General features: G+C 40.6%; 2 protein-coding genes across 3 annotated transcripts; both read right to left on the bottom strand.

Annotated features, from left to right (window-relative positions):
- Positions 1-2,315: 2,315 nt before the first annotated feature.
- Positions 2,316-14,259, bottom strand: vgll2a (vestigial-like family member 2a). Of its 2 annotated transcripts, none has more exons than XM_063001482.1 (4): positions 13,364-14,259; positions 7,836-8,121; positions 5,471-5,944; positions 2,316-3,345 (listed from the first exon to the last, which is right to left on the bottom strand). In XM_063001482.1, the coding sequence occupies exons 1-4, from the start codon at positions 13,463-13,465 to the stop codon at positions 3,302-3,304; spliced, it is 906 nt and encodes a 301-aa protein (XP_062857552.1). In that variant the 5' UTR covers positions 13,466-14,259; the 3' UTR covers positions 2,316-3,301. The 2 variants fall into 2 exon arrangements, with proteins under 2 accessions (XP_062857552.1, XP_062857553.1); XM_063001483.1 differs by having other exon boundaries at positions 2,316-3,161.
- A 41,502-nt stretch (positions 14,260-55,761) lies between these two features.
- Positions 55,762-71,869, bottom strand: rfx6 (regulatory factor X, 6). Its single transcript, XM_063001481.1, has 19 exons — positions 71,677-71,869; positions 69,897-70,050; positions 69,556-69,679; positions 69,415-69,476; positions 69,235-69,312; positions 69,028-69,055; positions 67,672-67,779; positions 67,204-67,281; positions 67,005-67,118; positions 65,941-65,990; positions 64,324-64,483; positions 64,094-64,232; positions 63,903-64,012; positions 63,710-63,827; positions 62,191-62,313; positions 59,947-60,153; positions 58,584-59,087; positions 57,531-57,743; positions 55,762-56,169 (listed from the first exon to the last, which is right to left on the bottom strand). Exons 1-19 carry the CDS (start codon positions 71,867-71,869, stop codon positions 55,985-55,987), a joined length of 2,748 nt encoding a protein of 915 aa, XP_062857551.1. The 3' UTR covers positions 55,762-55,984.
- Positions 71,870-72,089: the final 220 nt, after the last annotated feature.

Genomic DNA, 72,089 nt, shown 5'->3' with positions numbered 1-72,089 from the left:
CTTTTCATGGGACAACACTGACAAAATGACACTTTGACACAATGAAAGGTAGTCTGTGTGCAGCTTATATAAAAGTGTAAATTTATTCTTCCCTCAAAATAACTCGATATACAGCCATTAATGTCTAAACCACCGGCAACAAAAGTGAGTACACCCCTTAGTGAAAGTTCCTGAAGTGTCAATATTTTGTGTGGCCACCATTATTTCCCAGAACTGCCTTAACTCTCCTGGGCATGGAGTTTACCAGAGCTTCACTGGTTGCCACTGGAATGCTTTTCCACTCCTCCATGACGACATCACGGAGCTGGCGGATATTCGAGACTTTGCGCTCCTCCACCTTCCGCTTGAGGATGCACCAAAGATGTTCTATTGGGTTTAGGTCTGGAGACATGCTTGGCCAGTCCATCACCTTTACCCTCAGCCTCTTCAATAAAGCAGTGGTCGTCTAAGAGGTGTGTTTGGGGTCATTATCATGCTGGAACACTGCCCTGCGACCCAGTTTCCGGAGGGAGGGGATCATGCTCTGCTTCAGTATTTCACAGTACATATTGGAGTTCATGTGTCCCTCAATGAAATGTAACTCCCCAACACCTGCTGCACTCATGCAGCCCCAGACCATGGCATTCCCACCACCATGCTTGATTGTAGGCATGACACACTTATCTTTGTACTCCTCACCTGATTGCCGCCACACATGCTTGAGACCATCTGAACCAAACAAATTAATCTTGGTCTCATCAGACCATAGGACATGGTTCCAGTAATCCATGTCCTTAGTTGACATGTCTTCAGCAAACTGTTTGCGGGCTTTCTTGTGTAGAGACTTCAGAAGAGGCTTCCTTCTGGGGTGACAGCCATGCAGACCAATTTGATGTAGTGTGCGGCGTATGGTCTGAGCACTGACAGGCTGACCCCCCACCTTTTCAATCACTGCAGCAATGCTGACAGCACTCCTGCGCCTATCTTTCAAAGACAGCAGTTGGATGTGACGCTGAGCACGTGCACTCAGCTTCTTTGGACGACCAACGCGAGGTGTGTTCTGAGTGGACCCTGCTCTTTTAAAACGCTGGATGATCTTGGCCACTGTGCTGCAGCTCAGTTTCAGGGTGTTGGCAATCTTCTTGTAGCCTTGGCCATCTTCATGTAGCGCAACAATTCGTCTTTTAAGATCCTCAGAGAGTTCTTTGCCATGAGGTGCCATGTTGGAACTTTCAGTGACCAGTATGAGAGAGTGTGAGAGCTGTACTACTAAATTGAACACACCTGCTCCCTATGCACACCTGAGACCTAGTAACACTAACGAGTCACATGACTTTTTGGAGGGAAAATGACAAGCAGTGCTCAATTTGGACATTTAGGGGTGTAGTCTCTTAGGGGTGTACTCACTTTTGTTGCCGGTGGTTTAGACATTAATGGCTGTATATTGAGTTATTTTGAGGGAAGAATAAATTTACACTGTTATATAAGCTGCACACAGACTACTTTTCATTGTGTCAAAGTGTCATTTTGTCAGTGTTGTCCCATGAAAAGATATACTTAAATATCTGCAGAAATGTGAGGGGTGTACTCACTTTTGTGATACACTGTATATATGACAAATAAAGGTATTCTACCTTCTTGTTTGGTCTGGACCAAGGGAACCGACAGATATAAACACGACCTGATCAGTGGCGATTTCTGTAAGACTGCAAGGGAAGCTCAGCTTCCCCTAAAATGTCAAAAATTAAATGGTCAAATATGTACAGTTGTGTTAACATTTCATTGACTACAAATGCGTTAGAACACGTTCATCTCGAAGACGAGTTCGTTCAGAATCAGCTACTTATCACAAATCGACTCGATTTTGTTAACTTAACTCATACGTTCCCAGAGCGTCAATGCATTTACCCGCAGAAGCTGAGCATCTCTTCACTTCTATGGGGCTGCATGGGCGGACGCTGAGCGTCTCTGGGGGTGAATGGGGCTGTGGGCGGGTCTGGACGCTAAGCTTCTGCAAGATGATTGGAGGATCAGTCGAAAGGCTGAATCCCGTTTTGATTGACAGCTGTCGCTGGGAGCTTCAGTACCATCGCGGATTTTGCGAGTGAAGTCGGAAGACAAACTACAACCCATTTCATGCCATTTTCTTGAAAACTAACAAAGGGGAGAATTTATACATTTATATATAAATAAATTGACAAATTTTATGATGTGTGTATCATATAGTGTGTGTATGCAACCTGTGATGGACTGGCGACCCGTCCGGGGTGTTTCCCATTATTATTTTAGAATAATAATGTATAACAAGCTACATTAACAAGACCGAAAAGCAGGAACATGTGGCACGTAATCACAGTTTATTTACACGCTTCCACTCGTAGGATGAAGAGAGACAAGCACAGATAAACAGGATGAAGAAAAATACCTCACAAATAAGCAATATATTAATTTCATGAATACACCACCGGGAGCGGAGCACGCTGAACCAAACGCCAAACAGAATAAACATCGTGACCTTTATGGCAGTGCGTTTACGTCCATAACAACCAGTCACATTCAGACATGTCCATGTCATATATACACAAACGTACTTCTGTCTGCTGGCACGTCCTCACTCCGTCCCCCCGTAAATCTAAATCTAGGAAACAGTTGTTTCCGTACAAGTACTTTTTATTTTTAAAAAGCTCTGTTTATAAAATCCAGAGCCCTTGATTTGCGAATCCGGTACGACAAGTGTGCAATTGTGCGTGTGAGCTGTATTCCAAACAGTTGTCAATGTCAGCTGTCGAGAGCAATACAGATCGAGTCGAGTGGCTTCAAATAGCCTCCGGTCTCCTCTGTCACGATAGGGAATGCTCCGCTCTCGCCCGCTCGTCCCAGTCTCTCGTTTCTGATAAAAAGAGCGGCCTTAAGACCCCGTCCTTCGCCGTCGCACGTGGTCCCCACGTGAAGGTCGACGTCCGTTTATTTTCTCCATTCCAGAATGAATTTCTCGTCCCTTTTTATATTTGTATTCTTTATATTCGGGCGCGTGAGGAGGCCGAGAGCCGGAACAGCTGCGGGTCACGGCGTATTTCTGGAAAGCTGTTCCTCCGGTCGCCGGCCTGTCCTCTCAGTTAGCGTCCCGGCCTGGCCTGGCGAGGCGCGGCGGTTTTAACTCAGGATGCTCCAAGTGCGCCGAGCTGCAAGTGAAATCAGAATCTGTTACAGGAAAAAAAAGATCGCCCGTGCTCGCTCGCCTATAAGGCACAGAGTTACAAAAAAACTGAAGTGAAGGGACAGGCAGGCGGGCGGGTAGGTAGGTAGGCAGGTAAGCGGGCCATTAAAACCAGTATAAGTCCTTGCTTTTATCCTGGTTCTGCAGACCTGAGAGAAAGATAGAGAGGGAAGAACGGAGGGAAATAGGAGGTAAGGACGCGGAAAAATAAACAGCAAGAGAAGCCCAGACGCAGGAAAGTGTCAAAGCACGAAGAAACAAATAGCTGCAATCTGCTTAATCAATATTTACATTTAATAATCATCATCTTTGCACTGGAGTATACAGTGTATCACAAAAGTGAGTACACCCCTCACATTTCTGCAAATATTTTATTATATCTTTTCATGGGACAACACTATAGACATGAAACTTGGATATAACTTAGAGTAGTCAGTGTACAGCTTGTATAGCAGTGTAGATTTACTGTCTTCTGAAAATAACTCAACACACAGCCATTAATGTCTAAATAGCTGCAACATAAGTGAGTACACCCCACAGTGAACATGTCCAAATTGTGCCCAAAGTGTCAATATTTTGTGTGACCACCATTATTATCCAGCACTGCCTTAACCCTCCTGGGCATGGAATTCACCAGAGCTGCACAGGTTGCTACTGGAATCCTCTTCCACTCCTCCATGATGACATCACGGAGCTGGTGGATGTTAGACACCTTGAACTCCTCCACCTTCCACTTGAGGATGCGCCACAGGTGCTCAATTGGGTTTAGTCCATCACCTTTACCTTCAGCTTCCTCAGCAAGGCAGTTGTCATCTTGGAGGTTGTGTTTGGGGTCGTTATCCTGTTGGAAAACTGCCATGAGGCCCAGTTTTCGAAGGGAGGGGATCATGCTCTGTTTCAGAATGTCACAGTACATGTTGGAATTCATGTTTCCCTCAATGAACTGCAGCTCCCCAGTGCCAGCAACACTCATGCAGCCCAAGACCATGATGCTACCACCACCATGCTTGACTGTAGGCAAGATACAGTTGTCTTGGTACTTCTCACCAGGGCGCCGCCACACATGCTGGACACCATCTGAGCCAAACAAGTTTTTCTTGGTCTCGTCAGACCACAGGGCGTTCCAGTAATCCATGTTCTTGGACTGCTTGTCTTCAGCAAACTGTTTGCGGGCTTTCTTGTGCGTCAGCTTCCTTCTGGGATGACGACCATGCAGACCGAGTCGATGCAGTGAGCGGCGTATGGTCTGAGCACTGACAGGCTGACCTCCCACGTCTTCAACCTCTGCAGCAATGCTGGCAGCACTCATGTGTCTATTTTTTAAAGCCATCCTCTGGATATGACGCCGAACACGTGGACTCGACTTCTTTGGTCGACCCTGGTGAAGCCTGTTCCGAGTGGAACCTGTCCTGGAAAACCGCTGTATGACCTTGGCCACCATGCTGTAGCTCAGTTTCAGGGTGTTAGCAATCTTCTTATAGCCCAGGCCATCTTTGTGGAGAGCAACAATTCTATTTCTCACATCCTCAGAGAGTTCTTTGCCATGAGGTGCCATGTTGAATATCCAGTGGCCAGTATGAGAGAATTGTACCCAAAACACCAAATTTAACAGCCCTGCTCCCCATTTACACCTGGGACCTTGACACATGACACCAGGGAGGGACAACGACACATTTGGGCACAATTTGGACATGTTCACTGTGGGGTGTACTCACTTATGTTGCAGCTATTTAGACATTAATGGCTGTGTGTTGAGTTATTTTCAGAAGACAGTAAATCTACACTGCTATACAAGCTGTACACTGACTACTCTAAGTTATATCCAAGTTTCATGTCTATAGTGTTGTCCCATGAAAAGATATAATGAAATATTTGCAGAAATGTGAGGGGTGTACTTACTTTTGTGATACACTGTACATACACCTATCCGCCATGACATTAAAACCACCTCCTTGTTTCTACACTCACTGTCCATTTCATCAGCTTTATTTACCATATAGAAGCACTTTGTAGTTCTACAATTACTGACTGTAGTCCATCTGTTTCTCTACATGCTTTGTTAGCTCCTTTCATGCTGTTCTTCAGTGGTCAGGACCCCCACAGGACCACCACAGAGCAGGTATTATTTAGGTGGTGGATGATTCTCAGCACTGCAGTGACACTGACATGGTGGTGGTGTGTTAGTGTGTGTTGTGCTGGTATGAGTGGATCAGATACAGCAGTGCTGCCAAAAAAATTTGCAAACCTAAAGGTGAAACGTGTCTCGTTTCTCACCTGCGTCCACGTTCAGCGCCATATCGGACCCCGTCCCGCTGAACGTCCCGGTCCACGCCGAGCTGGCCGGCTCGCTCTTGCCGATATCGCAGGGCGAGGGTCCCGGAGCGGGCACCGTGGCGGGCGCCAGTCTGTGTGGTCGTACCGAGGGCACCAGGAGAGAACCGTAGCGCGGATCGAAGTGCGTCCCGTACACGTCGTGCATGGAGGCGCGGGAATACGCCGAGCCCTGGGCGCCGATGGCCCCTCCGAGCGGGTACGCGTGATGGTGGTGGTGCGTGGCGTGCCAGGACTCCGGCGCGGCCTGGTGGAGGTGGCCGTGTAACGAGGCGCTGGAGTACGGGTCGGCGGGGAAGGGCAGGTCGGTGTGGGACGCGCCCAGAGCGCCGCTCAGGGACACCGCGACCGACGACTGGTACGCGCTGTTCCAGAACGAGGGAGGGAAGCTGCGCTGGCTCATGGGGAATGATCCATCTAAAACATAAACACACACAGAGGGAAGTTCAGACTCACAGGATGTAAACACATCAGCTCTAAATTTAGTCATGTCCAATCACCTATCAATCGCATAACGCTTCCTTTTACTGCTGCAGACCTCCACACCTGTCCGAGGAGGGCCATGACTAACACACGCCCCCCTTTTTATCATATAGGGTCCATATGTAGATCCGTATCGCGCACAGAGAGTCACGCACCGATCTCCGTTATCCCCGTCTCTGTGTAGTGCAGCGACATCGATCAGCCAGCAGAGGTCAGAATCACAGCAGTTATGAGGAATCCCCTCCGACCTTCCCTGCCACCCTCGGACGAGCCGTTTGCCTGTGGCCCCTGTGGAACTTCCCTCCCACCCTTGGATGAGCCGGTCGTGGTCCGTATAGGCGCCCAAGATTTTAGATAAACTTGCGAGTATGAGAAGTTGGCACTGGTGGGCTATGGGCGTGTTTTATAGCCAGGGATGTATTAAAAAAATGAACAAAAACAGTCTGGTGTGCAATGCCAGCGTTCTTTAGCTTACTGAGACCTCTCCGTGTGTGGCAGCGTTTTGGGCCTCACGATGGAACCGCCCTGGTGGCGTGACGTCCCTTTTCCAGAATGGACCCAGCCCCCAAATCATAGCTTCAGAGAAAAGCATGCTGTAGGGGTGCTGCTCGTGCCATGAAGCTTCCCTGTTTTTCCTTTTTTCCGAGACCGAGAACCAGTTCTTAATTCTGCGCTGTCCCTGTTCTGTCCACTTTCTCCGTTGTGCGCTGTTATTTTGTCCACTTTTTTTTGTTAGTTCTATCTCATTTAAAGCTTTTGCACTTGAGTTGCTTTTAATTCTTGCAGGTACTTCTTGCGATTTAAAAAGGACGTCCGACCTGCCTGTTACAGTTTTTATTTTTGTTCTATTTTTTAAGCATTTTCTCCCTTTTTCTCCCGATTTAGCGTAGCCAATTAATCTTCCGCTGCTGAGGATTACGATTGCTGTAGAGGAGGGAATATTTACCTGCCCCACGCCCCCTCTGACACGTGCCCAGTCCCTAATTCGAGGGTGTAACAGACTACTGATAAGGGGAGCGTTTTCCAAAACCTTTATATTGCTAAGTACTTAACCTCGTACTTAAGTGATTAAATTCTTAAATCCACGAGTGTAAATTCCAATTCCAGATCTTTTGGTAGAGAGTTCCAAGAACTGAGAACCAGTTCTTAATTCTGCGCTGCCCCTGTTCTGTCCACTTTCTCTATTGTGAGCTGCAGATGTTTTTGTGTCTTTCGTTTGTTACTCCATTTCTGTTATTTTGTCCACTTGATTTATTTGCACTTATCCCTTTTTTTGTTAGTTCTATCTCATTTAAACCTTTTGCACCTGGGTTGCTTTTAATTCTTGCAGGTACGGGGCTTCGTCTCGCGATTTAACAGGGATGTCCGACTCACCTGTTACAGTTTTTTTCCTTTTATTTAAGCATTTTCTCTCGATTTAGGGTAACAAATTAGTCTTCTGCTGCTGGGGATTACTGATTGAAATTGAGGAGGGTATATTTACCTGCCCCACACCCCCTCCGACACGTGCGCAGTCCCTCGACCCCTTCTTTTTCGCCTGTGCTTTGGAGGATTCGCAAATGAGGTTTATCCGGCCTTTTCCCACCCAGCAGACACGGTGGCCAAATTTGTCCACTGCACTGTCTGCACTGCCGATTGTGCCCGCTAGATGGCACCCAGCAGAGCCGAGATTCGAACCGGGGTGTTCAGAATCCGCCACCTGGGAACCCCGTTGCAGTTTTAATGTTTTAAAATGATCTGCATTCTATTTTAACCTGTACTGGGAGCACTGGTTGCCAGGAACATATGATTTGCTCTAAATCCTCTGAGCAGGTGATGAACCCACCTTTCCAGGATGAAGAGACCCGCGTGGTCTTATTACCGCCGGCAGATCCGGGACCGTAGCTGCCGGTTTGGCTCAGAGCTCGACTGAAGTGTTCGTCCACCACCGAGCTGATGTCTCCCTGGAAGTAGGTGAAGAGGACGCACCGGGAGTTGATGTACTCAGCCTCGGGCGGCTGCTCCTTCTGTGGCGTGCATTCCTCCTCCTTTATCGTGGCGGCCGAAATGTTGGAGAAGGAATTCCCTCCGCTCGCTGGTTCCTCTTGCATTTTGGAGTAGAACGCCAGTTTCTGAAACCACGTGTCCACAATTAATCACTGATAAGTGACGCCCAAAACGACTTACAGTACTGTGAGAGTGTAATGTGTAAGCATTGAGGGTTAAGGGCCTTGCTCAAGGGCCCAACTTGGCAGTGGTGGAACTTGAATTAGCGACCTTTTGATTACTGGTCCAGTACCGCTAGGCTACAACTGCCCTGACAAAAGTATTGGGACGCCTCTTCTAAATTTTAAATGAAGGTGTTTCAGCCTTAATAATCAACCTTGTAGCCTGTGGTTAAGGTACTGGACTAGTAATCAAAAGGTCACTGAATCAAGCCCCACCACTGCCAGGTTGCCACCAGGTTGTTGGGCCCTTGATCAAGGCCCTTAACCCTCAATTGCTTAGACTGTATACTGTCACTGTACTGAAGGATGCTTTGGATAAAAGGTGTAATAAATCAACTATAGGAAGGAAGAAAATTAAATGCTTCCAAGTTTGCAGCAACAGTTTAGGGAAGGCCCTGACATACAAATGCTCTTTTGTACCACTGAATGGGCACAAATTCCCACACACAGACACACTCAAGGCTTGTAAGAAGCTTCTCAGAAGAGCAGCTTTTGTTCTAGGTCACTCTATTTGAAATGGGACGTCCGACGAGCTCACGGTCAGGCGTCCCAATACTTTTGACCACACTTTTATAATACGACAGGGAATTAAGACTGGAACAATATTACATATACTGGGAAACAAAAGACGTACCACATTAAGATGCATTTTTAACATTTCAGCAGCGGTACCTAATCAGAAGATTGCTGGTTCAATCCCCACATCTGCTTACCTGCCACTGTTGGGCCCCTGAGCGAGGCCCTTAACCCTAAATTGCTCAGATTGTATTCGGTCATAATTGTAAGTCGTTCTGGATACACCTAAATATAACACCTAACACCTGAACACCTAAATATAAACGTATTATTATGATATCTAGCTTAAAAAATACAAATAAAATTAAAGCATAATTTTAAAACCAATATGCAAGTCCTGATAAATCAGTGTTACATTATTATTATATTATATTTAATTATAATCAGACGTTATTCACCATGCTGAGATCATTTCTCAGTATTTTAAATATGAAAATCAGCTCTGGGTTCAAACACATGTGTGTGTGTGTGTGTGTGTTTGCTCTGAGAACTCTAAAGAAAGTGCCAAAGCTTTAAAGCCCACCGAAGGCACCATGAAGTTCAGTGACCCCGACCGATGAGAATTTATTTTACAGTACACATAAAAACTCATTCACTGGAGCTCTAATGAATCTAATCATAATTAGAATAAAAGTGCACCGAAATACAAGCTTAAAAGCATTTTTAATGTGTAATTAACGCTTATATTTAATCATTTTTATTTTATTTTATTTTATTTAACTTGTATTTAACCAGGCAAGTCATTAAGAACAGCTTCTTGTTTACAGTGGCGCCCTGCATGTCAACTTTACTTCAGTCTGATAAGAAGAAGGTCTGTCATTATATTAAAATAATAATAAAAAATAATTTTAGCTCATCACAATTATTTAAGATTAGAAATTAGTAGTCAGATTTAGCAGTTATTAATTTTATATAAATATATAAACATATATGTGTGTGTGTGTGTGGTCTGCAGATCACCAACTAATGACTTTCCTTAATATTTCCTCAATTATTAAAAAATGTGATATTTATAAAATATTTATATTTCTCTTTTAATCTTTTTAAACTTTAATTCTTAGCTCTGTGTGAGATAAACTCGCCCTGGTAAACAACCACATCATCATCATTCTTATATTCTTGGCCGAGGTGGCGTGGTGGCAAAGCCGGTGGTGTCAGTCCATGTGTGTGTGTTTCCTACAGGTAATCCGGTTTCCATGCTGCTCTAAATTGCCCTCAGATGTTACTGACTGAGTAAATTAATGAATGTGTGAATAAGTGAATGTGTTGTGCCCTGTGTACCCTAATCAATGCAATATTTGTATGTTCAATTTACAATGATTTTATTCTAATTATGGTGTATATATCTGTACATGTACACACATACTTAATAATTAACCTATAACATATAATTAATAATTAAGTTTTAGCGTGTTATGTGTTCCCTTGGAATATTTTACACATTATAAAAGTCTATTTTTACTTTTTTACAGTACAACTACTACAACTACAACTTTTTACAGTTATTTATAAATACAAAACATTATAACAGAACTATGAGGAGTGATATGATGCCTCATGATTTTAAATGTATTAATTTTTAAATATGTACAGTGTATCACAAAAGTGAGTACACCCCTCACATTTCTGCAGATATTTAAGTATAACTTTTCATGGGACAACACTGACAAAATGACACTTTGACACAATGAAAAGTAGTCTGTGTGCAGCTTATATAACAGTGTAAATTTATTCTTCCCTCAAAATAACTCAATATACAGCCATTAATGTCTAAACCACCGGCAACAAAAGTGAGTACACCCCTTAGTGAAAGTTCCTGAAGTGTCAATATTTTGTGTGGCCACCATTATTTCACAGAAGTGCCTTAACTCTCCTGGGCATGGAGTTTACCAGAGCTTCACAGGTTGCCACTGGAATGCTTTTCCACTCCTCCATGACGACATCACGGAGCTGGCGGATATTCGAGACTTTGCGCTCCTCCACCTTCCACTTGAGGATGCCCCAAAGATGTTCTATTGGGTTTAGGTCTGGAGACATGCTTGGCCAGTCCATCACCTTTACCCTCAGCCTCTTCAATAAAGCAGTGGTCGTCTTAGAGGTGTGTTTGGGGTCATTATCATGCTGGAACACTGCCCTGCGACCCAGTTTCCGGAGGGAGGGGATCATGCTCTGCTTAGTATTTCACAGTACATAATGGAGTTCATGTGTCCCTCAATGAAATGTAACTCCCCAACACCTGCCGCACTCATGCAGCCCCAGACCATGGCATTCCCACCACCATGCTTGACTGTAGGCATGACACACTTATCTTTGTACTCCTCACCTGATTGCCGCCACACATGCTTGAGACCATCTGAACCAAACAAATTAATCTTGGTCTCATCAGACCATAGGACATGGTTCCAGTAATCCATGTCCTTTGTTGACATGTCTTCAGCAAACTGTTTGCGGGCTTTCTTGTGTAGAGACTTCAGAAGAGGCTTCCTTCTGGGGTGACAGCCATGCAGACCAATTTGATGTAGTGTGCGGCGTATGGTCTGAGCACTGACAGGCTGACCCCTCACCTTTTCAATCTCTGCAGCAATGCTGACAGCACTCCTGCGCCTATCTTTCAAAAACAGCAGTTGGATGTGACGCTGAGCACGTGCACTCAGCTTCTTTGGACGACCAACGCGAGGTCTGTTCTGAGTGGACCCTGCTCTTTTAAAATGCTGGATGATCTTAGCCACTGTGCTGCAGCTCAGTTTCAGGGTGTTGGCAATCTTCTTGTAGCCTTGGCCATCTTCATGTAGTGCAACAATTCGTCTTTTAAGATCCTCAGAGAGTTCTTTGCCATGAGGTGCCATGTTGGAACTTTCAGTGACCAGTATGAGAGAGTGTGAGAGCTGTACTACTAAATTGAACACACCTGCTCCCTACGCACACCTGAGACCTAGTAACACTAACAAATCACATGACATTTTGGAGGGAAAATGACAAGCAGTGCTCAATTTGGACATTTAGCGGTGTAGTCTCTTAGGGGTGTACTCACTTTTGTTGCCGGTGGTTTAGACATTAATGGCTGTATATTGAGTTATTTTGAGGGAAGAATAAATTTACACTGTTATATAAGCTGCACACAGACTACTTTTCATTGTGTCAAAGTGTCATTTTGTCAGTGTTGTCCCATGAAAAGATATACTTAAATATCTGCAGAAATGTGAGGGGTGTACTCACTTTTGTGATACACTGTATATGTGCACAAGTGTGTTTAGGAACAATCGTTTCCCAAACAAGTTTCCACATACTGGGAAAAGTAAGAAAAGAATGGAAACTTGTTGTATGATGGAATCAGGGGCGTCTGTCTGATTCTGTCAGTTAATATTAGATTCGAAATGTGGGACTTTAAAACACTATTTAAAATTAATTCTAAATGTGCAGGAATGTTTTCCAGTGCTGCTCCTGTGTAGAATAAGATCAGGCTGATTTGTGCAATGAACCTGATCATTTCATCTACGTTTCCATAAGTATTAAAATAGCTTTCCATTGTTTTATTTTATAAATTGACCTAAAATAATTAAATAAAACTTGATAATAGAGTTGAACCGTATGAGACTGAATGTGATGTACAGGCATCAGAAACCTTGATTACTTTTATTTTATTTAAACACCAGCGCAGTTGAAGACTTAGATTTTGGAACAGCACCTAACGCACTAACGTCCACTTCTGTTATTAGTCCATTTAAAGGAAACTGGATGTCCAGTGTTTCCCCACTACAGAAAGGAGTGTAAAACAGTAATAAAATAAGAGTAATAATATAAAGAGTTCACCTTAATATTAGGTATATGAGGTATATTTATGACGCTGAGGGGATTTATGGGGTTTAAGTGGCCACAAGCATAAAAATTGTATATAAATATTAATTGAATGTGCTTGAATTAATTTGCCCTGTAGCTCATGCCCTATATAATTCTATATAATAAATATAAACGTCAAATAAGAGACACTTATCTCTTATTACAGTTTGGAAACATATTAATTGTCACTTAAATCGTTTAACATTGCACCCAATTCCCTGATAAATACTAAATAATTTACTTCATATATATGAGTAAACATATAGTATATATGTTTACATGATTACCTTGGTTTCTTTTATGTTTTAACTAATAAAAATATCAAAAAGTCATTATAAAAGTCATTAATTAGAAAAATAAGTGATCGTCCCAATAAATCATAAATCCCATGCACGCTTTTTTGCTTTAAAATCACAGTATATAATATATATAATAATATAAAATATCATGTGTTAATCAAAGGCTGGATTTTCAGTATGTGCTTAACATGGATCACCAGAAATATTTCCCTCTGTACTGAGAATTAAAAGGTTAATACGTTTTATTAAAAATTATTAAATAAAAATAATAATAATATTAAATCTCTGCGTTTCCCTGTACCATAAAAAGAACACACAAGTATTACCCCCCACGATGGAAAGAAAGTGTGTTTAATCCCAGACTACTCAGTTCTAGTTTTCTGGTTGTTTTAGTTTTGTTTTATCAGAGCTGGTGTGCTGGTGTAAGAACGTACCTGGTGATGAGGATGATGATGGTGGTGATACGGGCTGTAAGTCGGGGTGAAGTAAGGCTGAGGCGGTGCGTAAACTTGGTACATGACATCCAAGCAGCTCATGGCGGAATAAACAAGCCAGTAAATCAGCTAGAGGAGTTCAGGATCAGGCAGGAAAGCTTCATTGGAGAGAACTGAAGTGCGAACTGCAGACCAACGGGAAACTGTAACGAAGTAATGAAGTCCGGGTCCGTGGGGCGCGTGGGTGAGTCTGTGCGGGAGTCTGTGCTCACTGCTCCCCGTGAGTGTCCTGAGCGTGTGTGTGCGCAAGTGTGTTCTTACTATTCTCTGTAAGTGTCCGGAGTGTGTGTGCGCCTTGTCGGTCTGTGCGAGCTCCCTGCTCTCCGTGAGTGTCCCGAGTGTGTGTGTGTGTGTGTGCGCGCGCGCAAGTGCGTACTCACTGCTCGCTGTAACTGTCCTGAGTGTGTGTGTGTGTCTTTGTGTGTGAGTCTGTGCGCAAGTGCGTGCTTACTGCTCCCTGTAACTGCTCCAGATGAAATGAAATGAAACTGTTCTAAGTGTGTGTCTTGCTTTGGCAATACGAATGTCCTTATTTGTCATGCCAATAAAGCTTCTTTTGAGTTTGAGTTGAGTGTGTCTGTGTGTGTTTGTGTGTGTGTGTGTGTGTGTGTGTGTGTGCGTGTTAGTGTGTCTGTGTGTGTCTTATGGGTATGTGCAAAAATGCGTGCTTACTGCTCGCTGTAACTATTCGGAGTTTGTGTGGGTGTGCGTGTGCGCGCAAGTGCGTGTGTGTGTTCACTGCGCTCTGTAACTGTTCGGAGTGTGTGTGTGTGTGTGTGTGTGTGCAAGTGTGTGCTCTCTGCTCTCTTCTGTGGCCCTGAGTGTATGAGCTCCTGTGTGAGTCTTTGCGCAAGTGTCTGTTCACTGCTCTCCGTAACTGTCCCGAGTGTGTGTGTGTGTGTGTGCGTGCGTGCGTGCGTGCGTGCGTGCGTGTGTGTGTGTGTGTGTGTGCTCTCTGTAATGGTCCTGAGTGTGTGAATCAGTGCGCAAGTGTGTGTTCACTCATCACTGGAACAGTCAGTGTGTGCGGGCCTGAGTGTGTCTGTGCGTAAATGCGTGTTACTGTCCTGAGTGTGTGTGTGTGTGTGTGTGCGTGAGTGTGTGTGTGTGTGTGTGTGTGTGTGTGTGAGAGAGAGAGAGAGAGAGAGAGAGAGAGAGAGTGTTTAAGTCTGTGAGAACATGTGTATTAATTACTCTCATCAAAAATATTGAAGTAACACGGTGCAAGTATTTAAACATTTTATTAATTATTATTCGTGTCCTGGTGGCCCAGAACAGTCGACATTCCATTGCAGGGCATCACACCACCCCACCCTTTCAACCCAAATTCGGAGTGGCCTGTCTACTTTTTAGAACTACAAATCCCAGTCACCACCGCGTTAATTAGTCTGATTCGTATCACCTGAACCGAGGACCTAATTGCGTTTTAAGACTGAGCTGGTATGGTCACGGTCGCGCTGTGTGAGAACCAAGGCCGTAGCCATGAACTGAACTGAACTGAACTGAACTGAACTGAACTGAACAGATCAGAACTGAACTAAACCGAACTGAACTGAACAGAACTGAACAGAACTGAACAGAACTGAACAGAACTGAACAGAACTCCACTGGACAGAACTGAACAGAACACTGGGAGGGGATTGGTGTTTCCAAATGTACCTGATGGTGGCGGGGTGACACTCTTGTCATCAATAACTGATGGGAACACTGACGGATCCTCACATTATGAAAAGCTGGTGAGTGGAACATGCACTTTTACATCAATGTATTCGGCGGGACATTTTAAACATATCCAAATATTTTGGAGGGGGTGGGCGGGTGTCCCGTCCATTATAGTTAGTCATTACAGATTTGTTATGAGTTACAATCAAAAGAAAGGCAAACTAACCTACTGTTAAATTACATTTAGGCAAACTTCAACTGAGTTACATAAACACACTCACTTAGTTCACTCGAATCGATTCGGATGAGTCGACTCTGAACTAAGATTCGATTCGTCTGAATTGCGCGGTGTAATAAGTGCAGCATTTTGTTAATGTGAAGCCTCAGGTTCCATGCGCCAGTGGTTCTCAACCAGGGGGCCAAGGCTAGTGAACTAGGGGACTTCAAGGGTCTATCTGTCTATTTATCTGTCTGTCTGTCTGTCTATCATATCCATCCATCCATCCATCCGTCCATCCATCTATAATTGGTCTATCTATATATCGATGATGGGTCTGTCTGTCTGTCTGTCTGTCTATCTTGGGTTCATCCTGTCTTCAGTGAAATAAAAGACAAAGTAAAAGTAAGAAACTCTGCATTTCTGTTGAATTTGCATTTCCACACCGTCCCAATGTTCTCTATATTTTTTATATTTTGGTTGTATTTCCATTTATATGCTGCACTTTGTTTTGTGAACAAAAATGAGAATGAAATATGTTGTGACAGTCGGAGGTGTCGTACACGAAGGGCACGTGAGCTCGTCGGCCCCGTCGGCTCTGCTCAAAATTCCAAAGCCTCTTTACTGTCGAAGTCAGGGTCAGAGGTCAAATAGTCTCTGTGCAGTTGGTGCCAGGGACAAAAGGATCTATATGTCATTAAAGTCGTTAAAATAAATGTTAAACTGTGACTGCAAAATATGGATTCTGTACTAATAATTATAATTATTTTAATACCAGTAATATTCCCCTGAACAGCGCTGTGAGGTGGAGCAAAAGTATGCGGACACTATGGAATACTACTCAACTGCATGTGTTGAGACTTTTGGTTTTATATACACTGATCAGCCATAACATTAAAACCACCTCCTTGCTTCTACTGTACACTCACTGTCCATTTTATCAGCTCCACTTACCATATAGAAGCACTTTGTAGTTCTACAATTACTGACTGTAGTCCATCTGTTTCTCTACATGCTTTGTTAGCCCCTTTCATGCTGTTCTTCAATGGTCAGGACCCTCACAGGACCCCCACAGAGCAGGTATTATTTAGGTGGTGGATGATTCTCAGCACTGCAGTGACACTGACATGGTGGTGGTGTGTTAGTGTGTGTTGTGCTGGTATGAGTGGATCAGACACAGCAGCGCTGCTAGAGTTTTTAAACACCTCACTGTCACTGCTGGACTGAGAATCGTCCACCAACCAAAAACATCCAGCCAACAGCGCCCCGGGGGCAGCGACCTGTGACCACTGCTGAAGGTCTAGAACAGAGGTCACTAACAGGCGGACCGCGGTCCGGGTCCGGACCCAGAAGCTGTCCCATACGGACCCGGACCTATAGCCAAAACAGAAAGTTATGATTTGAAACCTGACGGAGCACTTCTATTGTAACCGGCGCAGCTTTTGTAATCTTTACGGTAGCGGTTTAGTGGATGAGAAAACGCACAGACCAATCACGTGACACCACTCAGCCAATCAAGTCTGTGCATTCCAGCCGGTAAACACTGCGACTCTACAGTGCAGACAGATGAGAGAGTTAGAGGCGAGTTACATGTGAAAAGATGGTGGAAAGAAAAAGAAAGATAGCGAACGTAGATAAAACGAAGGGAGAGATACAGACGACTGTACAGCAGAAAGTTGAGAAAAAGACGAGTGAGACAGGAGACAAATGGCGCTCTCCAAAAAAGAAACGTGTACAGCAAAAATACAGCATTTAATCCGTGATGGAGAGACTCAATTCTGTTCTTACTTCCCACTGGAGCACAATTTATTTTTATTTTCTCTTAATTTGATAAGAGAAAGGTTTGATAGGGTGGGACGGTCCGGGTCCTCTCTGTGTGGAGTTTGCATGTTCTCCCTGTGTCCGCATGGGTTTCCTTTGGTGCTCCGGTTTCCTCCCACAGTCCAAAGACATACAAGTGAGGTGAATTGGAGACACTGAATTGTCCATGACTGTGTTCGATATAACCTTGTGACCTGATGAATTTTGTGTAATGAGTAACTATTGATCCTGTCATAAATGTAACCAAAGTGTAAAACATGACGTTAAAAACCCTAATAAATAAACAGACATCTGATTTGACAGTCAGTTATTGATTACATGCAGATGTTGATACAACTACTAGGCTACTTATATATAATATATATCAATATATACCATATATATGTGTTATATATATGTTATATATATGTTATAATATATATATATATATATATAGCAGTGATAGCTCAGTGGTTAAGGTACTGGACTAGTAAACAGAAGGTTGCCGGTTCAAGCCCCACCACCACCAAGTTGCCACTGTTGGGTCCCTGAGCAAGGCCCTTAACCCTTAGTTGCTCATTGTGTTCAGCTCATTGTGTAAGTCGCTTTGGACAAAAGCGTCTGCTAAATGCTGAAAATGTAAATATCAATATATATATATACACACACACACACACACAGTCTATATATATATATATATATATAGTTAAGCATTCCGGACCTTTGCTTCAAGAAATTTTCTCTAACTGGACTGGACTTTACATCTACAAGGTGGACCGACTAGGTAGGAGTGTCTAATAGAGTGGACAGTGAGTGGACACGGTGTTTAAAAACTCCAGCAGTGCTGCTGTGTCTGATCCACTCATACCAGCACAACACACACTAACACACCACCACCATGTCAGTGTCACTGCAGTGCTGAGAATGATCCACCACCTAAATAATACCTGCTCTGTGGGGGTCCTGTGGGGGTTCTGACCATTGAAGAACAGCATGAAAGGGGGTAACAAAGCATGCAGAGAAACAGATGGACTACAGTCAGTTATTGTAGAACTACAAAGTGCTTCTATATGGTAAGTGGAGCTGATAAAATGGACAGTGAGTGTAGAAACAAGGAGGTGGTTTTAATGTTATGCCTGATTAGTGTATATTGTTCTCCTGTCAAATCTGTTAGCAGATAGAGTTACTGCTTATAAAAACCCTCCACTTCTGACGTGACGGCTCCAGAACAGTGTGAGCTTTAGGTTCTGTAACCTGACAGGGTTTTTATTTTCACTGCTAAAGCTTACAGACGAGAAAGCGTCGAGAGTCGACGTCTGGAGAAGCAGAACGAGGAATAGCTTTTAAATCTGCTCCTGACCTGAGCGTCAGGGGTCTGCAGCTTGTCGTGTACGTACGTCCTGACTGGTCGCGCCTCTTCAGCGTGGGGTGTTGGGCGGGTTAAAAGCACCGGCATACAAAAGCATTGTCAAGGCAAGTCGAGAGGCGGCGAGGAATGCAAACATGCACTTGAGGAAAGAGTGTGAAATATTCAGACGGAACGCCGATCACACACAGGCTGCCGTGTTCTCTCTCTCAGTAAGACGGGTCACACAGACCCCTCTCTCTTAATTCTGACCACACCGGGCGCGAAGCTGGACAAATAATCACTGGTTTATTATAAACTGGGTCTGACTCACTGGAAACGAACCGGACACACTCACACACACATAATTACTAGTAGTTCCAGTTAACCTGACTGCATGTCTTTAGACTGTAGGAGGAAACCATCGTACCCAGAGGAAACCCACACGGACACGGGGAGAACATGCAAACTCCACACAGAAAGGACCCGGACCGCCCCACCTGGGGATCGAACCCAGGACCTTCTCGCTGTGAGGTGACAGAGCTACCCACGAGCCACCGTGCCGCAGTGTCGCCTCACAGCGAGAAGGTCCTGGGTTCGATCCCCAGGTGGGGCGGTCCGGGTCCTTTCTGTGTGGAGTTTGCAGGTTCTCCTCGTGTCTGCGTGGGTTTCCTCCGAGTGCTCCGGTTTCCTCCCACAGTCCAAAAACATGCAGTCAGGTTAACTGGATACACTGAATTGCCCTATAGGTGAATGGGTGAGTGTATGAGTGTGTGTGTGTGTCTGCCCTGTGACAGACTGGCTCCCCGTCCAGGATGTTACTGTGTGCCTTGCACCCATTGAAAAGCTGGGATAGGCTCTGCCCAAATAAAAGTAAATAAACTGAACTACATACAAGTGTTTAATTTAAATAATTAACTAAAATAAACAGATGCACTGTCAGGTTTGGCATGTTCTCCCTACGTCCGCTTGAGTTTCTCTCCATTTGGGTAGGTGCGTATACACCAATCAGGCATAACATTAAAACCACCTCCTTGTTTTTATACTCACTGTCCATTTTATCAGCTCCACTTACCATATAGAAACACTTTGTAGTTCTACAATTACTGACTGTAGTCCATCTGTTTCTCTACATGCTCTGTCGAGACCCCCACAGGACCACCACAGAGCAGGTATTATTTAGGTGGTGGATCATTCTCAGCACTGCAGTGACACTGACATGGTGGTGGTGTGTTAGTGTGTGTTGTGCTGGTATGAGTGGATCAGACACAGCAGTGCTGCTGGAGGTTTTAAACACCTCACTGTCACTGCTGGACTGAGAATCGTCCACCAACCAAAAATATCCAGCCAACAGCGCCCCGTGTGCAGCGTCCTGTGACCACTGATGAAGGTCTAGAAGATGACCGACTCAAACAGCAGCAATAGATGAGCGATCATCTCTGACTACATCTACAAGGTGGACCGACTAGGTAGGAGTGTCTAATAGAGTGGACAGTGAGTGGACACGGTATTTAAAAACTCCAGCAGCGCTGCTGTGTCTGATCCACTCATACCAGCACAACACTCACTAACACACCACCACGTCAGTGTCACTGCAGTACTGAGAATCATCCACCACCTAAATAATACCTGCTCTGTGGGGGTCCTGACCATTGAAGAACAGCATGAAAGGGGGTAACAAAGCATGCAGAGAAACAAATGAACTACAGTCAGTAATTGTAGAACTACAAAGTGCTTCTATATGGTAAGTGGAGCTGATAAAATGGACAGTGAGAGTAGAAACAGGGAGGTGGTTTTAATGTTATGGCTGTAATGATTTAAAACAGACTGAACTGAGACTGGTGAACTTTATATTGAATGTGGGATTTAATGGTTCCAGTTTGTGGTTGGGAGGCTTATACAGTTCTATGGTGACATTAATAAAATAAACAATTAAAATTAAAAACGAGCTTTAATATGAATATGTTTAAGGATAAAAGCGGTCGTGGGAAGTGGGACACGTGTTGCTGATGGTTCTGTGGGACTGTGTGGGTACGACGTGAACAGGAACAACTGGTGGGGAACATGCGGGGTTCCAGATTGAAATGCGAAACAGAGAGTGTCTGTTTTTGGAAGGCTGTGTGAGACACCTGTCCCACACACACACACACACACACAGAACACGGCATGTGGGTGAAATCGTCTCACACTGACAGTTTGCTGAGCTGGCGCGCTGATAAACGACGGCTGCACACACTTTTATTGCAGTGTTTGTGTGAACAGTGCTGGATTAGTGGTTACTGCACTGGTATTAATAATCAGACGGTTGCTTGTTCAAGCCCCATCATCACGGAAACACCAGTGTTGGGTCCATAAGCAAAGCCCTTTACCCTTAATTTTCTAGTAGCTCCAGGACTGTGGGAGGAAATTCAAGTGGACACAGGGAGAACATGCAAACTCCACACAGAAAGGGATTGAATCAAATTGAACCCAGGCTCTTCTGGCTGTGAGGCAACTGCGCTACCCACCGTACTTCCCCCCACATACTGCCCCCCCCCCCCCCCCCCCCCCCACGTCTTCCCCCATAAAAAAAAAAAACAGACGTCATGAGCATTAGGAGTTAAGTGAAATTATGCTCGGTGGCTCGGTGGGTAGCACTGTCGCCTCACAGCAAGAAGGTCCTTTCTGTGTGGAGTTTGCATGTTCTCCCTGTGTCTGTGTGGGTTCCCTCCGGGAGCTCCGGTTTCCTCCCACAGTCCAAAGACGTGCAGTTACACGTACACGTGCAGTTAGGACACTGAGTTGCCCTAAATGTGTGTGTGTGTGTGTGTGAGTGTGTGTGTGTCCTACGATGGACTGGTGACCTATCTGGTGGTTTTTCTTACCTTTTGCCCAGTAAATCGCATCCACCGGGACCCTGACCAGGGTAAAGCGGTGGTAAAACAGATAATGAATGAATCAGTGAATGTAAAGGAAAAGCCAGCAGACATTCAACAAGTGTTGCCAGATGACCTGAAATCAGCAGGATCAACAGTTAGGCAAAAAATAAGAACAGAAAATGAATGAATAAATAAAGTAATTGTTTAATGAACTGTTTATAGAAAGTTGTTGAAACTTGATAGAGCGGAAACGGTGCTTCTACTTACTTTACCGGTTTTGGCGTCATAAACCCTGAAGTACGAGGGATCTTCAAAAAGTTTCCTCACTTGTATATTTTGGTTATAAGCGGTGAGGTAGGGAGGGAAGAGACGTAATCGGTTGAGTCTGAGAGACGCTTATAGTCCGGATTTAGCTCCATCTGATTTCCACCTTTTTGGAAGCTGAAAGAAGCTTTAAGGCAGGCATGTCGAAAGTCCGGCCCGCGGGCTGTCGGATTTTATACGGCCCGCATCTTCTGTCTTAAATTGCATTACTTGTGGCCCGCCAGCACAATCAAACAGTAAAAATAAATAGATTATCGTCGCTGTCCGATGAAAAACACGTATCTCCACTTTTAGCAGTGTTCACTTTTTTAGATGTGTTGATTGTGGGTATAAATCTATGTCTGTCCATAGCAGCGAATATCAAAATGACCAATGAAAAGATGAATGAAAATTATGCAATTTCTGTAATGAGTATTTCCATTGGCTGCTAGACCTGTCCATCAAAACCACGTATCTCCTCCTCCTCCTAGGTACTGTTTGAGAAAGAAGTGAAACTTGTTTGCTGCATAATGTTTCATTTCTACAGTTTATTCAGGTTATTCAATCACATGGTTGTAAACATGATTTATATTTTTAATGTTTGTAGTTTTTTAAAAAGACATTTATCTAATATGTATATGGACTTTTTTATAGCTACAGTCAATAACTTGATTCACAACACAGTATTAAAAGCTTTTCTTAATAGATCTATGAAATAATTGTATCTGTGTTTTGATGCTTTTTTGATGCATAATATTAGATCAAAATATTTTGAAAAGCATGATATTCTGAGTTAGCCAGATAACAAAATTTCAAGGATTATTCAATATGAGACAATTTTTTTCTCTTTTGTGTTATGGTTATGTATGCCAGGAAATACTCCAAAGGTAGCCATGCATTGTTATAGTTTAAACCCAAACCATGTTTGGCACCTGAATGTTTACATTTGGTTGTTGTTCGCTGTGTGATAAATCTGGCCCTTCTACAAAAAAGTTTGGACACCACTGCTTTAAGGGGAAGATTAAGAAGATTTTCATGTGATGATGATGTGAAAGCAGCGGCGCATCAGTGGCTACGAGCTCAACCACAAACGTTTGTTGCTGACGGCATTAAAAAGTTGCTACGACGCTGGAAAAATGCATCGGAAGGTGACGATGTAGAAAAGTGATGGAGGGAGTGTGGAAACTTTTTGAAGATCCCTCATATATTATAGAAAAAAAAAAAAAAAATCTACGGGTGTGGGGGAATAAGTGCAGGATTTTACACTCACCATAACTAAAGCGGCCCGATGCGGCGGTGACCCACCTGTTGCTTCTGTTAGACTAAATTACTGCAATCCATCCATGTCGGATTAACTCATCACTCAGTGCTGGCGGCGTTTCGGCTGAACGTTTGGCTGCTACTGTACACACACACACACACACACGGACGCACCCTCTCATTAACACCGTCGTCCTCATTATGGCATTCTGAGCACGCTCAGTACGTGTTTATTATACCCAAATGGTTAGGTCTAAGCAACACTACACATAGTAATATAAAAATATATACAGTACACATATAAATTTCTTCACATTTTAAATCATCCTCAAAACAACAGTGAAAGCTTCCTTTCATTCCTCATATGGCTCTGCATTAAAAATCAACATGCTTCTGTTATTAATATAACCACATGATCTCAGAAATATGTTGGAAACTGACCCAATAAGGAATGGTGTGCTGTTTCTACACTCACTGTCCATTTTATCAGCTCCACTTACCATATAGAAGCACTTTGTAGTTCTACAATTACTGACTGTAGTCCATCTGTTTCTCTACATGCTTTGTTACCCACTTTCATGCTGTTCTTCAATGGTCAGGACCCCCACAGGACCACCACAGAGCAGGTATTATTTAGGTGGTGGATGATTCTCAGCACTGCAGTAACACTGACATGGTGGTGGTGTGCTAGTGTGTGTTGTGCTGGTATGAGTGGATCAGACACAGCAGCGCTGCTGGAGTTTTTAAACACCTCATGGTCACTGCTGGACTGAGAATAATCCACCAACCAAATACATCCAGCCAGCAGCGCCCCGTGGGCAGCGTCCTGTGACCACTGATGAAGGTCTAGAAGATGACCGACTCAAACAGCAGCAATAGATGAGCGATCGTCTCTGACTTTACATCTACAAGGTGGACCGACTAGGTAGGAGAGTCTAATAGAGTGGACAGTGAGTGGACACGGTATTTAAAAACTCCAGCAGCGCTGCTGTGTCTGATCCACTCATACCAGCACAACACACACTAACACACCACCACCATGTCAGTGTTACTGCAGTGCTGAGAATCATCCACCACCTAAATAATACCTGCTCTGTGGTGGTCCTGTGGGGGTCCTGACCATTGAAGACCAGCATGAAAGGGGGTAACAAAGCATGCAGAGAAACAGATGGACTACAGTCAGTAATTGTAGAACTACAAAGTGCTTCTATATGGTAAGTGGAGCTGATAAATAAAATAAAAAAAAGCTGATAAATAAAAAACAATTTTTTGAATACGTGTTGTGAGGTGAGGGGCAAATACTTTTTCCCAGCTCTGTATAATCGATATTTATTCACCTGTTATTAATGTATTGAAGCAGGTGAGGTGGCTGATTGTATGCACTCGTCTGCGATCCCAGAATCGGTGTTTGGCTAAAGTACAAACACCTTTTCATGATGGTTGAGTGGAACATGAGCTTCACCTTTTACCTCCTGCTTTAAAGATATTTCAATACCGCGTCAGACGAGGGATCTTTTTATACCGTTATTAAAGATAAAATGAAGTGGGACAGAACATGGATTGAATCAGACGCCCTTGCAGCCTCCACGCAGGACAGAGAGCTTTTATTTCATATTAATAAATGTTGTAACACTCCACTGACACCTCACACTTAAAGAGGTGTCTTCAATTACAGCGGTTCCTTAAAACTGGACGTCAGTCGGTTTTGGGAGTTTCAAGGTATTTTTTCCCATAAGGATGTTTGGGGAACCTGTTAATGCGTCCATGGTCCCGTGGAGCTGCAGATATTTTAGTCTCATGTAAAATAATGAGGTTGTTTTTTACACTTATACACTGAAAATAACACAAATATAATATAAACACACTGAAATACAATTACTAACAGTTAAACATCAATAAAAATACAATAAAAGCTGCACTTTAGTTTTACTTCTTTATTGTTTCCTGACGCTTCTTAATGCTGGAGATGCTTGATGTTGGAATACCGTATTCCCTTCAGCACCGGCGCATTCACATGAGAAGTGACAAAACCGCTTTCATGCTGCTATGAAGTGTGACGGCAGTGCACAAAACTCACCGTGACTTATTGTAGTAAAACAGCGAGTGAAGAATGTGATTAGTGGAGGAACTTATGAGCAGTAATAATGAAGAGAAGTTTAGTGCTCCTGTCTCCTTCTTTTACTACATTAAACCACGTTAAGCTTTATTTTCAACCAGAAGCGTTTTAGACTCTGGGAGAAGCTGATTCTGATTCTCACCATTTCTCAGAAGCTGGAGCTGTAACACAAGTTTAAAAGTGAAACAGGGAGGAGAATCCAGATAAACACAGATACATGTGGAGCTGTAACCCTGGATCTGACGCTTATTCCACACTGATGCAGATTCAGCTCAGATTCACACGCTGATGATGGTTTACCGCTCAAGCCAGGCGCTGAACATGTGAGAACCTGATCATGGATAGTTTATAACATGTAAGAAACATCCTTTTCTCACAGTTCTTTCCTCGATTTGGCACTAAATTCTCCACTCATAGCTGCGGAACTCTTTTCACTTCAAGTGAAACTACAGAAATTAATTTTCTGATTGGCAAATTCAGCAACCGAATATAAATATATATATAAATACTATAAAAACCATTAAAACACACACACAATGTTCAGCACTGTGATTAAAAACATTCAATAGATATCCTTGACTGGACATTAAAGCATCCGGTCATATCCTTTTAGTGCATATATCTTTTATTTAATCAGAAATAAAAAACACAAGACAAAACTTTGTATTTTAGCTGCAAGTTTCATGGCCACCGAATTATTAAAATTAATTAGTAAAAATGTGCCAAAATGATCTATTCAGAGCTGGTGATTAAAGACAAAATCTCACTTTCTTAATTGTAATACACCGATCAGCCATAACATTAAAACCACCATCCATTTTATCAGCTCCACTTACCATATAGAAGCACTTTGTAGTTCTACAATCACTGACTGTAGTTCATCTGTTTCTCTACATGCTTTGTTACCCCCTTTCATGCTGTTCCTCAATTGTCAGGACCCCCACAGGACCACCAAAGAGCAGGTATTATTTAGGTGGTGTGTTAGTGTGTGTTGTGCTGGTATGAGTGGATCAAATACAGCAGTGCTGCTGGAGTTTTTAAACACCGTGTCCACTCACTGTCCACTCTATTAGACACTCCTACTTAGTCGGTCCACCTTGTAGATGTAAAGTCAGAGACGATCGCTCATCTATTGCTGCTGTTTGAGTCAGTCATCTTCTAGACCTTCATCAGTGGTCACAGGACGCTGCCCACCGGGCGCTGTTGGCTGGATATTTTTGGTTGGTAGACTATTCTCAGTCCAGCAGTGACTGCTGTGTGTGATCCACTCATACCAGCACAACACACACTAACACACCACCACCATGTCAGTGTCACTGCAGTGCTGAGAATCATCCACCACCTAAATAATACCTGCTCTGTGGGGGTCCTATGGGGGTCCTGACCATTGAAGAACAGGGTGAAAGGGGGTAACAAAGCATGCAGAGAAACAGATGGACTACAGTCAGTAATTGTAGAACTACAAAGTGCTTCTATATGGTAAGTGGAGCTGATAAAATGGACAGTGAGTGTAGAAACAAGGAGGTGGTTTTAATGTTATGGCTGATCGGTGTATGTTATTAACATTAACGTTTACATTTCTGGTGTTTAGAAGCTGCTTAAAATGACTGAACCCCTGTTAGAACAAAAATATATGTAGATTATTAATTCAATAAGCACATTCTAATATTCCATCAGTTTAAAAGCAATCTCCATTTGTTTTGGTCTATTATTAAAGCTTAAAACAGCAAGGTCAGTCGTTTAACTGCTGTTTGAATATTCATGCGTGGTTCACGCCTGGCAGGCCTTGAGGATTCAGACGCCGCGTGTCCCTGATTCCTGGTCGAGCGCGGCTGTTAATGGAACGGCGTTAAAAAAAAGAGCTTGCATAATGTCAAATCCTTTGATATTTATTAATTAATGATGTTTTATAAAACGTCACACATTAGAGGGAATAAAAAAACTAAAACCTACGATGTTTACAGCATTTAGCCGACATTTTTATTCAAAGCGGCTCACGATTGTGACCACATACTCATTCTTATTTAACTTTAGATTGATTTGTTCGAGGACGGTCTCGATCATACCGATAAACCTCACAAAGTAATGAAAACAAATGTGAGGAAAGTAAATGAATTGCAACACACTGCGGTCAGAATTACTGACGCCTGAATAACAAATCAGTTTTTAACACTATTAAAATATACAGCGGTACCTTGTAACTCAATGTCCTCTAAACTCAAAATCTTTGAAACTCGACATCAGCGTGTGAATCTGAGCTGAATCTGCATCAGTGTGGAATAAGCGTCAGATCCAGGGTTACAGCTCCACATGTATCTGTGTTTATCTGGATTCTCCTCCCTGTTTCACTTTTAAACTTGTGTTACAGCTCCAGCTTCTGAGAAATGGTGAGAATCAGAATCAGCTTCTCCCAGAGTCTAAAATGCTTCTGGTTGAAAATAAAGCTTAACGTGGTTTAATGTAGTAAAAGAAGGAGACAGGAGCACTAAACTTCTCTTCATTATTACTGCTCATAAGTTCCTCCACTAATCACATTCCTCACTCGCTGTTTTACTACAATAAGTCACGCTAAGTTTTGTGCACCGCCGTCACACTTCATAGGAAATAACGGCACAGCGGCACAGAAGCGGTTTAGTCACTTCTCGTGTGAATGCGCCGGTGCTGAAGGGAATACGGTACTCCAACATCAAGCATCTCCACCATTAAGAAGCGTCAGGAAACAATAAAGAAGTAAAACTAAAGTGCAGCTTTTATTGTATTTTTATTATTGTTTAACTGTTGGTAATTGTATTTCAGTGTGTTTATATTATATTTGTGTTATTTTCAGTGTTTAAGTGTCAAAAACAACCTCATTATTTTACATGAGACTAAAAATTCTGCAGCTCCACGGGACCATGGACGCATTAACAGGTTTCCCAAACATCCTTATGGGAAAAAATACCTCGAAACTCAGCGTCTTTAAAACTCGCTGCTCCCAGAACCAGTAGTAGCCCACTCTTCTGAGATGGGGATACAGGGTTCGAATCTTGTAGGTGCTATCAGCCAGTCAGGCATCTGCACGGACATGATCGGCAAAAGTCAGACTTGGAATGTGTTAAAACAGCCATGCTAATGAAAGGTGCACTTGACAGTGCAGGTCCCAAGCCCGGGAGCAGAAGCTATGTGTTGAATCAGGATGGGCATCCAGCATAAAAATGATGTGTTTTAAAGTCTGTGGGAGTTCGGGGGTACATCCAAAAATGAAACTCATTATTGAATTGACTTGCTAATGGAAACCCTCTGAGTGGGTTCAGGTTGGTGACAGACACACCGGGCACCTGATAGCCACCCAGTGTCAACAAGATCACGTCACCTGCCACCCGATATGCTGAGGTCATTCCTTCCTGTGCCACGTCTAGGGCAGAGGTGCATTTATAACTTTAATAAACTTATAAAGTTTATTTAAGATGAGGGATAAGGTGTGCAGGTCGTGTGGGACATACAAGGGTAGGAGCTTCAGAGAAAGACGTTAAAGGGACGCAAGAAAAAGACGCAGGCTCGAATGCGTGTTGGCCCGAGGCCCGGCTTCTTATCCAAACCCATGACTGTCACTCAGAAGCCTATTTCGGGCGAGACCCTGGATCCTGGATCCGGGCAGGGCCGAGCCCATTAATGGTTAAAATTAGGGCCGGCCGCTTCTAACAACACATGCTCGGTTCCAACAAAGGAGAGCAGGCTGGTGTCACGGTCATGTGCCGTCCATCAGCAGCCTGGGCCGTGATCCCAGAGACAGCTGGGCAGTCGAGGGGTGGATCGACAGGTTCAGGGGGGGAGTCGGGGGGTGGATTGACAGGTTTAGGGGGGCTGATGAAATAAGGCAGGAACGCAGGGTGCTGGAATGATCGCAAAGTTGTGAAATAAAGGTGGATATTTGCTAACTGCCATGCCGACCGTTCATATGACATGCCGTTACATTCCTGGGTTAAAGAGCAACGACCAGCACCATACATTACATTTTAAACATAGCCATTTCTCACACAAAATCAAAATACAAATACAGCGGTACCTTGAAACTAGACGTCAGTTAATTCTGTGGTTCTGGGAGTGGCATCGAGTTTTAAAGACGTTGAGTTTCGAAGGTATTTTTTTTCCCATAAGGATGTTTGTGAAACCTGTTAATGCGTCCATGGTCCCGTGGAGCTGCAGATATTTTAGTCTCATGTAAAATAATGAGATTGTTTTGACACTTAAACACTGAAAATAACACAAATATAATATAAACACACTGAAATACAATTACAAACAGTTACACATCAATAACAATACAATAAAAGCTGCACTTTAGTTTTACTTCTTTATTGTTTCCTGACGCTTCTTAATGGTGGAGATGCTTGATGTTGGGATACCGTATTCCCTTCAGCACCGGCGCATTCACATGAGAAGTGACAAAAACGCTTTAGCGCCACTGTGCCGTTATTTCCTATGAAGTGTGACGGCGGTGCACAAAACGTACCGTGATTTATTGTAGTAAAACAGCGAGTGAGGAATGTGATTAGTGGAGGAACTTATGAGCAGTAATAATGAAGAGAAGTTTAGTGCTCCTGTCTCCTTCTTTTACTACATTAAACCACGTTAAGCTTTATTTTCAACCAGAAGCGTTTTAGAAGCTGATTCTGATTCTCACCGTTTCTCAGAAGCTGGAGCTGTAACACAAGTTTAAAAGTGAAACAGGGAGGAAAATCCAGATAAACACAGATACATGTGGAGCTGTAACCCTGGATCTGACGCTTATTCCACACTAATGCAGATTGAATGAATGTACAATTTTATTGTTTGCAACCAGTTGAGTTCCAGTTATACAATATATAGCAGCTAGGGTGTCCATACGTCCAGTTTTAGGGTGGACAGACCTTTGACACGTATTCGTCCTGCTTTGGAAGTGAACCATCATAATACATTTTCCTGTCGTTGGTTTATGAACACGTCAAAAGAAACGACTCGTATTTGATTGGTTTAAAGCCGCCACTTTCCGTGAGGACGTCCGGCCCTGAAATGCTGGTTAATACGTTACGTTTTAATAATCGTTCACGCCGTCAACACTCCAAAACCAAAAACAGCGTCCAGCTCTGAGTGTCGCTCAGCACCGACTCATTTTTTATTGATCAGACAGAGTGAAAAGTCACAGCAAATTTCACCTAAATTAAAAAGAAACGTAATAAATAAAGTCATCAGAGGGACGTGATTGAACGTCTGTGTCCACGGAACACACGTCGTGAAACCGACGGCTAACAAAGTGAGAGAGAAATAAAGAGCTAGCGCGCTCATCGACCTCAGGCGGCCGATCGAATAATAAAACTCGGCATCAAGGACGCGGCCAAAATGGAAAGTGAATCTGAAACACTGAAGCACTTTCAGCTCTGGCTGGGTGATTAAAAATCATTCTACTGCAACAGAACTCAATTATAGAGTGAGAATGCTCTCCTCAGTACTCTCCTGTGGGCACGCCAGCTATATAACAGTAATATACTATATACAGTTTATATACTAATATATACCATTATATACCAGTACAATACCACCATACCATTACTCTTTCAAAACGTGTCCAGACTCGTGTGGGAATGGCAGCTATATAACAGTAATATACTATATACAGTTTATATACCAATAAAATACCAATATACCATTACTCTTTTAAAACGTGGCGGCAGCAGTATAGCATTAATATACTATATACAATTTATTTACCAAAATACTATTTATATACCAATAAATACCAATATACACCAATATACCATTAATATAGTATATACAATTTATATACCAATATACCAATAAAATACCAATATACCATTATATAAAAATAATATACCAATATACCATTATATACCATTAATATACACTTTTACCAGTATATAACATTTATATACCGATATACCATTAATATACTATATACACTATATATACCAATATACCATTAATATACCAATAAAATACCAATATACCATTAATATACTATATACAATTTATATACCAATATACCATTAATATACCAATAAAATACCAAAATACCATTATATACCAATAAACCATTATATATAACATTAATATACCAATATACCATGCTATACCATTATACACCATTAATATACCATTAATATACCATTATATACCATTATATATCAATATATACCATTAATCTTTCAAAAAGTATCCAGACTTATGGGTGAATGGCAGAAATATAGCATTAATATACCAATATACCGTTATATAACATATACCATTATATACCACCTACCATAAATACCATATACCATTTATATATCATTATAAGCCTATAATATACCATATACCATTAAAATACCATTTATTATTTATTTACAATATACCAATATATACCATTTACTATTATTAGACCATATAAATGTATATACCAATATACCCTAATATAATATATTTATACCCTTTATATACCAATATACTATTAATATACCTCCAGCAGTTTTTTTCTAACCTAAATGAGCATTTATTTTTTGTAAGCTCACTGAGCTCCATCAGGCTGCTTTATCCTAAACACTGAACCATGTGACACTATATTACAGTGAGTGAAGTCATTACAGGCCTGGACAGATCAAGCGAGGACGTCCTGGCTCTCTTAATCATCCATCCAGTTCCATGTTTCAACACCTCTATTATATAAGAGTGTTAGGACTTTAACACAGAGTATCTGTGAAAAAAAAGCTCGAGCATTCGGTGCTTATACTAAAGAAATCAAATATATATATATATATGGTGAATTTTATTTAAAGCACAATAAATTAAACTGCCAAACTGATTTAAAACAATTTATCACATTTTTACATAGAAATAAAATAATTACATTTTAAGCTAGAAAGACATGATTTTAAAGTTTAAGCTAATCCAAAAGGGATGTCTGAAATACGACCCGCAGGCCATTTATGAAACGACTTGTATATATAAATGGTATACTGCTATATAATGCTATATTGGTATATTCGTGGTGTTTTTGTATATAATTGTATATTAACTGTATATTGGTATATGGTATAATGGTATATAATGTTATATAACAGTATATATAGTAGGTGGTATATAAATGTTATATTGCTGACGTGCACACATGAGCCTGGACACTTTTTGGAAGAGAAATGGTTTATATGCTATATACTGGTTTATTGATATATTAATGCTATATTGGTATTTTATTGATGTTAAGGCTATATTGGTATTTTATTGGTATTTTAATGATATATTGTTGACGTTAAAAATAATGCTATATAATGGCATCTTGATATATAGTATATTAACTGTATATGGTATATACTGGTATATTGGTATATTAATAGTATATTGGTATTTTATTGGTATATTAATGATATATTGCTAGTGTGAAAAAGTAATGGTATATAATGGCATATTGGTATAGAATATATTAATGGTATATGGTATATACTGGTATATTAATAGTATAGTGTAGAGATGGGACGATCGATCGGCTATGAATCGGTATCGGCCGATTTTTAATCAAAATATGCTATCGCCAATCGGCGATATTTCCTAAAAGTAGCCGATCCGATCGTGTGATATATAAAGACCATGTTAAGTTAACAGCTCAGTGGATTGATCCAGACGCCAACCATCACATCACCATTCATCAACCATCGTACAGAAACCACAGTGAAAGCTCTTCATGACCTAAAATAACATCATTAACTTTGTGCATCATACATACGATGTAATTTTGCTGATTGTAATATTTACTTTAAAAAGATAATTCAACCCGGTCACATCTGAGTCGATTCTATCAGCACGTTATATAAACTCCTGGTTCACTTTGGTAAATCGTAAGCGGTTCTTACTTGTGATGTAGATGAGAACAGAAAACGTTACAGAGCCAATCAGAGGCAAAAGTTTATTAATTACCAAATTCGTTAGTTCAGGATCATCTGCTGAACTTTTAGCTCCTTAGACGGAACGAGTCTGACTCGGTTACAGATCTGTGGTAATAGCAGTTTAATTAAGCTTTTTAATGAAGCTTTGTAATGTAAGAGAGTCACACAAAATGTTCTGTAGTAGTTGGTGTTTATTTAAAACCACGACATTTAATTAATAACAGTAAACACGGAGAGATAACTGAGAAGAGAAACTTGCGCTTCGCGAAAAATGACTCGTGAATCAATGAATCACTTATAGCGATACAGTGAACAAAGCGTCTCTTCTAAAGGCGCACACACACACACACACGCGCACGCTGCTCCGGTTTATCTTCACTGTGAGGCTCTTTTTAAGTTTATTTATTTTATTTACTGCTAACCCCGATCGCAATCGGCTATCGGCCGTTGTCCCTGAAAGGAGATCGGAGATCGGAATCGGTGCCAAAAACCCCGATCGTCCCATCTCTAGTATAGTGGTATTTCATTGATATATTAAGGCTATATTGGTATTTTATTGGTATATTAGTGATATATTGCTAGCGTGAAAAAGTAATGGTATATAATGGCATATTGGCATATTGGTATGGAGTATATTAATAGTATATGGTATATACTGGTATATTGATATATTAATGCTATATTGGTATTTTATTGGTATATTAATGGTATATTGCTGGTGTACCCACACGAGCTTGAACACTTTTTGAAAGAGTAATGGTATATAATGGTATAAGTATATTAATGGTATATACTGGTATATTGATATTTTATTGGTATATTAGTGATAACTGGTATTTGTGGTATATAACGGTATCTGGTATCAAACGGTATATTGGTATATAAATGGTATAAAGTGTATTAATGTTATATTGGTATATTGATGGTATATTGCTGGCATGCCCACACAAGTCTGGACACTTTTTGCAAGAGTAATGGTATTTGTGGTATATAACGGTATATTGGTACATTTATGAAATGGCTCGTGATGTATTTTAGAAATAACATTAACGTCGTGCCGCTATTAATCAGGTTTTAAAAACACTGATGAACTGTTTGACCTCTGGGTGGCGCTCTCACATGAAACAGATCTAAAACTCTCCCCATCTTCTTTCCCCCGACTCAAAACATTAACGTTACAACCAGAGGTGGAAAGTAACGAATTACATTTACTCGCGTTACTGTAATTGAGTAGTTTTTTTGTGTACTTGTACTTTTTAAAGTAAATTTTACAACCAGTAATTTTACTTTTACTTAAGTATGTTTTGTATTAGGAATTGTAATTCGCTACATTTTAAATAAACCCGTTACTGAGTAAAATAAACACTAAAAAATTGCGTCTGGGAAACTGCTGCAATAAATTCTGCGATGGGGAGTCGGATCTTTTGGCTCGGTTCTTTTTAAAGAGCCGTTAAAAAAAATGGCTCTTCATTCTTTTGTTCAGGCAGCGAGGCAACGACTCCCAAAGGCACGACTCGGTTCCTTTAGTTCATTTTAAAGAGGCATTCAATAGAATCGGATCGTTCGCGAACGACCCATCACTAGTGGTTATACAAACCACTTTAAAAAAGTTTTATGGGATGGTCTGTACTAAAACGACACATTACACATCCCTAAATGTTTTAAATGTTGTATCAACATGTTTTTTCTATTATATTTGAATAAAAAACAACTATTGTGAAATTAATATCCACTTGTCACCCTCTCCTGTTAAAAAAAGTAACTAAGTAACGTTTACTCTGAGTACATTTTAAATGAGTTACTTTTTACTTGAGTAGATTTTTAGACTAGTAATTTTACTCGTACTTAAGTAAAAATTCATTAAAGTAATAGTACTTTTACTTGAGTACAATATTTTAGTACTCTTGCCACCTCTGGTTACAACTACAGAGAACTCCAGAGAAACGAAAACTAGACGCCAGAAAACTTTAACATGGCGTAATCCTGGTCAGGACCACAGTGCGCCTGGCCTCCCTGGGAGTTTGTATTGACAGATACAGAAGCGTTAGACCTGGAAGACCTCTTTATTTTATAATCCATGAATGTAAACACAATCGCTGTAAATGAAGCTCGCTGGCATGCCGAGGCTGGAATTCTCAGCCCAGTGGTGGTGTATTTATATGGGTCAGTGTGGACAGATGTGGTGAATCGGCTGCTGTTAGCACTTTTTCTTGCGTTCGCGTGATTTAGTCGCCGCCACGGCTAGCTGAACGTGAAAGGCCGTTCGGTGGAAGTGAAGGAACCTCCTGCGAGCGACTCCACTGGGCAAACATCTCACCTTACAACCCTGCACACGGCACCGAGCGCTCCGGGGGCGCCCCCAAACGCACAGTGGGAGTCCTCATACACACCGAAGTGCCTCTTAAATCTAAACTGGGATGAATTTAGAGTTGGTTTTTATATATTTTATATATGTGAGTAAATCTGACAAACGTAACGCTGAGTTTAGTTCAGGATTCTGAATCGGGAAGCAGATGGAGCGGATCTGTCTCCGGTGCTGACAGAGGCAGCTGTCCTGACTTTTTTGCCCTTCTCTGTCGGCCATTAATTTTGCACAAAGGCCCCCAGTGACAGCTCGCTCATAGTGACCATACTTGGACACGAGGTTCCTGACAGACACGAGGAGAATGGACGACACCAGTTCAAACGCAACGCAAACATGAGCATGACAGCTCGACCACTCACCGGGACATCTCTAAATAAAAGGGGTTTCTGACTATACACGACTAGAGAGAATAGCAACAATACAGCTAATATATACCATTAATATATACCATTAATATACCATTATATATACCATCTACCATTAATATATATACCGTTAATATACAATTAAATATACCATTGTATACCAATATACCATTAATATAATCTAGCATTAATATACTATTCATAATTACAAACTAATATACAATAAATATATACCATTAATATATACCATTAATATACAGTATACCATTATTATAAAATATATAATTATTCAGTAATATACCAGCTACCATTAATATACTATTATATACCAATAAGCTATTATATATACAACTATATACCGACATACTATTAATATATCATCTACCATTAATATACCATTAATATATATCATTATAACACCATCTACCATTAATATACAATATGTAATTATATACTAATATACCATTAATATGCCATATACGTTAATATACTAATATTAATTAATACATTAATATATACCATTATTATATAATATATAATTATATACTAATAACCTATCTATCATCAATATACCATTATATACCAATAATAAACTATATATAGCTATATACCAATATACCATTAATATATCATCTACCATTAATAAACCAGTAATATACTGTATATCATTATAACACCATCTACCTTTAATATAAAATATATAACTGTATACTAACCATGAATATGCCATATATGTTAATATACTAATATTAATTAATACATTCATATATACCATTAATTACCATTATATATAATTATATACTGAAATATTATTAATATATCATCTACCATTATTATACAATATATAATTATGTACTAATATACAATTTAAAAACCAATTATTAATGTACCAATTATAAACCATCTATGATTAATATACCATATAAATTATATATATATATATATATATATATATACACACATATATACATACACACGTGCATACATACATACATACAGTACATACATACATACCACATATATACCATTAACATACCATATACCAGCACACCATTTATATACCATTATATACCATTATAATATATACCAATATACTATTGATATCCCATCTACCATTCATATACCAGTATATAACAATATACCATTACTCTGCCTATATACCTACAGTATATGCCATTATATACCAATATTTTATCAAAATATCATTAATATACCATATACCATTGTATGCTACCATTTTTGTAATGAGGTACGTGTGTGTGTGTGTGTGTGTGTGTGTGTTAAAACATGGAGCCATCTGATGAGTGTTTGGACATCCAGTGGCTGTTTGTATACTTTGCTGCTAACAGCCTGGCCTCCACTCTTCTGTCTGTGGGGATTTGTGCCCATTTTTTGTTAAGCATTTGTTAGGTCAGACGTTGGCTTATTTTGTGGTTGATGTGCAGGCAAACTCATCAAACAATGTCTTTATGGACCTTGTGTCCACATACTTTTGGTTATACAGTGCACATGGTGTCGTTCACTGACCCTCTGATGAGTTTCCTGGCGTTAATTGGCATGGGTACGTGTGATTGGCTCTCAGCTATGTAAATGAGGCGGTGAGGTTAATGAACGACTTCTCTCACTGCGCCGGGTGTGAACTAGCTATTCTGTCTATGCCCACCTACGCCCGTGTTTACGATGACAGTGTGCCAGGCATTCGGACTAAATGAAAATATAGACGTGAGGAGGCATCCCTGGCATCTTTCATAACAAGCTGCAGAAACTCTGGGAAGCATCGCTGCTATGCTGCAGGGAATCTGGAGAATCCTACCACTGAACCATCCAGCCTTCAACAGCACCTTACTGTGTGTGTGTGTGTGTGTGTGTGTGTGTGTGTGTGTGTGTGTGTGTGTGTGTGTGTGTGTGTGTGTGTGTGTGTGTGTGTGTGTGTGTGTGTGTGTGTGTGTGTGTGTGTGTGTGTGTGTGTGTGTGTGTGTGTGTGTGTGGAAGACATGGTAAAGTTAAGAGGGAATCATAACAACTCTCATTATTGACCACAATATACTGTAGTTCTGATGTACGTCTACTTTCCAAACTTCACGCCTGTTTACTTCCGGTCAGCTCCGCTACACATTTCAGTAGTTTCATTTATATTTATTGTATTCATATTTAATATTATTTATATTTCAAATTTTTATATTTAGTGTTATTTATGTTTAATAGTATTTATATATAGTGTTATTTATATTTAGTGTTATTTATATTAAGCGTTTTTTATATATGTTATATGTTATTCATATATATATATATATATATATATATATATATTATTTATGTTATAATTAGTACTATCACACTAAATATAAATATAAATATAAATATAAATAACAATAAATATACAGTGGGGGAAATAAGTATTTGATCCCCTGCTGATTTTGTAAGTTTACCCCCTTACAAAGACTTGAACAGTCTATAATTTTTATGGAAGGTTTATTTTAACAGAGAGAGACAGAATATCAACAAAAAAATCCAGAAAAAAAACATTAAATAAAAGTTATAAATTCATTTGTATTTAATTAAGGGAAATAAGTATTTGATCCCCTACCAACCAGCAAGAATTCTGACCCCCACAGACCGGTTATGTGCCCATGAGGCACACAAATTAGTCCTGTCCCTGTATAAAAGACTCCTGTCACAGAATCAGTTTCTTCCGTTCAAATCTCTCGACCACCATGGGCAAGACCAAAGAGCTATCAAAGGACGTCAGGGACAAGATTGTAGACCTGCACAAGGCTGGAATGGGCTACAAGACCATCAGCAAGAAGCTTGGTGAGAAAGAGACCACTGTTGGTGCGATCATTCGAAAATGGAAGAAATACAAGATCACAGTCAATCACCCTCACTCTGGAGTTCCATGCAAGATCTCACCTGGTGGGGTAAGAATGATTCTGAGAAAGGTGAGGTCTTGTAGCCCATTCCAGCCTTGTGCAGGTCTACAATCTTGTCCCTGACGTCCTTTGATAGCTCTTTGGTCTTGCCCATGGTGGTCGAGAGATTTGAACGGAAGAAACTGATTCTGTGACAGGAGTCTTTTATACAGGGACAGGACTAATTTGTAGCCTCATGGGCACATAACCGGTCTGTGGGGGTCAGAATTCTTGCTGGTTGGTAGGGGATCAAATACTTATTTCCCTTAATTAAATACAAATTAATTTATAACTTTTATTTAATGTTTTTTTTCTGGATTTTTTGTTGATATTCTGTCTCTCTCTGTTAAAATAAACCTTCCATAAAAATTATAGACTGTTCAAGTCTTTGTAAGGGGGTAAACTTACAAAATCAGCAGGGGATCAAATACTTATTTCCCCCACTGTAAGTAACACTACATATGAATAACACTAAATAGAAAGTATAAATAATACTATATATAATAATAAATATAAAATATAAATAACATTATATATAAATAACACAAAATATAAATAACACTATAATATAAAAAACACTAAATATAAATAATACTAAATATAAAATATAAATAATACTATATATAAATAATACTAAATATAAAATATTAATAATACTATGTATAAATAACACTAAATATAAATAACACTATATACAAATAACACTTAATATAAAATATAAATAATACTATGTATAAATAACACTAAATATAAAATATAAATAACACTATATATAAATAATACTAAATATAAATAACACTATATAAATAATACTAAATATAAAATATAAATAACTATATATAAATAATACTAAATATAAAATATAAATAATACTATGTATAAATAACACAAAATATAAAATATAAATAACACAAAATATGAATAACACTAAATATAAAAAATGCTAAATATAAATAAAACTAAATATAAATAATATATATATAAATAACACTAAATATAAATAACACTAAATATAAATAACACTATATATAAATAACACTAAATATAGATAACACTATATATGCATAACACTGCATAAAATTGATGACGTGTAGATGTGTAGCGGTGCTAGCCGGGAGTAAATGGATCGTATAAATGGAAGTTCGGACAGTAAAGTCCGTTAACAGTTTCTGAGACGGCTTACGACCTTTTCCGGGGGGTTTTCTGCTTTTCTCCCAATGAATCAGACCCACTGTGACCCTGACCAGAATGAAGCGGTGGTAAAACAGACAGTAAATAACTAAAGATAACTCAGTTTATAGTCGTGTTAAGTGTAAAATGAAGAGACGATGGTAAGAACCCTGTGTGGTCTCTCGGTTTGCAGGGTTAAGTTCCCTGTTTAAATCCTGATGGTTTTTAGTGGTCAACTGAATAATGAATTTGAGGAATTTGCTCTTTAGCTTGTGGCTCCTGAGATCCTGAGCACCAGCAGTAATAGATTTGTTACGCTCTGAAACACGCCGTGTTAAACATCTACGCCCTGAGCGCTGTATAACACGCCGGATCAGATTATGTGTGGAAGGAATTCCTGATCGCGGTCGTGTCTCAATAAAACTGGACACTGCTGAAAAAAAAACAACATTATAGAACCGGATACAGAGCTACGCTAAGCTACGCTAACATTCACATCATTAAACTGCTCAGGGTTACATCTTAATTAACGACATACACTGATCAACCATAACATTAAAACCACCTCCTAGTTTCTACACTCACTGTCCATTTTATCAGCTCCACTTACCATATAGAAGCACTTTGTAGTTCTACAATTACTGACTGTAGTCCAACCGTTTCTCTGCATGCTTTGTTACCCCCTTTCACCCTGTTCTTTAATGGTCAGGACCCCCACAGAGCAGGTATTATTTAGGTGGTGGATGATTCTCAGCACTGCAGTGACACTGACATGGTGGTGGTGTGTTAGTGTGTGTTGTGCTGGTATGAGTGGCTCAGACACAGCAGCGCTGCTGGAGTTTTTAAACACCGTGTCCACTCACTGTCCACTCTATTAGACACTCCTACCTAGTCGGTCCACCTTGTAGATGTAAAGTCAGAGACGATCGCTCATCTATTGCTGCTGTTTGAGTCGGTCATCTTCTAGATCTTCATCAGTGGTCACAGGACGCTGCCCACGGGGCGCTGTTGGCAATATATTTTTGGTTGGTGGACGATTCGCATTCCAGCAGTGACAGTGAGGTGTTTAAAAACTCCAGCAGCGCTGCTGTGTCTGAGCCACTGTTGGGCCCTTGAGCAAGACCCTTAACCTTCTCTGCTCCAGAGGCACCGCTGACCCTGCACTCTGACCCCAGATTCCAAACAACATTTACATTTCAGCATTTAGCAGACGCTTTTTATCCAAAGCGACTTACAGTTGTGACAGTATCTAAGCAATTGAGGGTTAAGGGCCTTGCTCAAGGGCCCAACACTAGCAACCTGGCAGTCGTTGGGCTTGAACCGGCAACCTTCTGATTACTTGTCCAGTACCTTTACCACTAGGCTACAGCTGCGATATGCAAAGAAAGAATTTAGTGCAGTTGTAGCCTAGCGGTTAAGGTACTGGACTTGTAATCAAAAGGTCACTGGTTCAAGCCCCACCACTGCCAGGTTGCCACTGTTGGGCCCTTGAGCAAGGCCCTTAACCCTCAATTGCTTAGATACTGTCACAACTGTAAGTCGCCTTGACCTTCAGATGCTTAGACAGTATACTGTAAGTCGCTCTGGATAAAGGCTTAATAATAAAATAAGTATAAATATAATATAATAAATAAGTATAAACGTTTTAATCGCTTCAGATTTCCAGTCACAACATCCCTCATAAGACTTGAGCGTGACTCCGCCCGGACTCGCTCGCTCGGGTTTCATCTCCGTGACTAGAAATGGCCTCGGCGGTCGTTACCCCGGGTCGTGTGACCCGTGCTCCGTCGTCTCGCGGTATTTCGGGATGAGGTCAGAATCTTTTTCCTCGTCTGGGCGCCCGGCCAGTTCCTCCACACCTGCCCTAAAACTGACAGCTCTATGGGCGTCCCCATGAATCACCCACCGGTCATGTGGTCGGACCTCGGCGCTGCCGGACGGGCGTTAGTTAGAAACGGTCACTGTAATTCTAGAAGGACAAGAAGATGAAACGGCCTGAGAGGAACGAGAGCCAAAAAAACGGCGTGTGTGTTTCTGAAATAGACGCCGCGTGTGTTTGTTTCGGTTTACAAACAGGGTCGGACAGAGGATCTCGTGAGGGGCGATGATCTGTGATCTGTGTGTTGACCTTTTATTTAGAGGAAATAAAATATACATGTAATACTTCTGTTTCTTATAAGAATAATATATAACACTAATTAATGCTGTGGGTAATTAGGAGCGTCTGAAGATTTACTTACATAACACAGATCTAATTAGCACGGAATTCGTGTTAATTAGCGTATCCGCCTCGTTAAGACCTGAATCATTCATCTGTATTTTGATACGAAAGCCTAAATTCCATCCAGCCGGGTGTAGCGACCTGTGCTCGAACATATAATATATGGACAAAAGAATCGGGACGCTGAAATTCCACCCACTGTCCTGCACAGAGCCCTGACCTCCCCATTCAACAGCTCTGGGATGAACCGGAACATCGACCGATCAATCAGCGCCAAGCCATACAAATACAAACGCTCTTTTGTACTACTAAATGGGCACAAATTCTCACAGCGGCTGTTCTAGCTGAAGAGATCACATAGAGATCACTCTATTTTAATACCGTTGTTTTTAAAATGGAACGTCCGGTAAACTCATTCTCAGGTGTCCAAATACTTTTGAGCATATAGTGTATGTATAAATGTATGTATATGTGCTGGGTGTGTAATGTATGTACAGAATTTTACAGTATAACGCCTTGGAACTTCGTGGCCTCGTGGTTCCTTGTCGATCAAGATTAGATCAAGAGTCTAGCTGATGACTTCTCAAGGCCCATATAAATTGGGCTAGTTTGATTGCACCTATTACAAAGGACATGGAACAGCGGTCTCTTGCCGAGGTCAGAAAGAAAACCCAAACTGCCACCCTATGTTAAGAGCAAATGTTGTTCAGGTGATCAAAGAGAAGTCTGATATTAATTAGAACATAAAAATAATAAAACCTTGCCTTGACTTTTTATGTCTGTGTGATCAGCAACAAACTTCAGTCGATGTGTGAAGTGTAAGAGGTGAGGTGTTGGGTGTGAGGTGTAAGGGTTGCCTGACTGTAGACCCGGTGTCTTTCATGTTCCAGCAGCTTCTTATGTAATAAAGATCACATGATATAATTTGATGAAATCATTTGATAATATTATATTTTGGTGGTAATATAAGTTCGTGAAATAATTTGGTGTTGATCTAACTTAGTGTTGTTATAATTTGGTGATATAATTTAGTGATATAGTATTGGTGATATAATTTGGTGATATACTTTGATATAATTTAGTGTTGTTATAATTTAGTGATATAATTTGGTGATATAATCTAAGGATATAGTTTTGGTGATATTATTTGGTGATATACTTTGATGATATAATTTAGTGTTATTATAATTTGGTAATATAGTTTGATTAAATAATGGTGATAATATATTTTGTTATTTTATAATTTAGTGTTATTATAATTTGGTGAATAATTTGATGATATAATTTGGTGATATTATAATTTGATGAAATAATGGTGTTATATAATCTGGTGATATAATCTGGTTATATAATTTAGTGGTATAATTTTAGTGATATAATTTAGTGATATAATTTTAGTGATATAATTTTAGTGATATAACTTTAGTGATATAATTTGGTGATATAATTTGGTGATATTATAATTTAATTATATAATTTGGTGATATAATAATTTGACGATATCATTTAGTGATATAATTTGGTGAGATAAATGTATGATATTATAATTCGGTCATTACATTTTGTGATATTTTGTAATTTGATGATATAATTTGGTGGTGAAATAATTTAGTGTTATAATTTGGTGATATTATCTGGTGAAATAATTCGGAAATACAATTTTGGTGTTATTATAATTTGATAATACAGTATATTTGATGATATAATTTGGTGATATTTTAATTTCATGAAATGATGGTGATAATTTTGTGTTATTATAATTTGATTATATAATGTGGTCATGTTATAATTTAGTAAAATAATAGTGAGATAATTTAGTGAGAATTTGGTGGTATACTGTAGTTTGGTAAAATAATTTGAGGAAATATTTTGGTGATATTATTTGTGTTATTATAATTTGATGAGATAATCTGGTGAAATAATTTGGTGATAAAATGTGGTGATATTATAATTTGATGAAATAATAGTGATAATATAATTTGCTGATATAATTTAGTGATATTATAATTTGTTTATATTATAATTGAGTGATATTATTATAATTATTATATGATGATCATTATTTGATAATGTTAATAATCTTGAGCATTAGTCGTTGGAGCTCAGCCACTTGCTGCTGCCTGCAGATGAAGCGAGCGTGAGTGAACCAGCTTCACTACATGGCATCTTTCCCTTTATTTATTTGTTATGATCAGAGCCGTGATTAATGACATCCGTCTGCAGCTTCACTAACGATCTAATTATGAAGAAATTCATATTAATTAAACAATCTGCCTCATTACCACGCAGATCATTCAGGAGCACCTTGATAAGAAGAATAAATTCCATCCTGCCCGGGAGGACGGCTCATGCCACCCGGGTCATTCATTCCTCGCCCTATAAAAGCAGAATTATGCAGCTTTAAAGATGCCATTTCAATAAAAACATTTCTCACATGTTAGCTTTGCTTCTTTAGGGAGAAACACGAGTGTTTATCGAGCGACGCCCTAACGCTGTTATCCTGCCACGTCCTTCATTAAATCCAAACATCTCCTAATTAAGGATGATCTCCAGGCCTGGACAGGACAGGAATGGGCCCGGCGTCTTCTTTATTCTTTATTTCTTTTATTATTATTTTTTCTCTTGTTAGCTCTCCACCCTGCATTTCTTCCCGTCTCTGAAGACGTTAATTGAATGCCCACATGGTGCTTTGGGTGAGGCGGGCAGCACAAAAGGTAGGGCAGGCTCGGGGATGAAAAGGACGACACCAGCCAGAAAAGCCATTCAAGGATCGGCCTCATTATCCGGGGAGAGATCGCCGTCGTGAAGCGATGCTACAGGTGCAAATCAAAACACGATCGCTTATCGGTCGCGGTGGCGGCTCCACCTCCAGCGTGCCCACTTTAAACGATTTGAATGTAGCCCTTTTCTCTAACGTGGGTGGGTGATGGGTGGATTTGATGAGAGAGCGACTGAAATCATCAACCTTCCCTCCACCCTCCACCATCCACCACCGTGATTGTATTGACGCTATATAATATTTTCCTTTTATAATATAGAAAAAGGCGTGAAAGCAAAAAATAAATTAAAAGTCTGCTAAGTGAGGTGGTGACGCGCCGACCGGAGGAAACCGGCGGGATGGGCGACTCGGCACAATAAAGCCAGGCAGGATAGGGGCCGACGAAAAAACGGCATGAAAGAGGAAAAACACAAAAGCTGGGATGAAGCATCTCGATCTTTTCTCCCGGGTTTCTAAGCAACTTATAATAGAAGGTCAAGCTAGACAAGGTGGAGTAGTAAGTCAATACAGACGGTAAAACAAGAGCACCGAAAGCAAGTAGATGCACAAGAAAGGAAAAATGAAATGCCCCTGACATTGACAATCTGGGTATAATCGCTTTCTCATAACGTCATCGGCTTCAGACGGAGGATGACAGATAAAAAATAATACAAAATCATAAATAAAAAACGCTCAGACATTAAAGAAAATTCAATTCATGCCTGTAAAGTATTACCTTTATAAAATTAAACGCATTTCATTTCATCATTGCAGCTCGGGTTTATCCTTGGTCTTGTATTACTCAGAAAATTCTGTCAAATGTTATTATTCAGCGCAGAATAACGACTCCGAAAAACGGATCTGACAATGTTTAAACTTCGCACGGCTCAAATAAACAGAATGAATAAAACTTTTTCACCTTTTTAAATCATCTGGTTTGAATTTTCTCATCTCAAAGACTTAAAGGTAAAAACATACAAGGTTAGTACAGAAGTAGGTGGGGTGTTTAAACACAGACGGCCTGTTGGACCCTGGAGCAAAGCAGAGATGTTCCGTCATTTCTGTAACAAGAAGGTTCCAGTTAAAAGCTACAACTGATACGTTTTGTTTTCACTGCAAAACAAAAGCGCTTGATAAATCACGACACAGCGGCCAAAATCCCAAACACAGCAAAAACATCATAACCGCTGCTTACCTTAGCTTCTGTTCTTCCAGATGCTATTACATTTATAAGCGTGCGTCCCATTAGGAATAGAATCCGTTATTTTGTAAATGTGCTTATAATTAAAAACCTCCAAACTTTTCCCAGTTGTGAAGTAAAACAGGAACTCGTTAGAAAGCCGATCGAGCGTTTCATTACCATCTTATAGTATCTTATCTATCTTATTTATCTCATTTTATAGTATCTTATAGTATCTTATCTTATAGTATCTTATCTATCTTAACTTATAGTATATTATCTATCTTATTTCTCTCATCTTATAGTATCTTATTGATCTCATCTTATAGTATCTTATCTATCTCATTTATCTCATCTTATAGTATTTTATCTATCTTATCTTATAGTATCCTATCTCTTATTTATCTCATCCTATAGTATCTTCTTTATTTCATCTTATAGTATCTTATTTATCTTATTTATCTCATCTTATAGTATCTTATCTATCTCATCTTATAGTATCTTATCTGTCTTATAGTATCTTGTCTATCTAATCTTACAGTATCCTATCCAGCATAAAAAACATTAGAATGACTAAACAGCTGAATGAACAAATCTTTGATTTTTGATTGTAATTAAATCAGATGAAGCTAAAAGCTAATCAATTACAATAAAATCAAGTTTATTTACATTACATTTGTGAACCCTTTAAATTAAATATAATAATGCTTAGCGTTTAATCTTCAGTTAGCGTGTCCCATTTTTTATTGAAACCAACATAACAGGCAGGAAATCAGCCTCCCGATCCGAGATCCTTTCATTCGGAGCGCAGTTATCATTCTACTGCACCCACTTGTATTAGAATGAAGTGTGAAGGCGTCTTTTCACTTCTGGATGCTAATGGAATAAAAAAAGCATCATAGAGGGACAGAAAGTGAAGAAGGACCAGCTGGAGAATCAGAGACACAAACACGTGACCCAAAATTAATTAGGGTCCGTTTGTTTATGGCTATTTAGCGAACCTACACAAGGCCGGTGTGACTAACCTACATTATTAATAACACAAACAACAGCACTTACACTCGTGTTATATTAACAGGGTAAAAAATGACTGCAGCTCAGTTTTAATTGGTCGTAACAGTCATAATTATTTTATTTAATGATTAAAATAATACAATGACTTACAAAACGTCCCATCTTTTCTGGAAATGGGGTTAATACATGTTGTAAGATGATTCCTCAAGATTTTTTTAATAAACTCTCTTTGTAACTCTTTGGACTGTCTATTTTATCAGCTCCACTTACCATATAGAAGCACTTTGTAGTTCTACAATTACTGACTGTAGTCCATCTGTTTCTCTACATGCTTTGTTAGCTCCTTTCATGCTGTTCTTCAATGGTCAGGACCCCCACAGGACCCCCACAGAGCAGGTATTATTTAGGTGGTGGATGATTCTCAGCACTGCAGTGACACTGACATGGTGGTGGTGTGTTAGTGTGTGTTGTGCTGGTATGAGTGGATCAGACACAGCAGCGCTGCTGGAGTTTTTAAACACCGTGTCCACTCACTGTCCACTCTATTAGACACTCCTACCTAGTCGGTCCACCTTGTAGATATAAAGTCAGAGACGATTATTGCTGCTGTTTGAGTCGGTCATCTTCTAGACCTTCATCAGTGGTCACAGGACGCTGCCCACGGGGCGCTGTTGGCTGGATGTTTTCGGTTGGTGGACTATTTTCAGTCCAGCAGGGACAGTGTGGTGTTTAAAAACTCCAGCAGTGCTGCTGTGTCTGATCCACTCATACCAGCACAACACACACTAACACACCACCACCATGTCAGTGTCACTGCAGTGCTGAGAATCATCCACCACCTAAATGATACCTGCTCTGTGGGGGTCCTGTGGGGGTAACAAAGCATGCAGAGAAACTGATGGACTACAGTCAGTAATTGTAGAACTACAAAGTGCTTCTATATGGTAAGTGGAGCTGATAAAATGGACAGTGAGTGTAGAAACAGCGAGGTGGTTTTAATGTTTTAACCGATCAGTGTATTTCCATGTTTTGTCCCCTTCACTATAACTAACAGTCAGGTTGATTGAGCTCTATTCTTCTCTTCATATATTAGCAATAAAACAACAATATTAAATGTTACCAAATAATAATTCCTAAACACTGTGAGGCCTCCGCCCGGCCCGGGTGAAGTGCCCAGTCATCCAGGACGCGTCTGGCAGGCAACGCTGAGAGATTCCTGCAGATATTTACCACCGATGAGCGAAATGCTTACAATGTCTGCCGCCGCTCTTTAAATACGGTTACACCGGCGCGCTGCTCGCTTCGGGTTATCGCACACACACTTGTGGAATTCCTGAGCTTCATGTTAGTCAAAATGTAGAAACTGATGGACAACTCCTACACAGAGTAGAGAGGATTCTAATAAGACCTGGAGCTCATAAAGCAGATTATTTAGACGCTCTACTTACACAGAGATTGTTACTAATAAATAAATAATAAATAAACCACACTCGTATAATTACACCTTTATACAGATTAAACATCAATGAGAATTTATTTACATGTGAAAAGAACTCCGTTGGTTGCTCCACACTCAAATCCGTCCACCATGTTTGTAGTTTTTTGTGAGAAATGTTTTTGTGCCACACTGAATGCTGGGATTGATCTTCAGCGCTGAGGAGGCGTCGGACGCTCCCTCGTTATTCAGTCAGATCATCACTCAGAATTAAGAACCTCAGTAGGAGCATTTTAAGGGAGCTAAGGATTTAGACACGCCCTCTTCTCGGGAGTGTGGGATATATTTGCAACCTCTTTCTATTTATCTACAAACCCCAGTTCCAGAAAAGTTGGGACGTTTAGTAAACTGCAGTATATAGAAACAACTGTGATGTGTTTATTTAATTTCCAGTTTTCACCGATCCACGTCATCTTAGTTTGTAAATAGAAACACGTTTAGAATTTGATTCCTGCAAGACGGGGGCGTGTTTCCCCCCGTGTTTCATCAGCGTTCCTATTAATTAATAAGACCTTTGAATGTGTGGGGAACTGAGGACACTAATCGTTGCAGATTTGGAATATTAAAAGATCTCATGAAGCTTTGAAATTGTTGCTCAGTCCTGGTTTTGTTTGGTTAATCTGGGAAATGGAGCCGATTCAGGAGTCAAATCCAGGATTTAACCTCGTGTGACCCCGAATCTTAAGTGATTTTGAGCCTCCTCGCCTTTCATGTCGCTCTTTCATGTAAAGTCTTCTGTCTTTTTATACCTTTTTTCACCACTCTCCAAAACTTGTGAACTGATGAATCTTGTGTAAGCAGTAACTACCTGTCCTGTCATGAATGTGACCCAAGTGTGCAAAACATGACATTAAAATCCTAATAAATAAATAAATACATTTTTTCACCATTCATGGGACAATAATGAGCAAAACTCAGTTAACAAAAAAATTCAGGACAGTATGTTGAATCATAATATTTGTACATTATTTTTTTTCAAAGCATCAAACTGAAAACATGTTTTATATGCTTTTTTATTATTATTTACACGATTTAAAACTTTTTTATTTTATTTAGAAAAGTATTCAGACCCCTATGGCTCTCCAAATTGTGCTCAGATGCATCCTGGTTGCTGTAATCTATCAAATAATTTGAAACGGACCATCCAGACTGTTATTAGTGAAAGATGCAAAAGTCAACATTAATCGTTGTATGAGGGACATCAGTGCCCATGGCATGGGTGATTTACATATATGTGATGGTACAGTGTGCAGGGGCGTAACTACAGGGGGGGCAGGTGCACTGCGGCCATGGCTGAGGGGGGCCCTCCACGACATGAACTCAACCCCGAACTCAAAGTCGTTATAATTATATTACAATATTGTAGCGGCGATATGTGAGTGACATTCAGCTCAGCCAATCAGAATGCAGCACCTGGTTTATACATGTGTGTTCGGACGTTCTATTCTGCAGTTAGTTTGTTTTGTATATGAGTCTCGCCTTATGGTCCCAGAATTGAAGTTCGGGTTCTGGAGCTGGGCGGTGTAAAGTGCTGTAATGCTCATTGAAGTCCTGACTCAACAGTTAAAGTGACCTTGTGGTGTGCCTTTATTCCCACACCTCCACCACCGCATGCAGCAAATGACCCATAGCATCCCCGCCGGACGAGCAGCACTCACAGCGGCTAGGTGAGCCCACCCTCTACAGTAGCAAGTAAAAACATGACAATATTTTTGTTAAGTAAAATATTAAAACAACTAGAAGACAATAAAATATCAGAATACATGTATATGTATATTAGGGCTGTCAAACGATTAAAATTTTTAATCGCGATTAATCTCAGAATTTTACATAGTTAATCGCGATTAATCGCATTAAAAAAAAATCTGTGTAAATGTTATAGAAAACAAGGATTTTAAGTGAAATGTTACAATTAAAATGGTGAACATATTTTATGCTAAATGTACTTATGTTAAAAACTGCTGGGACAAGAGAAAACTGTAATGGAGTTTTATTCACTCACATATTAGGCAGTAATACTATCTAGCAGAGACCCTTGACTTCGTATAGATGTCAGATGCGCAGTTATTGTAACAGACTTTTCTGTGGTTGTATCGTGACGATGGTTTGATGGACGTTTCTACACGAAGTTTCCCAACCGAGTACGAGTACAAGTACATGTATTTTTGTACTCGCCGATACCTATTTAGAATGATGCAATCTGGAGCATTATGGGATAGTGTAGTTTTTAGTGTAAAATAGTGCAGTGGAACAGTTGCTTGCCATCACTAATTGTAAAAAAAAAAACACCGCACAGACGTTATTGAGAAAGCTTCTGACAAGCTAACGTAAACGTTCATTAATAAACGCACGTAATTAACGTTGTGCACATCATACATGCGATGCGATTCTGAAATATTTACTTTAAAAAGATAATACAGTCCGATCCCATCTGAGCCGATTCTATCAGCACGTTCGTGGTTCACCTCGGTAAATCGTAAACGACTCTGAGTCGACTCCCGCTCTGTGGTAATAACCAGTATAATTAAGCCTGAGCTTTATAAGGTAAGCGAGTCACACAAAATGTTCTGTAGTATTTGGTGTTTATTTACAACCGCATCGTTCATCATAACAGTAAACACGGAGAGATGACTGAGAAAAGAAATTTACGCTGCGCTTACAATGAATCGATTCCTGAATCACTTGTATCGACACTGTGAACAGAGAATTGAACACAAACAGCGGTCGCGGCTTTTGTAACCGGTTTATCTTCACTGTTAGCTCTATTTTTAAGGGGTTTTTTTGTCAAACGGAACTAAATAACATTAAACGTGCGTGTGAGCGTGGTCAGTGAGAATAATTCAATCTGTCTCCCGTGGGTGAAAAATGAATTGCTTTAGTTTTAGAAGTGAAAAAATCTCGTAATGTAATTAGTGCGTTAACGGCACTATTTTTTTTAATCTCGTTAAATTGAGATTGCGTTAATGCGTTATTATCGCGTTAACTTCGACAGCCCTAATATATATATATATATATATATATATTTATTTATTTTTTATTTTTTATTTTTTATTTTTGCACTGCACTGGGGCCCATGAGCTCCTAGTTACGCCACTGACAGTGTGTCAGCATGTGTCTTATGGGACAGAAGTGTGTAACAGTGTGCAAACCTCAATTATCAATAAATATTGGCAAAAAAAAAAATGTTTTAATCACAGGGCGCCTCACAGCAAGAAGGTCCTGGGTTCGATTCCCAGGTGGAGCGGTCCTGGTCCTTTGTGTGTGGAGTTTGCATGTTCAGTCCAAAGACATTCAGTCGGTTTAACTGGGGCTTCTAAAATTGCCTTTTGTGTGTGTGTGTGCGTGCGTGTGTGTGTCCAGGGTGTTACTGTGTGCCTTGCGCCCATTAAGGGCAGGGATAGGCTCTAACACCCCCCTCCCCCCGCGACCCTGATTAGGGTAAATGGCTTAGAAAGTGAGTGAGAATTTAGGAGAGGAGATGATGGGAAAGTTCTGGTTAGTTCTTGGCGTCACACTGCCCTCATGTGGACTAACAGAGTAGAGCTGAGGGTTCAGATCGTGATTTAAATAAAGTCAAGCTGAATAAAGTTGCTGGAACACAAAAATACTGTCAAGGGACTAAACTCAGCAGCTTTCAAAATGCGGACAATAAATCAATGTCCGTCAATGAGAAGGAGCTGGGTTTAATTAGCTGTATTTGGGGTTTACTTTACAGAAGCCGGGTTCATTTTGCAGTAGTTGGGGTTTATTTAGCTGTATTTGAAGTTTATTTTACAGGAGCTGGGTTTATTTTGCTCTAGTTGGGGTTTATTTTACATGAGCGGGGTTTAATTTGCTGTATTTGGGGTTTACTTTACAGGAGCCGGGTTTATATTGCAGTAGTTGGGGATTATTTTGCTGTAGTTGGGGTTTATTTTGCTGTAGTTGGGGTTTAATTTGCTGTATTTGGGATTTATTTTCAGGTTTATTAAATCTAAATAAATGACCAAAAGACTATAAATAGCTACAGGATTAATATGTACGAAGTTCCTCCTGCAGGCCGAAAGTCTGCACGATAGGAAGCGGTTAAACCCAGTACAGGCCGAGCAACTATAATATGAAGGATAAAATAAATAATTTCGAGGTTTTATTTGCTCAGAACTTTAATAGGAACTCGTACTGAGACTCTCGGTTATTAAACGTCGAGTTAATCAGCCATCAGGTGGGACGATGCTGATAACCGGCTCTGCACGAGCGCTTAAATGCTGCTGTTGCTACAGATTTCTTCTCGACGGTGTCATCTAAAGTGAACAGAAAACACGGCCGGTGTTAATGCACCGATCCACTTACTAACATTACAGTTTAGAATGTTATATGTGGGCTTATAATGTACACGCTTTTATTTTCTAGTACTCAGGGGTCAAGAGACCTGATAAAACAACATCTCGGTTACCACACAGATCAGCAACCAGAGCTGCTTTACTAAAGCCGTAGCTCATCGTGCAAATGAAGGTGTTAATCTCTCTCTCTCTTTCAAGACTTGATTTGAGTAATCCCAGTTTAGTCGTATCCAGTTCCTCTTCCTCTGCTGGAGACCCCGATGGCGTATTGAGGAGGGTATATTCTCCTGACACGACCTCCCTCAGACGCGTTGCAGCTCCACCGACCCCTTCGTATTCACTCGTACCTCGGTGGATCGGTCTTGAGCACGGAGAGTCACGCGCTGATCTACGCTTCTGTACAGGCGCCTCGAGCTACTAACCAGGGTCCTTACACACTTTTTAGTCCCGTCTTTTCCCACCCAGCAGACTAGTGGAGATTTTGTCTGCACTAGGGATGTAACATACACTCTACCCACGATGCGATGCGATCCACGATACTGGGTTCACGATACGATTTTTTCCCCATTTTTTTTTAAACAAAATGAAATCGAAGACAAATGATGACAAAGTTCCCTTTTCCCTTTTATTATTTCCCTTAAAAATAAATAAAAAAATAAAATCCTGTATTTGTGATTATCTTTTATTTATCTAAATAATGAATGTCCTTTTATTTCTGAGGTAGCTATAAACTATGCAAAACAATGCTGCACATTTCCCTTTCTGTGTAAAAAAAAAACTGAAAGGAAATAAATCCCACATTAAATAAATAAATAAATAAATAAATAATACAAATAAAGAAAGTAAAATTCAGAATCTGGCAACCCAGTCATGACGTCAACCAGGCGAGGTGAATAGGATCGAACCCAGGACCTTCTTGCTGTGAGTGCTACCCACCAAACCAGGGTGCCGCCCCGTCAGGTTTATTAGAGGTACAAAAATGTCCCTATAGTGTGTGTGTGTGCCCATGAATATACAGTGTGTGTGTGTGTGTGTGTGTGTGTGTGTGTGTGTGTGTGTGTGTGTGTGTGTGTGTGTGTGTGTTTGCCCTGTGATCCGTCCCACTGGCGATCCGTCCGGGGTGTTTTCCTCGTTTGACCCAGTGAATCAGACCCACTGTGACCCTGTCCAGGATAAAGCAGTGGTAAAACAATGAATGAATGAATGGATGGATGGATGGATGGATGGATGGATGATTATCAAACCGGTGTAATGAGATGCATGTTCTAGATGTTGTGGTTCTGCTGTGTTGATGTGTTTTTATGTTGATAAATATATTAATCTACTTTTAAACCATTTATATTTTATTGTGTATTATATTCAGAATTAAATATCATGCATGTTTTCAGCTGTAAGGGAAACACAGATCCAGCGTAATCACACCGGATCTGTTGATCTTTGGTCAGAATCTGGTACATATGGAGGCTCTGGCCTAATGCAAAGTTCTGGTTAAACATTCTCCCAAAGTTTGCGTTCCGCCTTCTGTTGTTTTTACGCCGCGGCTTGGCCGATTGTTGGGGGCGTTATTGACTTTGTAATTAAACTATTTTACCATCAGGATTTTGTAATCATTACGTTTCAGGCCATCTGTTCCCGGCTCGGGGGCCCGAAACCAAATGGATTTTCCACCTGAGAGGATAAAAGATGGGACGACGCGGGTGATGTTATCATTAATTCTCCGTCCTTTATGAACAATCGCTGAAACAAACGCTGGAAATCTTCGTCCTGCGTGCAGTACAGACGCACCGTACGGCTCGGAGACGATCATTTCTGTACACAAGCGCCGTGCCCGATCTAGCGTTACTCATTACGCTTTTATTAGCTCCATCTGCTGAAAGACCAACAAAAGCTCGACCCGGAGAACCGCCGGAATAAAACGTCTCTCTTTTCCTTCCCCGAGGGTCAGTGTGTACGAACCGCTGGCTTCTATTGGTTGTGATTTCGGTCAACACCTTTATCTAAAGCTATTGTAGAAGAGAAATGGGCTAATCTCTACGAGAGCAGATAACACCCGACCGTTCCGCGGCTTCTTCAGTGCCGTTTCCTGCCTGTAATCACCGACCGGGCCGTAAAGAATCCGGTTTAACTATTAATCTCTGGTGTAAAATATCTAATAAAAACAATTAAAAAGCAAGAATTAAGCCCAGGTATACCAGACGGCTATTTATCAGCTCCACTTACCATATAGAAGCACTTTGTAGTTCTACAATTACTGACTGTAGTCCATCTGTCTCTTTGCATGCTTTATTACCCCCTTTCACCCTGTTCTTCAATGGTCAAGACCCCCACAGGACCCCCACAGAGCAGGTATTATTTAGGTGGGGGATGATTCTCAGCACTGCAGTGACACTGACATGGTGGTGGTGTGTTAGTGTGTGTTGTGCTGGTATGAGTGGATCAGACACAGCAGCGCTGCTGGAGTTTTTACATACCGTGTCCACTCACTGTCCACTCTATTAGACACTCCTACCTAGTCGGTCCACCTTGTAGAAGTAAAGTCAGAGACGATCGCTCATCTATTGCTGCTGTTTGAGTCGCTCATCTTCTAGACCTTCATCAGTGCTCACAGAACGCTGCCCACGGGGCGCTGTTGGCTGGATATTTTTGGTTGGTGGACGATTCTCAGTCCAGCAGTGACAGTGAGGTGTTTAAAAACTCCAGCAGCGCTGCTGTGTCTGATCCACTCATACCAGCACAACACACACTAACACACCACCACCATGTCAGTGTCACTGCAGTGCTGAGAATCATCCACCACCTAAATAATACCTGCTCTGTGGTGGTCCTGTGGGGGTCCTGACCATTGAAGAACAGAGTGAAAGGGGGTAACAAAGCATGTAGAGAAACAGATGGACTACAGTCAGTAATTGTAGAACTACAAAGTGCTTCTATATGGTAAGTGGAGCAGTGAGTGTAGAAACAAGGAGGTGGTTTTAATGCATTCAAATACTAAAATTTTTTTTAATTTTTATTTAATTGTCATTTACAAATGTAAAATCATTTGTACCAGTGATTATAATTATTAGACGTCATTATTATGAGAGCTCATGAAATAACAACATATTTTTTAAAACTAGTTTAACTTAATAAAGTTATAACAACTAATAAAATACATTCATACGTGTAGGATAGTTCATCCCCGACTCTAAACGTTATAAATCACGTACACAAACGTTATATAATTTGTGTCCAAAACCTACATCCGTCTATACACTAATAATACTTATATTAATACTTTATATTCACTATAGATCAGTATATATATATTTATGATCACGGTGGTCCTCCGGTCGACCCCATGAATACAGTGTTGATGGGGGGCAGGGAGGACACCATGTCCCGCACCTCGGTGCTGCTGTGGTGCAGCAGCAGTGCTTCCTGGGAGTGGTGATACTGGGCAGCGCTGCTGTACATGCACTGGGAGACTGAGCACTGGATGGCCGGGGCGATCGGCGAGCCTGCAACACAAACGCAAAGAAAAGATTCGCTTCAAACTTCATGCAGTACCTTTAAAAACAGTATAATATTAGTTAAACTATTTTAAATACTGTTATTTTTTGTCATTTTATATATATGTTTATATATCTTTAAAAAATTTACTGCTGTAACATTGCAAATTGTCCCCTGTAGGATAATAAAAGGTGATTTTATCTTATCTTATGTTATTTTTAAAAATATGCCTGTATTAAAACACATATGCACCGTTCCAGTCCTGTACACGCTGTCCAGTAAACTTCATTTAGTTTAGATTTATTCCATTTGGACAGTTGTGATGATACTACTAAAGACTATTTTAAAATTCAGCAGTACCTTATAACTTAACGTCCCTTAAATTGAAATCTTTAAAACTCGACGCCCTTTGTGGAGAAATTTGTGCCCTTAAATTTAATTTCAAATGAACAATGAACAGCCGCTTTGCTCAGCGAATCTGCATCAGTGTGGAATAAGCGTCAGATCCAGGGTTACAGCTCCACATGTATCTGTGTTTATCTGGATTCTCCTCCCTGTTTCACTTTTAAACTTGTGTTACAGCTCCAGCTTCTGAGAAATGGTGAGAATCAGAATCAGCTTCTCCCGGAGTCTAAAACGCTTCTTGTTGAAAATAAAGCTTAACGTGGTTTAATGTAGTAAAAGAAGGAGACAGGAGCACTAAACTTCTCTTCATTATTACTGCTCATAAGTTCCTCCACTAATCACATTCCTCACTCGCTGTTTTACTACAATAAGTCACGCTGAGTTTTGTGCACCGCCGTCACACTTCATAGGAAATAACGGCACAGCGACGCAGAAGCGGTTTTGTCACTTCTCATGTGAATGCGCCGGTGCTGAAGGGAATACGGTATTCAAGACAAGATCAAGCATCTCCACCATTAAGAAGCGTCAGGAAACAATAAAGAAGTAAAACTAAAGTGCAGCTTTTATTGTATTTTTATTGATGTGTAACTGTTAGTAATTGTATATCAGTGTGTTTATATTATATTTGTGTTATTTTCAGTGTTTAAGTGTCAAAAACAACCTCATTATTTTACATGAGACTAAAATATCTGCAGCCCCACGGGACCATGGACGCATTAACAGGTTCTCCAAACATCCTTATGGGAAAAAATACCTCGAAACTCAACGTCTTTAAAACTCAACACCACTCCCAGAACCGATTGACGTCCTGTTTCAAAGTACCGCTGTACTAGGTAGTTAATAGTGCTATTATCTTATTATCAAGAAACTCAATGTGTTAATGCTACCGCCCGACACCAGCAAGTTAGCACTGTTAATGAATGCAGTATCTGTCAAATCTGTCTGTACGGAGCTCGTTACTGACCTGCTGAGCGTGTTATTAAAGCCGACTGTGCAGGGTAGTACGGAGCGGCGGGTTTCCTGCAGGCCATGTCGTTCAGGATGTTCAGAGGATCGTTGACCTCGGTGTAGGCAGAAACTGACCGGGTGGAGCAGACGGTGCTGATCACGGATACGTGCTGGTCGATTAATGATCCCATCCTTGGAGGATCTGCATAACCACTGTTCCCGTAGAAGCCTGTCAAGGTTCAAGGGTTTATTAATTAATACATTCATCAATACAGTCAATCATGGGTAGTGGTAGCTCAGTGGTGGACTGGTAAACAGAGGGTTGCTGGTTTAATACCTACCAATGCCAATTGTTGGGTCCCTGACAAAGTCCCTTAATCTTCATTGACTGAACGCATTAGTCATAATTGTAAGTCGCTTTAATCTGAAGCGTCTTCTAGGTACCGTAAATGTAAATATCAGGTTCAGCAGTGTGAAGCTTCTTCCTGGAGGGGGCGCTAGTAGCACTGTAGTAGTTAAGCTCCATTACAGTAATTACACATGTCCCTCTGCGCTGTTTAGTTTGGCCATCAGATGGAGCACGGAGGCTCAGCTGCATGTGATTTGTCAATTTCTCTCAAGTTGCTTCAGGTGGAAGGATTCCTAATGTCACAGCTTCTCAGTGCCCTCTTTACCAGCTCCTTTGTTGGGACATGAGAACTGGAAGAGCGATTTGCCTTGTAGGGGGCGTGATGCCCCCTTTTTAAAGCTAGATTTGCCAGTAAATCCATGGTTCATGGTTTGAATCTCAGCAGTGCTATCAGCCGACTGGGTGACTGAAAATACATAATTGACTATGTCTGGGATGGGTGTGGTCGAAGCTCTTCAATTTCTGCCTTCTGCACAGTGTTTCCTAGTGAAACTGGGTCTGCTGTGACCCTGACCAGGATAAAATTATTGATGAACAGCTGAGACTGGAGATGCCCTGTTGTACCCCCCATGTTCTAAGACACTACTAGTCTGGCCACTAGTTTTTCTGCCCAGTCAGACAAGTTAGTCAACCAGTGTAACAGGTTAAATCCATGCTCACCAATGTGTCCTGTGCTGGCATACGCTGGTCCTGAACTTTCTCCACCATTCCCAGCGTACCCGTACCCTCCTGAATCCATCAGCTGCACAGCCTGGGCCTCTATACCGGTGTCGGGCGTGGCCGCGTAGCCGTTCGGTAAAGACCTGGATCCGTAGGGTCCTGTGGCGCAGCTGCTAGTACAGCAGTCCTTGGCTAGCTGCTGGCCGCTGAATCCGGCGTAGCGTGCACATTCAGCACGAGCTTGGTAGGCCGGCGTGGGGGTGTGGACCTGCGTTAGGCTCGTGGGCTGGTAGGTGGAGAAGGAAGGGTAGTAGCTGGGGGTCGACAGGCTCTGGCACATGGGGTCCGAGTAAGCCTGGCAGGGTTGGTGGGGCTGGAGGGGGCAGCCGCTCGGAGATCGGACCGCCATCGGACCCTGGTTGATCACGCTGCCTCTGTTCGCCACGGCCGGGGAGATGGGAGGGGTGATTAACGGACCGCCGCTGTCGGGGTAGTTCACCTGGGCTTTGGGATGAACACAGGAGGGTAAAATGGGAAAACATGGTTAGTACTTAAATGGTTTGGGGAAAAGGGTTAAAGGAATATTAATTAGTTCAAAGTCATCTAAAAAAAGATCGTTAAGATAATTAGATCAGACGAGCTTCACGTTTATCGACTTTTCTCAAGAATCTGAACTTCCCCAAACTTTTGCTAGAACACCACAGAGCAGATATTATTTAGGTGGTGGATGATTCTCAGCACTGCAGTGACACTGACATGGTGGTGGTGTGTTAGTGTGTGTTGTGCTGGTATGAGTGGATCAGACACAGCAGCGCTGCTGGAGTTTTTAAACACCTCACTGTCACTGCTGGACTGAGAATCGTCCACCAACCAAATATATCCAGCCAACAGCGCCCCGTGGGCAGCGTCCTGTGAGCACTGATGAAGGTCTAGAAGATGAGCGACTCAAACGGCAGCAATAGATGAGCGATCGTCTCTGACTTTACATCTACAAGGTGGAACAACTAGGTAGGAGCGTCTAATAGAGTGGACAGTGAGTGGACACGGTGTTTAAAAACTCCAGCAGCGCTGCTGTGTCTGATCCACTCATACCAGCACAACACCCTAGTTTGGCGGGCGGATCAAACCGGGCCTTTCCGAGAGTTTGGTTTGGGTGCCTTGATGGCAGAGAACCATAAGCAAATCAGTGCAGTCCCCTGTTTCTCCCTAGCGGGTTACAGACCTTATATTCTCTACTGTTGGTTCATTTATTACTTTGTATAATTTAGAGGGGCGTCCACATACTTTTGGCCATATAGTGATATATTTTTTAATGGTCATTGTACTCAGATTTTTGGGTATTTCTGTGTAAAGGCTTTATTACCAGATAGAGTAAAGCTGTCGGGTTCTGTGCTTTGGTACAGCACCATGTTGGCCCCCAGGGGACCCTGTGTTCCCAGCACTGACAGGAACGCAAACTCCGGGTGGGTCTCGTTCTTCACGGTGGAATCGCTGGAGACGATCCCCGTCCTGCTACGGTTGGCCATAAAGCACGAGCTGGGAGAAGCCGTGAACGTGGCCTTACTGGCATCTGAAAGAATCCCATCACAACCAGTTTAACACGTATGTAGACCAGTAACAGATCATTTAATAAAACTGCACCAGTACCAGTAACAGGTCATTTAATAAAACTAGACCAGTACCAGTAAGAGGTCATTTTATAAAACTGTACCAGTACCAGTAACAGATCATTTAATAAAACTGCACCAGTACCAGTAACAGGTTATTTAATAAAACTGCACCAGTACCAGTAACAGGTCATTTAATAAAACTGCACCAGTACCAGTAACAGGTCATTTAATAAAACTAGACCAGTACCAGTAACAGGTCATTTAATAAAACTAGACCAGTACCAGTAAGAGGTCATTTTATAAAACTGTACCAGTACCAGTAACAGGTTATTTAATAAAACTGTACCAGTACCAGTAAGAGGTCATTTAATAAAACTAGACCAGTACCAGTAACAGGTCATTTAATAAAACTAGACCAGTACCAGTAAGAGGTCATTTAATAAAACTAGACCAGTACCAGTAACAGGTCATTTAATAAAACTGCACCAGTACCAGTAACAGGTCATTTAATAAAATTAGACCAGTACCAGTAAGAGGTCATTTTATAAAACTAGACCAGTACCAGTAACAGGTTATTTAATAAAACTGTACCAGTACCAGTAAGAGGTCATTTAATAAAACTGCACCAGTACCAGTAACAGGTCATTTAATAAAACTAGACCAGTACCAGTAACAGGTCATTTAATAAAACTAGACCAGTACCAGTAACAGGTCATTTAATAAAACTAGACCAGTACCAGTAAGAGGTCATTTAATAAAACTAGACCAGTACCAGTAAGAGGTCATTTAATAAAACTGCACCAGTACCAGTAACAGGTCATTTAATAAAACTAGACCAGTACCAGTACCAGGTCATTTAATAAAACTGCACCAGTACCAGTAACAGGTCATTTAATAAAACTAGACCAGTACCAGTAAGAGGTCATTTAATAAAACTAGACCAGTACCAGTAACAGGTCATTTAATAAAACTGCACCAGTACCAGTAACAGGTCATTTAATAAAACTAGACCAGTACCAGTAACAGGTCATTTAATAAAACTGCACCAGTACCAGTAACAGGTCATTTAATAAAACTAGACCAGTACCAGTAAGAGGTCATTTAATAAAACTAGACCAGTACCAGTAAGAGGCCATTTAATAAAACTAGACCAGTACCAGTAACAGGTCATTTAATAAAACTAGACCAGTACCAGTAACAGGTCATTTAATAAAACTGCACCAGTACCAGTAACAGGTCATTTAATAAAACTAGACCAGTACCAGTAAGAGGTCATTTAATAAAACTAGACCAGTACCAGTAACAGGTCATTTAATAAAACTGCACCAGTACCAGTAACAGGTCATTTAATAAAACTAGACCAGTACCAGTAACAGGTCATTTAATAAAACTAGACCAGTACCAGTAAGAGGTCATTTTATAAAACTGTACCAGTACCAGTAACAGGTTATTTAATAAAACTGTACCAGTACCAGTAAGAGGTCATTTAATAAAACTAGACCAGTACCAGTAACAGGTCATTTAATAAAACTAGACCAGTACCAGTAAGAGGTCATTTAATAAAACTGCACCAGTACCAGTAACAGGTTATTTAATAAAACTGTACCAGTACCAGTAAGAGGTCATTTAATAAAACTAGACCAGTACCAGTAACAGGTCATTTAATAAAACTAGACCAGTACCAGTAACAGGTCATTTAATAAAACTAGACCAGTACCAGTAAGAGGTCATTTAAAAAAACTGCACCAGTACCAGTAAGAGGTCATTTAAAAAAACTGTACCAGTACCAGTAACAGGTCATTTAATAAAACTAGACCAGTACCAGTAAGAGGTCATTTAATAAAACTGCACCAGTACCAGTAACAGATCATTTAATAAAACTAGACCAGTACCAGTAACAGGTCATTTAATAAAACTAGACCAGTACCAGTAACAGGTCATTTAATAAAACTAGACCAGTACCAGGGTATTTAATACCAGTGAAGTAATGATCATACCAGCGTTCTTCATGTACTTATCCAGCAGGTTTTGGAGATCCTGCTCTTTATCGTTATTGAACTGGGTTTCGATGGCCAGCAGGATGTATTCATCAAGAAGCATTCGAATGAGGTGGAAGGAACCTGCAGAGGGTAGATTTGCGCACATAGACGAGCACTTTGTTACTTTTGGATATTGAATATTACAACCCCTTATATAAATGTATGTTTATTAATTAATCATATTTGAACTCATAGACAGATGTACACCGATCAGCATAACATTAAAACCACCTTCTTGTTTCTACACTCACTGTCCATTTTATCAGCTCCACTTACCATATAGAAGCACTTTGTAGTTCTACAACTACTGACTGTATTCATGCTGTTCTTCAATGGTCAGGACCACCACAGAGCAGGTATTATTTAGGTGGTGGATGATTCTCAGCACTGCAGTGACACTGACATGGTGCTGGTGTGTTAGTGTGTGTTGTGCTGGTATGAGTGGATCAGACACAGCAGTGCTGCTGGAGTTTTTTAACACCTCACTGTCACTGCTGGACTGAGAATCGTCCACCAGCCAAAAACATCCAGCCGACAGCGCCCCGTGGGCAGCGTCCTGTGACCACTGATGAAAGTCTAGAAGATGACCGACTCAAACAGCAGCAATAGATGAGCGATCGTCTCTGACTTTACATCTACAAGGTGGACCGACTAGGTAGGAGTGAGTGGACACGGTATTTAAAAACTCCAGCAGCGCTGCTGTGTCTGATCCACTCATACCAGCACAACACACACTAACACACCACCACCATGTCAGTGTCACTGCAGTGCTGAGAATCATCCACCACCTAAATAATACCTGCTCTGTGGGGGTCCTGACCATTGAAGAACAGGGTGAAAGGGGGTAACAAAGCATGTAGAGGAACAGATGGACTACAGTTAGTAATTGTAGAACTACAAAGTGCTTCTATATGGTAAGTGGAGCTGATAAAATGGACAGTGAGTGTAGAAACAAGGAGGTGGTTTTAATGTTATGGCTGATCAGTGTATATATATATATATAAAAATGTTTATCATTCATGCTGATTAAGATTAAGATATGAAGGCTAACAGCTTTCTTTCTTCGTGTGTTGTGTATGTGTGTGTGTGTGTGTGTGTGTGTGTGTGTGTGTGTGTGTGTGTGTGTGTGTGTGTGTGTGTGTGTGTGTGTGTGTGTGTGTGTGTGTGTGTGTGTGTGTGTGTGTGTGTTTGTGTGTTGTGTGTGCCCTGAGGTCGTGTAATGGCTTCTCTAAGTGACTCCCTTTGGCTCGTTGTGTCCGCAGGGCCACCAAAAGCTAACAAACCAGACCCGGCCTCGTCCTAATCAGTGCACACGTGTCTGAGAGATAACGGTTTGTTTACTCTGAACGGGTCGCCGCATTTTACAGCGCATTGTGCCTTCCTGGCCGAACCGCAGACTGCTCAGGGTTCGAACGGTGGTAGAAGTAAAGCCTTAAACAAATGTTTAGGGTTTAAATATAAAGAGAGGGAAACGTACCGAAGCTTGTGGCGTTGTTTAGGGTCAGGCTGTGCATCACACGTGCTCCGAAAAAACTCCACTTCAGCAGAAAGTCCTGAGCTCTCTTCTTAACCGAGCGGCCGTTCTGTTTACTCGGCTGTTAAATAATAAAGATTATGTTTTGTTTTGGTTCTTTATGAAGTTATAGGGGTATTTTTTGTTTTTGACAAACCTTAATGACTTTTTGTTCCACCACTGAGTCGAGCCACTCGATAAAAGACTCCACAGTCGCATTTTTCCTCAGGAGGTCCTTTAATTCTTGGAACACAGAGATGGAATCATCTGCAGTTAAGAAACACACAAAACGAGGTTGGCATTAACCTGAAAATATGAAAAAATCCTGAAAAAATGACTGTGACTCACATTCGGAGTAGAAATCCAGGTCCTGGTCGCTGGTGTTGGACAGAAGCGCTTGAGAACCGATGCTGTTTAAATCCACCTTGTCAATATCGTTAATCATAGACGTCACCACAGTTTGGTCAAAAAGTGCTGGTCTGGCTATCTGCAGGAGAGCATCACCAAGGGAATAATAAAAAAAAATAATAACATCCTAACATTTAGACATAGCCGACGAGCTGGTGTTAAATACTGACCTGTGCGAGGTGCAGGAAGGACGTCTGGCGCTTCAGCGACGAGACGAAGCGACGAGCGAGGGGCAGTTTCTTCTCTGAGAGGATTTTCGGAAGGTTTTCCAGAGACGAGACCATCCAGGGCTCCCAGTGTTTGGCAAAGTTTCTAATATCTGCCAAAAGACTGATCGTGTTGTTCAAATATATTACTTCAATTTAATTATTTCATGTATTGAAGCAAATATATTAAAGTACGTCAAGATGTCTAACAAAATGTGACCTTGCTGATTACAAACGCTCTCTGATAAACTTTTTAGATTTTAAGTGCTTACACGTTAAGTAAACATATTAAATACAAATAAGCCCGAGGTTAATTAAAATCTTATGATCGCCACCATTTAATCACCACTGTAGAACATCAGCATCAGCACCACAATCAGTATTATACATTATTAGACTTTTATTTGATATCAGACAGGATGAAGCTGAGATATTTCACGTTTTATCTGCTCAACTTCATTTCATTTATTAATAAACATCCATTCCTGCATTTCAGGCCTGCAACAAGTTCCGAAAAAAGTTGGGACGGGGGCAATTTAGGGCGAATAATGAGGTGAAAACTAAATAATAATGTGATGTTAAACAGGTGATGTGAACAGGTGATTGTGATCATGGTTTGGTACAAAAGCAGCATCCAGGAAAGGCTGAGAGTCTCTGATGAGTAAAGATGATCAGAGGATCCAGTTTGTCCACAAATGTGTGAGAAAATGATTGAAATGTTTAAAAACAATGAACCTCAAAGAAAGATTGGAAGGGATTTGCATGTTCTCCCTCTACAGTGCAGAATATCATTAAACCATTCAAGGAATCAGGAGGAATTTCAGTGTGTAAAGGTGGAGGGTGCAGCTTAATCTGAACGCTCGTGATCTTCCATCCCTCAGACGGCATCAAGAACCTCCACTCAACACTAGCTGATATAACCACATGGGTGAGGGATTAGTTTATCAAACCTTTATCAGCTCTACAATACAGAGTTACTGCACAAATCATACTTAACACTTTACTGTGTGAAAAAGAAGCCCTATGTTAACCATGTCCAGAAACGGCGTCGACTTCTCTGGGCTCGGAGACATCTAGGATGGACCAAAACCACATGCTGCACACATTCCAATGTAATGGCTGTGGAAAAACAGGGTACAGGTACTGGACCGACCTGCCTGCAGTCCTGACCTGTCCCCAATAGAGAACGTGTGGAGAATTTTGAAATGACGACGACCCCCCGTACTGCTGCACATCTTAAGACGTGTTTGCAGGAAGAACGAGACAAAATAAAAGCTGAAACACTAAATCGCTAACTCGCTCTCCTCGGTGCCAAAACCTCTTTTAAGTGGTAAAAAGGAACGGCAACATTACAAAGTGGTAAATGCTTTACCGTCCCAACTGTTTTTGGAATGTGTTGCAGGCCTGAAATGCAGGAATGAATGTTTATTAATAAATGAATGAAGTTGCATTTTCAATTTCCCAACTTTTTCTGATTTGGGGTTATAAGTATTAAGAGCAACACTGACTAAATAAATGTAATATTATATTGTATAATCATTAAATACGTGTTACGTTTTAACATTTAGCTTAAAAACAAACCTTTCAGGCATGTCCTGCATTGTAGCTGGAATGAGAACGTCAGTCAGTACCTGTAGTACACAAAATAATTATGTTTAGCCTTATGTACTGCACCTGGAGTGATTCTGCTAGTTAAAAAATACTTCTATTTAGCATTAATGATTTACATCGATCAGGCATAACATTATGGCCACCTTTCTAATATTGTCTGACCCATCGAGGCATGGACTCCACTAGGCCCCTGAAGGTGTGCTGTGGTATCTGGCACCAAGATGTCAGCAGCAGATCCTTTAACTCCTGTAAGTTGTGAGGTGGAGCCTCCATGGATCGGACTACTTTGTCCAGCACGTCCCACAGATGCTCGATTGGATTGAGATCTGGGGAATCTGGAGGCCGAGTCAACATCTCAAACTGGTAGTTGTGCTCCTCAAACCGTTCCTGAAGCATTTTAGCTCTGTGGCAGGGAGCATCATCCTGCTGAAAGAGGCCACAGCATTAGGGAGGCGTCTCCATGAAAGGGTGAACATGGTCTGCAACAATGCTTCTGTAGGAGCTACGTGTCAGAGTAACATCCACATGGATGGCAGGACCCAAGGTTTCCCAGCAGAACGTTGCCCAAAGCATCACACTGCCTCCACCGGCTCGCCTTCTTCCCATAGTGCATCCTGGTGCCGTGTGTTCCCCAGGTAAGCGACATGATGTAAAAGAAAACGTGATTCATCAGACCAGGCCACCTTCTTCCATTGCTCCGTGGTCCAGTTCTGATGCTCACACGCCCATTGTTGGCGCTTTTGGTGGTGGACAGGGGTCAGCATGGGCACCCTGACTGGTCTGCGGCTCTGCAGCCCCATACGCAACAAACTGTGCTGCTCTGTGTATTCTGACACCTTTCTATGAGAACCATAGCCTTGGCCGCCCATGACCCTGTCGCCGGTTTACCATTGTTCCTTCATTGGAGCACTTTTAATAGATACTGAGCACTGCAGACCGGGACACACCCCACAAGAGCTGCAGTTTCGGAGATGCTCTGAAAGCATCTTCGTCTAGCCATCGCAAATCCAAGCAGCAGTTCTGCAGAAACTCACCTTGTACAGGATGGAGTCGCAAACACAAAATATATCCACGATCACCGGATCCTCCAGCAGAGGTAAGAGATGATCCGGCATACCTTGCCAGAAATGGAGCAAGAAGTTCTGAATCTGTAACACACGAACATTTAATCACTTTATAGTCGTTTCAGCTTGATGTTTTATTTTAAAGAGATAAAGAGAAATAAGACGGCACCTCGTCGAAGTTGGTACTGATGGCGTTGTCGAGAATACACTGGCAGTGAGTTTTGTACATCATGATCAACGTGTCGACCTGAATCAGAGATGTAAAAACAAAGTGGATTATGTGTACAGGTCAGGATTTATATTATATACGAGTGATCTTCAAAAAGTTTCAGCACTTTTATATTTTGGTATTGTGGTTATAAGCGGTGAGGGTGGGAGGAGGAGTAATCACTCGTGTCTGAGAGATGGAGAGACGCTTATAGTCACGATTTAGCTCCAACTGAGTTCCACCTTTTTGGACGCTGAAAGAAGCTTTAAGGGGAAGAAGATTTTCCTGTGATGATGATGTGAAAGCAGATGGAGAAATGCATCAGTAGGGGATGATTTTGATTTTGGATTTCTTAATAAATAGAGAAAAAAAAAAAGTGTGGAAACATTTTGAAGATCCCTCGAATGAGCGGCATTAAAGTAAACAAACCTTCTCTTTTGAAATGGTGTCATGAAGTAATAAATGCTGAGCGCTCGGAAATTCAGGTAACAGTGTTCCAGTCTTAGAACTGAGAGAGTATTTACGTGTGAAACCTCCCTGTAAATAAAAAATGAAACACTTTAGTTCTATATACACCGATCAGCCATAACATTAAAACCACCTCCTTGTTTCTACCCTCACTGTCCATTTTATCAGCTCCACTTACCATACAGTGTCCATCTGTTTCTCTATATACCCTTTTAAACCTGCTTTCCCCCACAGGACCCCCACAGAGCAGGTATTATTTAGGTGGTGGATGATTCTCAGTACTGCAGTGACACTGACATGGTGGTGGTGTGTTAGTGTGTGTTGTGCTGGTATGAGTGGATCAGACACAGCAGCGCTGCTGGAGTTTTTAAACACCATGTCCACTCACTGTCCACTCTATTAGACACTCCTACCTAGTTGGTCCACCTTGTAGATGTAAAGTCAGAGACGATCGCTCATCTATTGCTGCTGTTTGAGTCGGTCATCTTCTAGACCTTCATCAGTGGTCACAGGACGCCGCCCACGGGGCGCTGTTGGCTGGATGTTTTTGGTTGGTGGACTATTCTCAGTCCAGCAGTGACAGTGAGGTGTTTAAAAACTCCAGCAGCGCTGCTGTGTCTGATCCACTCATACCAGCACAACACACACTAACACACCACCACCATGTCAGTGTCACTGCAGTGCTGAGAATCATCCACCACCTAAATAATACCTGCTCTGTGGGGATCCTGACCATTGAAGAACAGGGTGAAAGGGAGCTAACAAAGCATGTAGAGAAACAGATGGACTACAGTCAGTAATTGTAGAACTACAAAGTGCTTTTATATGGTAAGTGGAGCTGATAAAATGGACAGTGAGTGTAGAAACAAGGAGGTGGTTTTAATGTTATGGCTGATCAGTTTGTGTGTATATATAAGAAGGTCCTGGGTTTGATTCCCGGGCCTGGCAGTCCGGGTCCTTTCTGTGTTGTTTGCATGTTCTCCCTGCATTTGAGTGGGTTTCCTCCGGGTGCTCCGGTTTCCTCCCACAGTACAAAGACGTGCAGTCAGGTTAATTGGAGCTGCTAGTTATATGTGTACATATGTGTATAAATCAGACCCACGGCGACCCTGACCAGGATAAAGCGGTAGTAATAAAGCGGTTTGTACTGTGGGAGGAAACCCACACAGACACAGGGAGAACATGCAAACATGCAAACTCCACACAGACCCAGGACCCGGACCACTCCACCTGGGAATCGAACCCAGGACCTTCTTGCTGTAAGGAGACAGGTGTTACCCACTGAGCTGAATTAAATGTAAAGATAAAAATAATAACCTCGTTTTTGAGTTTGCTCCCAGAGAACCTGTAATAAAAAAACACTGTTAGGAAAAGATTGAGGTAATAATGTAAATCCACTGTTATTAAATATAATGGTGTAAAATATACACATCAATACAGAAGCCCAGAAAGGTCGTATGTTATTAATTTATTTAAATCATTTTACAGTTCTCTGTTTTTAAACACCGTAAACATGAAGTTTACCTTGTAAGACCCTTTCCAGAATACACAGAATGATAATAAGCACTGCTCTCTCTTATGCCAATTCCATAGTAATGATACCTGGAACACACAGGACCACATGTACATCTTAAACACTGAATTCTTTTTATTATTATTATTATATTTTTATTAATGTGACTTTGCATGTAATCTCTTTCTTACTTTGAATGACCTCTGGTGCCAAGCCTGCGAGTCGTCAGGAGAGGAAATTTCTGCCGTATTGTCTGTAATTAGTCAGAAAATACGTTGGTCTAATTGAATAACAGGTAAATGTTGTGATTTCTTTGATGATTTACTGCTTACCTTGCCAAAAGTAGCAGCACAAGCAGGATCTAACTTTTCCTTTCGACAGAAGTCGAGGTAATGGGCGTAGAGTATGCATCGAGGTAAGCACACTCCTTCACACACTATATAGTTCTCCTCCAGCCTGATTGATAAAAGTTTATACAGTAAGTACAAGTTTGTTTAAGTAATACTGTGGGAAATGTATTTCTGAGAAGTAAAATAAATAAACTCGACATTTAAAACTTTGCACATTTTATCACTGTAATATACATTTTTGATGCAGAACAGAGAAGTAGAGATTTATTATATTGGTAAAATGTGCATGTGGAAGATGATTTGATTGGCTGAAGTATAAATACCATTGTAAGGTTAACTGGGTTTGTTTCTTCTTATCCTTGATGATCTGACTGATGCTTTTCTTTGTTATGGTTTGACTTGAGGAGAAATGCTTTGAATATTCGAGGTGGTCCAGGTCGTCTTCTGAGGAGATCGTTCCGACGCTTTCATCAGCCTCTGTCAAATACATGACAAATAAATGCACTGTGTACTGTATGTGTATTACTTATCACCAAACATACAGAAATCATATAATAATTAGAGTTTTTAATATAGAAATACCTTTAATTAATTACAATTATAAGTTATTCTTGGTTCTTGTTTTTTTCTTTCTCAAAATAATATAATTTATTATATCTATTCTATAATATATTACAACACAACAGCACAAAACAAAAAGCCCTGATCATTTGTGAAATGCTTTCTTACAAAATGCAATATCAATTACATGATCTCAATAACAATAATAACAATGATTAAAAATACTAATAATTAATGTTAATTGTAATATAATGTTAATACAAGTCAGTATTTGCAGGCAGTCGACCGTCCAAGTGCTGACCAAGCACAACCCTGCTTAGTGTCTGAGATCAGGAATAAAATTACTTTTACTACTAATAAAAATAAGTATAATAATTTATGATATAATGTATGTATATAAAATGCCAGTTAACATCATTTAAAACAAGTGAAATGTATAGTTTACCTCTATTAAATAGTTTATAATATTTGTAGCACGTCATTCATTAGTATGATGATAATCTATCTAAAAAGGGGAGTGGTAGCTCAGTGGTTAAGGTGCTGGACTAGTAATTAAAAGGTTGCCAGTTCAAGCCCCACCACTGTCAAGTTGCCACAGTTGGGCCCCTGAGCAAGACCCTTAACCCTCGATTGCTCAAATCGTGTATTAGTCATAATTGTACGTCACTTTGGATAAAAGTGTCTGCTAAATGCTGCAAATGTCAGTAATCTTATTTTTATATTATATATATTATATTATAAATTATTATATTATATTATTATATTTTCTTATATTATATATTATTTTTTATAAAGAAATACCTTTATACCTTTCTACAAATAATATAATTTATTATATCTATTCTATAATATATTACAACAAAACAACACAAAACAAAAAGCCCTGATCATTTGTGAAATGCTTTCTTACTAAAATGCAATATCAATATATCAATACAAAAAATACTAATAATTAATGGTAATTGTAATATAATGTTAATACAAGTCAGTATTTGCAGGCAGTCGACTGTCCATGTGCTGACCAAGCACAACCCTGCTTAGTGTCTGAGATCGGACAAGATCAGGAATAATATTACTTTTACTACTAATAAAAATAAGTATAATAATTTATGATATAATGTATGTGTATAAAATACCAGTTAACATCATTTAAAACAAGTGAAATGTATATTTTACCTCTATTAAATAGTTTATAATATTTGTAGCACATCATTCATATCTAAAGTGGCTCAGTGGTTAAGGTGCTGGACTAGTAATTAAAAGGTTGCCAGTTCAAGCCCCACCACTGTCAGGTTGCCACTGTTGGGCCCCTGAGCAAGACCCTTAATTGCTCAAATCGTGTATTAGTCATAATTGTAAGTTGCTTTGGATAAAATATTATTATTATATTATATTACTATATTTTCTTATATTATATATTATTTTATTATTATATTATATTGTACTAATATTATTATATTACTATTATATTTATTTTTTCTTCACTGCTGTAAAATATATATTATATTAAATAATAAACTTGTCCCTACTCGTACGGCTCACCTGATTTGATCCCAGAATCCTCCTCTTCTTCGTCAAACTTGTCAAAAAAGAAAGCGCTTTTTGCAAGATCCTCTTGGTCCTCCGTGTATGTTGGGTAATCATCAGCAGCACCGCTGTAGGTGTTTTTAGTTGGTTGTGTTTGTTGAAGTGTGTTATCTTTAACAGCACTTCCACTAGTCCTTTTCATTGGCATTTTATATAGATTAATAAAATTAAACAGAATTAATTGTAGAGTATCCTTCAGTTGAAATTATGGGCCCCTATTAATATCCAGAGTAAGAAGATATGATGCGAAGATCCAGTCCTGGACTGTTTCTACTATTTAAAATTACTTTTTTCTTCCTTTTCTTAATAAAAAAATCCTAAAATCGAATCATCTATCCTCCTCCACAGGTAGGAGCTTGACAGTCTTA

This window comes from Trichomycterus rosablanca, chromosome 9, assembly GCF_030014385.1.
Source record: "Trichomycterus rosablanca isolate fTriRos1 chromosome 9, fTriRos1.hap1, whole genome shotgun sequence".
Classification (NCBI taxonomy): domain Eukaryota; kingdom Metazoa; phylum Chordata; class Actinopteri; order Siluriformes; family Trichomycteridae; genus Trichomycterus; species Trichomycterus rosablanca.
This window is presented reverse-complemented; position numbering and strand designations above follow the sequence as displayed.

Bases quoted from the DNA above. Each gene is read 5' to 3' on its own strand.
- vgll2a (XM_063001482.1), bottom strand. From the start codon at position 13,465: ATGAGCTGCTTGGATGTCATGTACCAAGTTTACGCACCGCCTCAGCCT. The intron at 5,945-7,835 runs GTGGGTTCATCA...TTTATGTTTTAG, and splicing joins GGTCTCTTCATCCTGGAAAG to ATGGATCATTCCCCATGAGC. The intron at 3,346-5,470 runs GTGAGAAACGAG...TCTTTCTCTCAG, and splicing joins GGCGCTGAACGTGGACGCAG to GTCTGCAGAACCAGGATAAA.
- rfx6 (XM_063001481.1), bottom strand. From the start codon at position 71,869: ATGCCAATGAAAAGGACTAGTGGAAGTGCTGTTAAAGATAACACACTT. The intron at 67,282-67,671 runs GTTTGTTTACTT...TCTCTGATTCAG, and splicing joins ACACCATTTCAAAAGAGAAG to GTCGACACGTTGATCATGAT. The intron at 56,170-57,530 runs GTCAGTAACGAG...TTTGTGTTGCAG, and splicing joins TTTAATAACACGCTCAGCAG to GCTCGCCGATCGCCCCGGCC.